The following is a 72,089-nucleotide window of genomic DNA, read 5'->3' as shown; positions in this document are numbered from 1 at the left end:
AATCAAATAAATTAATTAAACCCAAAAAAACAAATAAACCAACCAATTAATTCAAAGAACACAAATAAGGCAAGGAAATCAAATAAATAAAAAAAAAACCAATTAAAACATATTAAAACATAATTCAAAACAATTAATGAACCAAAAACAATTAATGAACAAAAAACAATTAAACAAAATACCGAGACTATCCTTTTGAAAATTTGGGGTATTACATTCTTCCCCCCTAACAAAAGGAATTCCGTCATCGGAATTCGTTCTTACCTTCTTCCAAAATTCCCAGAAACTGCGAGCGAATGACATCTTCCCGTTCCCAAGTAGACTCAGCCTCATTGTGATGACTCCACTGAACACGAACCAAAGGAATAACCTTATTACGAAGAATCTGATCTCGTCGGTCGACAATACGACACGGTGGCTCTAAATAAGTTGCATCCGGTTGCAACTCAATCTCCCCAACATCGATATGCTGATACCGATCCTCATCTCGCAGAAATTTCCGCAACATGGAAACATGAAACACGTTGTGAACGCGATCCAAAGTATCCGGAAGTGCCAACCGATAAGCGACAGCTCCAACTCGATCCGTAATCATGAATGGACCGACAAATCGCGGAGACAACTTCCCTTTCTTTCCAAAGCGCATAACACCCTTCATAGGAGATACTTTAAGAAGAACCTGATCCCCAACCTGAAATTCCAAAGCACGAGTGCGACGATCAGCATAGCTCTTCTGCATACTTTGGGCAGTACGCATGCGATCTCGAATAAGAGCAATCTTTTCAGAGGTATCCTTGATGAACTCAGGACCTAAGAATCGATTCTCTCCAACCTCCATCCAACAAACAGATGATCGACACGGTCGACCGTATAACGCCTCAAAAGGTGCCATCCCAATAGTCTTCTGGAAACTATTGTTATAAGCAAACTCCACAAGTGGCAAATATTCCTCCTAGTGGCCCTTGAAATCCAGAACACACGACCGAAGCATATCTTACATAATCTGATTCACCCTCTCAATCTGTCCATCAGTCTGAGGATGATAAGCAGTACTAAGGTGTAACCCCGTACCTAAAGCCTGCTGAAAACTCTTCCAAAATCCAGATACAAAGCTCGAATCCCTATCCGATATAATAGACAATGGAATGCCATGTAGCTTCACAATATCTGAAATGTAAAGCCTCGCCAACTGCTCCGAAGTGTAGTCAGTGCAAATAGGCAAGAAATGAGCTGACTTGGTCAACCTATCCACAATGACCCATATGGAATTATGCCCCTTGAAAGAATTTGGCAACCCTTCCACAAAATCCATAGATATGCTCTCCCATTTCCACTCCGGAACTGGTAGTGACTGTAGAGCTCCTGGCGGCCTCTGATGATCAATCTTAAACATCTGACAAGTACTACACTGAGAAACAAAAAGAGCAATGTCCCTCTTCATACCTGCCCACCAAAACTGCCGTTTCATATCCTGATACATCTTATCGCCTCCTGGATGAACAGAGAACTCAGAGTGGTGAGTCTCAGTCATCACATCCTTCCTCAAATTATCAGCAGAAGGTACCACTAACCGTCCCTTGTACTTTAAACCTCCATCAGCCCCAACATAATAGAATGGAACCTCTCCGGAAGCTATCTCTGTGACCTTGTCGACACATTGCTGATCAGTGAGTTGTGCTTGTAAAACCTTGCGAATGATGGAAGGTGTAACCACCATGCAAGCCATAAAAGCATCCGATAACTCATCCATACTCTTCAAAGCATTCCACTCAGTAGTGAATAGAGCAGAAAGACTACCAACAGGTCGGCGACTGAGTGCATCCGCTACCACATTCGCTTTCCCTGGATGGTACTGTATAGAAAAATGATAGTCTTTTACAAACTCCAACCACCTGCGCTGTCTCATATTCAGCTCCCGCTGAGTGAACAAGTACTGTAGACTCTTGTGATCACTGAATAATCTGAAGGACTCACCCAACAGATAATGCCTCCAAATACGCAAGGCAAAGACCACTGCTGCCAATTCCAAATCATGTGTTGGATAATTAAGCTCATGAGGCTTAAGTTTCCGAGATCCATAAGAAATCGGTCGCTCCTCCTGCATCAATACACATCCAAGACCCTGCAACGATGCATCCGTGTAAACAAGATACTCTATCCCGCTCTGCGGAGTAGCCAGAACCGGTGCAGAAGTCAGCTTCCTTTTCAGCTCATCAAAAGCTCGCTGACAGTGTTCATCCCACACAAATTGTACACCCTTCTTGGTCAGATGAGTGAGTGGTCCTGCTATCTTGGAGAACCCCTGGATGAATCTCCTGTAATATCCTGCCAGACCGAGAAAACTCCGAATCTCTGTAGGTGATGTAGGCTGTCCCCACTCAACCACCGCTGAAACCTTGGCCGGATCCACTGCTATCCCCTTTTCTGACACCACGTGACCCAGAAATTTCACCTCCCGCTGCCAAAATTCACACTTCTCGAACTTGGCATATAACTGGTGTTCACGAAGCGTCTGCAAGACTATACGAAGATGTCTAGCATGATCGTCCTCCGATCGAGAATAGATCAAGATGTCATCAATAAAGACAATAACAAATTGATCCAAATAAGCCCGGAAGACTCTATTCATTAAGTCCATGAACACTGCAGGTGCATTAGTCGTCCCAAACGGCATAACACGAAACTCATAAGAACCATATCTCGTGAGAAACGCTGTCTTAGGAACATCCTGCTCCCTAACCCTCAGCTGATGATACCCAGAACGCAGATCAATCTTGGAGAAGTATGTGGCTCCCCTTAACTGATCAAACAAGTCATCAATCCTGGGCAAAGGATACTTGTTACGAATCGTAACCTTGTTCAACTCCCTGTAATCTATACATAGACGAAGCGAACCATCCTTCTTCTTCACAAACAGAACCGGTGCTCCCCAAGGTGATGTACTCCTACGAATAAAACCCTGGCTGAGTAACTGCTGAATCTGATCCCTCAGCTCTCTCATCTCCACCGGTGCCATCCTATAGGGTGCCCTAGCAATAGGCGCAGTACCTGGAGCTAAGTCTATCACAAAATCGATCTCGCGACTAGGTGGCAACCCTGGAATCTCCTGAAATACATCCGGGAAATCCTGTACAATCGGTATGTTAACCAATGACACAGTAATCCCCTCCTTATTTTCCTCCTCCACATGGAACAAATAGGTGCTACCGCCCCCTTTAGAACGTGGCATAGCTACTACATACATATCCTGACCAGGTATGGTAAAAATAATAGATCTATCAAAATAATCAACTTGGGCATGGTAGTGAGACAACCAATCCATCCCAAGTATCACATCATAAGTGTGCATGTCCAGGACCAATAGATTGGCTAGAAATCTGAGTCTGCCAATATCTAGTGTCACAGGCCCATCACTCTCATGTATAATGGTTGTATCACCCAATGGTGTAGAAATACCCTGAGGTCTAGTGCATACCCTCGTCCTCATCCCAGATAAAGTAACAAAAATCCTAGCTACAAATGAGTGTGTAGCACCCGTATCAAATAAAACACGTCCTTGTAAACCATGAATAGGAAACTTACCCTCAATAGTCTGAGGTGCCTGAACATCCCGTGGCTTGGGGTTATACACCCTGCCATAATGCAACTGTTGTGGTGCCTGTCCCTGAGTTTGCGGCGGTGCCGGTAAAGCCAGATGTGTCTGTCCCTGAATCCGTGGAACCTGTGGAGCTGGTAGAGGCACTGGCGCCCTCTGTCCCTGCTGCACATACTGTCCCTGTCCCTGTCCTGCTTTAGGACACTGCCTGGTGGTATGACCATACTCTCCACAAGTGTAACAACTACCCTGGAAAGTACCAAATGGCCTCCTCTGTCGGTTAGCCTGTGGCTGACCCTGTCCTGCTTGTGGTCCCCCATTCTGTTGCCTCTGAATAGGTGCCCCATTCCGATGAGCATCTGAACCACCCTTGTGCTTCTTCCAAGGCTGTTGTCCCTGGAACTTTCCTTTGTCATTCTGCCGGTGACCATTGCCATTCCCCTTTTCAGCTGACTGATTAGTAGCGTCTTTATCTCCCCGCTTCTCACCACGAGCCTGTCTGATGTCCACAGTCAACTGATACTGTTGTAGAGCGGCGTTTACCACCTGAGCATAGGTAGTATAGGCTGGACTACCTGTAATAGCTCTCTTGATAGACCACATCAGTCCCTTGACAAAATTGTTACGCTTCTTCTCCTCTGTATCCACCTTCTCCGGTGCAAAGAGAGACAAGCGTGTGAATTGCTGCTCATACTCCGCCACTGTCATGTTTCCCTGCTGCAGATTTAGAAACTCAGTCTTCATAGCTGCCCTGACTGCATAGGGAAAATATTTCTCATCAAAGCGAGCACTGAACTTATCATAAGACAATATCATCCTCTCCTCTGAGGTGGTAACTGACTCCCACCACTGCAGTGCATCCCCAACTAACTTGAAAGTAGCAAGCATCTGCTTCTGAACCTCCGTGCACTGAACCAAACGAAGATGACGCTCAATGTCCTGTTTCCACTGGTGAGCTGCTCTCGCATCGGTTGAGCCTCAGAATACAGGTGGACTCCCCTTTGTGAAAGCGCTCCTAGCCTTTCCCCAAGAATCCGTCTGAACTACTGGTGCTGGTACAGGTGCCTGCTGAAGCTGTGGTTGGTTCCGGAGTGCAGCTGTTACCCCAGCCTCTATAGTCCGAGCAACGAGGTCATTGAGGTGAGGAGGAATCTCTGGATCTCTGACCTGGTCCAGAGTCTGTTGAACATTCTCCTGTTCCTCCTGAAACTGATCCATGTCATCTTGAAACCCAAGCCTTTGTTGCTCTTCCTCCATTTGCTGACGCTGTAGGAGATATTGTTGCCTACGTGCCGCTCTCCTTTCCTTCCTAGTTCCTTGCATGTTCTGTCCATTTCTAGCGTTAACCATCTGTTAACATGAAAAGACAGACATCAGTACCATTTCTATACGAACCTTAAGGAATACAATGAATCCTAACTTAAGCTCTATTCAAGAGAACGCTACGCGGAAGACTTAATACGAAAACATCCTAGAGACACTTGAACCTGGAGTGCTCTGATACCAACTGTGATACCCCTCGGATCCGAGACACGGGTTGATCAGGCCCAGGCCCAAACCCGAGGGAATATCAAACAATTAATATGTTATAACGAACACGGAATACAAAATGAATTAAGAAATGAAAGTTTAAAGCTGAAAAGAAAACTAAAAGAAAATCCTTAAATAATTAAATACTTAAATTTGATAAACCAAATATCCATAATTTGAACAACTCGGGAATCCATCTCTAGTGGACCCCTAATAAAAATCTCACACTGAATGAAAGTAAAATGAAAGATAAAATCCAAATCCAAGATCTGGAAAGAAATCCTACATCGTCGGTAGAATGGAAGATCGTCTCTGCTCAGTACAAACAAGTTCAAGCCTGGAACTGACGTACACCTGAAAAATAGGAGTGGGTCAGGCCCACGAACAAGTTCTATCCTACTACAATCCAAGTAGAGACTCGATACGCATGTACATACTAAATAGTTCAACAATAACTAATAATCCGTACATAAATATATCCACACTACTGGACTCTCGCTAGGCCATGAAGGGGGTCTCAACCTGGATAGAAGGCATCACACAATACGCACCTGAGTGGGCATGAGTACCTAAACCTAAACAGGGTATACCTCAACCTTCACAGTCAGCTACACATCCAACTGCATATACGCACCCTAACCGTCGACACTGAGACTCAAGCTCATGACACGGTAACATAAAAATATATCTAAACTCCGTTTCTAACCATCCACAAGAAATCCAGTAAGTCACTCGGCGTATTCAACCGTACCGACTTATATATAAGGAGGATTGTATTTTAAAACCCATGCCCTTACTCCAAAGTAGGTAGGACTTAGCAACTTGAGCTAATCCAAACCTAGTATGTCACCGTCCCATACCGGTACATACGATCCAATCCGTCCAATAGTTGATAAAGCATATAAAAGTACATAACAATATCAACGAGTCCATATCAAGCATATCAGAATGTATTAACAACCATTCTTGAATAGTCCCAACAAATTGATTAATATTGGAAACATAAATATCAATATTAATTACTCCATTCCACGCATTTAAATAATTTATAAATGCCAAAACCAACAATTCCAACCTAACCATGTTAGAATAGATTAACCCTCATGCTTTAATTAATCCAACCATTAATTAAGTAACAACAGTATCAGTGTCAAAACCCACAGTTCCAAAACTAAGCACATTAACGTATACTAGAAAAACATGCTTAATTAATCCAACAATAAGCTGTTACCTGATCACCCACAGGACTGTGTCTGTAAATATAAGTTTATTCCCAGTATCCATAATTAACAGAGCTTAAACAAATGTTATAATATTTATTTCCATGGCATGCATAATAAATCTAGACAATTTATCATACTGTTAAGCTCCTATTCAACAAAATTGACGAATTAAATGTTAAGTTTAATCATCAATTAATCTTTAGCAAAAATACAGATTCCTTGTATGTAGGTATACTATAAGAATTTGCAATTAGCAGTGCACAAACTCTCACAAGAAATTTTACATTATAATCTGGAGGTTAGAAACTCCAAATCCACACAAGTCTACAAGACATTCGTAATTAACTCCATGTAATCCTAATGATTAATGCTTTGTGTCCAATTCTATGTTAATCTGATCTTTGCATATTTATGTTTACTCTAGACCACTCCTAAACCATCCACTACAGTATTTATTCTCCACTAAAACACATTAAAACAATCACTAGGAAGCCTAATCACTGAAAATTGGAAAAACAACCAACAAAACCCAAAAACCCACGAACAAACAACCTGGAGCCGGCTCCAGAATATTGGAGCCGCCTCCAATGGCCCTGGAGCCGGCTCCTAGACCATTGGAGCCGCCTCCAGTCCAAGGAGAGCCGGCTCCAATCCAATAGGAGCCGGCTCTCTCCCTCCTCTTCTTCGTGTTCTCCTCTCCGGTCGCCGTTTACGCCTCCGATACTTCACAGTATAGGTTTTCAGAGAGTTTAACTTAATCCCAGAAGATTCCAACCCTTAATTCAGTCCTTATTATGCTACTAATATGGATTAAACCAAGAATTAAACAAGAAAGTTCAAAGTTTAAACAGTTTACAATTTTAAAACAAATTCAGTTTTAGTGAAACTCTGAACATGAAACAGCTAACGTTTTTATTTTTTTTTAAACATGTAATTCATCCTGGAACTATTGAGTATGCAAAGAACACGAGTATAAGGGAGAGAGTAAGGTTAGAACTTGCCTTTGAGATCTTTGTCCAAAAATCTCTACGCCGTCTCTAAAGTTCCGATGAAAACCAACATGAACCCTCTCTGTGCTTCCTTTGTCTCCACAGTCGTATAGGTTTTGTTATATTTCTCAAACCCTAACCAAACATCTAACATATATTTATAGGATTTTACTAAACCCTAAGCCCCAATTGAAAACCTAACCGGCCCATCCAACATACTGAGAACCTACGACGGCTTACAAACTGATTAAAAGTAAAACCCTACTTATTAAATCAAGACACTTACCAATTTAAATTTACAATAAAGAATTAAATATAACACCATTACAATTAAACACATAATTAATGTAAATAAATCAAATAAATTAATTAAACCCAAAAAAACAAATAAACCAACCAATTAATTCAAAGAACACAAATAAGGCAAGGAAATCAAATAAATAACAAAAACCAATTAAAACATATTAAAACATAATTCAAAACAATTAATGAACCAAAAACAATTAATGAACAGAAAACAATTAAACAAAATACCGAGACTATCCTTTTGAAAATTAGGGGTATTACAGATCCACTAATTCTTAGTTGGTCCCCGAAGAAAGAAATAAGGAAAAACTTTTCGATCCGATTATCACTACTCAAAATTAATTATTCTGTCAATTTAAGCTAAAGGTCAAATCTGTCAAGCTTGATATTTCATTGGTTCACAATGTTGTATATGTATGTGAAATGCCTGTGCATATATAATGTACTATGATTAGATCAATTGGATGATGATGATCAACCAAATATTCTGTTTATCTTAAATTTATGTTTCTTTAGTGAATCACATTATCATATTCAACATTGGATGATGATGATCAACCAAATATTTTGTTTATCTTAAATTTATTTTTCTTTTGTGAATCACATTATCATATTCAACATCGCCATAATTAACATCACAATTGTGGTTGATCACGATCATTAAAGACACTAGTGCTGAGGAAATTAACCAACAAAACATTCGACACATGTACTATGCCCAAATTGACACAAAAGTTAATTCCAAAGCATTTTATTTTATAGGATTCTGAAAACGATTAGTTTAACCTTATAAAACTCTTCTAGTGGTCTAAATTATGTTTCTCTGGTTGATTGTGGACCTGGGTTTTGAACTCTTTTAAATACATAATGAGTTTAAGATTTGGAGTGTGGTCAGAACTAAAAAGACAATCGTAGTTTAGAAAGTGAGAAAATTTGGTGCTGAAATTTGTACCCTCTTATAATATTTAAGTTAATTACACTCACACTCCCTGATGTTTGTTATATTGACAGTCAAATGAAAGTTAACCTCTTTGTGAATAATGACATCCCTAAATTTTGCTAAAGTTAATATATATGATGAAATGACCCATATGCCCTTTGACTTGTCAACAACAAGCTTTGAATTATGAAATCACTTAAATGTCCTTCTTACCAATTTTAATCCCCTCTCTCACTGTCTTCTCAATTCCCAGCACATCACCCCCAAAGTAATTATATATATATATATATATATATATATATATATATATATATATATATATATATATATATATCGTGTGTGTGTGTGAGTTCAGCATCAATGGAGATTCAGTATGTAAGAGCATTAATGGAGATGTCTCTCTCTAAGGACTCTCTTTCCATATATATATATATATATATAGATGTACGTGTGGGTATATATATATATATGCAATATTGACTATATGAAACGTCAAGCTTCAAACAATGAAGCAAGCCAGAATTTAATTACAAAATCCAGAAACAAAAGTTGAGAAAAAAATTAAAATAATAAACTAAAAATCAATCTACATATAAAGTACAAATACAATATTTACACACGCCAATTAAACTGATTCCCTTGTTGTTGTCAGACATTTCCCAAAATATCAGCATAACGTTGAAGTGAAATTAGGGTTAGAGAAGAGTCACCAATGAGATTTGCAGAGGATTTCTCACAATCCAAAGGTTAGGGAAAAGGTAACAGAGAGTATGGTCTCGCACCCAGCAAATTCACTCTTACCATACCTAAGTTGCAAGACCCATTCACGAACCCAAACCATAGCCGTACGATTTGAACCAATCAACAACAACACCCATCGCCAACAATCTCGCCGGTATCTATGATAATTGTTACCCGAATCTTCCCAAGCTTTTGTCCTCGTCAACCGTCATCGTCATCGGAGTGTTTTCACTGCTACATCGTCGCCGGAATCTAATACTTTGTTATCGGAGTTGTGCTTTCCTGTTGTCACCGGCAACCATTGTCGCAGTCATGTCAATTTGGTTGTCGCTGGAGCCTTTTGTTGGATCTTTGTCGTTAGAATCTTCATAGGAGCTTTGCCCTAGTCGCATGATGTGGAAGAAGACATGGATCTGGATCGTCCTTGGGAAAGACGGGAGAGGTGAGAAAAAAATAAAAAGTAAAAAGTAGTATTAATATTGAATTTTCTCATTTAGGGCATTTCGGTCAATTAATGTTTTATATATTTTATATTAAAATTTGATAAGATATTCAAGGGTAAAGTAGACATTTCACATATTTTAAGGGTTTGTTTGGATACAAAATTTGACAGGGGATGTCATTGTTCGAAAAGAGACTAACTTTCATCTGATTGTCAATAGAGCAAACCTCAAAGGGTGTCACTGTAATTAACCCTATATATTTTTTGCATTAAAATTTTAAACGAAATTCAAATCACATAAATTTTTATATTTTGTGTGACACTTGTTATATGTTAGCAAAATGTTCATATAGCTATTTCAGTGTGTCAACATAATTGGTTTTGCCTGATCACTTAGAAGAATTATTTCTCTTCTTAATGGTATAGTCATCAAATGAATATCATATATATCAACTTTTCATTTATGATGATACCTGCACATTATCAACTGATTAGAGGCTTAGCGGTACAAGTCTCTTACTTTTTTAAAAAAAATTAAGAATTTAAGTCTCAAAAAAGACATTTATGTATGAATACCAACTAGAAAAAAATAATAATAATAGTAGTACCTACATTGTACATATATGAATTATATGTGCTTGTTACTATCATTTTGGACAAAATTATTAGCTACCGATGTGGCTTGAAACAATTTGAACCACAATTTGATTAAGCTACCTAGGGTCAAATATATGCAATAAAAAAAATCATAGGCTGGATTGCACTTTGAAACTAAAATTAATAAAAGTTAAGAAACTAGCTTGGTGTATCTTTTTTTTTTGTTTTTTTCAGACGAAGAAACTAGCTAGGTTGTTATTGGTCAATTCGATTTATTGGCTTTAGCAATTAATAATAACATGTTTGAATAAAAAACACTACCAACAAAACTGGAATTTGTACACGAGCAAAATTTGAGACTATAATATGACCTAATTTGGACAGCTTTTCTGGTTAGTGTGCATATGTTTTTTTTTTTTTTCAAACTTCAAAATCATTCTTATTCTTCCTCAAGTCTTTGAAGATATGGTAATTGTCCCATGTGTCCCACAAAATGAGAAGGTGGTCCTTGCGTTGTGTGCGTTAGTTGTGAGGGGAGAGACCACCAAACGATTTTTTTTTTTTTTCTTGTAATGATGTGTTTACAGTGTCTGTCACATGGTCATCGTGGCTCAACATTAATGAATAAACCCACTAAGAAAAATATCACTTATCTCTCTTGATGTTAGTCTTAATTACAGGCAATATTTTGAACATTTCAAAAATTATAGAAACCTCACTCAAAGTTAGCTCCATTATAACACTTTGCTTCTTTCGGTGATGGTCAATGCCGGTCAATAACGATTTTTTTTATAATGTCAGACATTTTTTTAACGTGAAATATCATATTTGCTTTTATTATAATTACAATGACATTGACGCACTTACTTTTGAATTGAAAATTACTCATACACCCATCTCTCTCTACTCTCCCTCGCCGCCACTGCCATGCGAGAACGATCTTGTCACCTACGAGCACGAGTGTCCCCACTATATCTTCAATCTCTCTCTACAAGTCTCCATCAATGGATTCACTAACCTCTCTGCACTGTCCAAAACCCTAATTTCCAAATCGAACAATCATATTTGGTAGGCGTTGGTTGGGTGATTGTCTAGGTCTGTTCAATGACGCACTGAGTGGAGTGGTATTTTAGTCATTTAACAAAGATCCCCCAGAATCTAACTCTAGTCACATTGGGGCTGGGGTAGATTCTGCAATTTTTAAAACATTAGATATACTATCTGTAGGGCTAGTCTCGAAAGAGGTAAGTGATATTATCTCAACCCACTAATGTTTCAATCGAAAATTAGAAAAAATAAATACATATATGTTGCGTTTTGTATCACCAAATCAAATTTTTTCTTATTTCAATCTTAATATATTGGTTTGGTACTACCAAACATAACTTTGTTTTAACTTTACACCTAAACTCCAACCAACTATAATTAACGTTGTCTCCGTCAACTCCCATTCACCAAAAAAAAAAAAAAAAAAAAAAAAAAAACCTTGAAGGACATTTACTAGAAATTTGAGATAGGGAGTTCCCCAAGTTAAAACTAAATGTATATTAATTGACCTTATATTTAAATTAATTGTATGTCTATGATTCATATTATCCTTTTCAATGCCACTTTTTTTTTTTTTCGAAAAATGAAGCTAATATATATCAATAAAGGAACTATACATGAGAGGCCTTTGGCCCAAACAAACCATACATGATGGAGACCAAAAGCCCAAAGGCTCAACAGTTACACGGGCCAGGGCCCAAAGTTAATAAAAACAACAAACCATCAATTAACGGCTAAGCCGTTAATGGTGGATCTGATACAGATCCGGTGAACTAGCTATTGCCGTGATCAAAGCACAACGGCTTCAAATCTTCAATCAGGTGGACGCGGCGGTGGCCGGCTACAAGATGGTGAAAGATCCCAGACCTTAAGAATATGATGCGCAGCAATGAAATCCTTGAAGATCCCTAATTTCATGATAGAGGTGATGCTATGGGAAATCCTTGCCCGAATTGAGTTTTGTGATAACTTCGATCCATGGAAGATAGGAGCATTTCTCTCCTCCCAAATGTGATATACCATAGCTGCGAGGTAGAGCTTTCTAAGTAGATTCCATGGTGATGAAGAAGACCACTGGATGCTGCTGAAGACTGAAGCAATTTTTGGCCATGTCAATGCCACTTTGTTTACATAAAGAAGTCAGCTTGATACACAGTCCATTTTTCCCCTACTAACTGATATTTTGAGTTTTGGCCTCATGATACGCAAAATTGCAACGAGCCAAATGTTTATGTCTCTCTCTCTCTCTCTCTCTCACACACACACACACACACACACATTGAAATGTCATTTTAATCACGCCATTCGTAAAGTGGGATAGTGGGATATAATTACATCTACTTGTCAATTCATAAATGGATCTCCACTATTAATTGTTGTATCTTTTTAACCCCCCGATTCTCCCACTTTTATATACAGCAATGAAAAGACGGGCCAATCAAATTTAAGTTGGGGCAGTCGATTGTACCCACGAACAAGATTTTGTATCTCCATTGCCGTGGTCTCATCCTACACCACCACCTTATCAATCGTGCACAGACCCCACAATGTAAGCTTTTCACAACAAACTTGTTCCTCCATGAATAAAAAATAAAAATAAAAAACGTTTGTTATATATATATATATATATATATATGTATAGAGAGAGAGAGAGAGAGAGAGAGAGCGATACATTCATACATGTGAGGCGTTTGTGCTAGTTAATGGTCCAATATACTTGCTATTCTATCAATCTCTAATTCTGATTTTCCTCCCCAAAATTATTTTAATCACTTTATGTTTTAATATGAGTGATTCGTTTTCAACCAATTATTGATCGTGAGTGTTGACAGTGTTAGCACTCTTCAAATTTTAAACTTATCAAGTTTCATTGTCCCTCTCCTATCACCTCAGTTATCGAAAGGTCAAAAATTATATCATCACTCTATATCTCTTTATTTTATACCGACAGTTTTTAGGTAAAGCTACCCATGCATCTAGGTCATGCCATAATTTTGTTTTTCATTTTACCCATAATCCAATTTGTACCTATACTCTTTTTTCTTTATTTATTTATTTTTTTAATGTTTCCAAATTGGGTCGGAGACCCCCTGGATTTTTTTGTACCTCATCTTAAAAATATCAATCCCTCTCTCTCTCTCTCTCTATATTTATATATACATCCACCCAATCCACTATTATTAGCTTTTGATAAAAAAAAATTTGAAACCACGTGTTTTAGATTTGGTTTAGTGTAAATAAGCTTAACTCGTGAGGAGGTTGGAAAAAAATGAGGAGAAAGAAAATGGAGGAATACTATTGCTTGGTTTAAATTTGAAGGAAAATGAAGATTTTGGAAAATTAGCTTAATAGATTCTGTATTCTTGCGAGAGTAGGAGAAAATGAAAGGAAATGGGAAGAATGTTTCACAGAGACTTTTATAATACCAAATTACACCTTAAACTAATTATGAAATCTCTGTGAAATTTTGTCAACATTGTCTAAGATTTTTTTTTTTTTACGTGTTCAATGATATAATTGAACAGAACTAATAATCCCGAGACCATCTAAAAATTTATCTTTTGAAATCTTCTGAGCAAGCATTCACGTTCTTTTCTCTTTTTTCTTCCCAATGATTTTTTTACACACACTCACTCTGATTGTTAATTTTTATTTCTTTTTTCTTTTTCACCCACTCTACTTGTATCTTCTTTGAAGGTTAAAACTTAAAATTATTTTATTTTCAGTATATCTGGAATATAATTTTTATTTCTTTATTCTTTTTCACCCACTCTACTTGTATCTTCTTTGAATGTTAAAACTTAAAATTATTTGATTTTCACTATGTCTGGCATATAATTTTTTAACATATCAATGAAAACAGAATCAGGTAAATCAACACCCATATTTGATACACGTTTTTTGACAAAATCAAATACAATTAAATAAAAAAAGTGCAAAAATAAAAAATTATATTTTATTATGTAAACTTTAATCATATATTATATTATCATAAAGGTTCATAAATCACTCAATTAATTTAACTAGTCAACCATAAGCTCATTAATTCCATCAAATATATGATAAAATTAAACAACATGAAACATGACATATGATATGACTAAAATTTAAAGTAACTAAATTTCATTGTATGACATGAAACATGACGTACAATGAATATTCACGACAGATTTCTAAGAAGGTAACTAAAGTTAACTTCTTCTTCTTCTTCTTCTTCTTCTTTTTTTTTTTTTTTTTTTTTTTTTTTTTTTTTTTTCTTTCTTTTTTGTTGCAAAGGTATGATGATAACAACGGGCTACTTTAATGTCTTTTCAAAACAGAACAAAAAAAATGTCTTTTTTAATCTATCTACAAATTTAATTTTAAGAGATTTTTACACCGAACCATCTACTCTATTTGCTAAGCCTAAGAGTTGCTATTAATTTGATTAAATGAATGAGTCCTGTATTTAAATTTTAAATATTTTTCACGTATTGTATTACCATTTTGTTTATCAAGTCACCTCCCAATTACATTTTTCAAATTTCTATTTTGAATCATAACCATTCAATTCTCGGAATGTATTAAGCTTGTTATTGAAATATCGTAGTCATGTCAATTCGATTAGACTTGTTTAATGAATTGTTGTTTGAAGGGTTAAGTCATCTAATTTAATTAATTGTGTTATAATTTTATTAGATTTATCTGAATTAACCCTTTTACTTAAAAGATAAAGGATTCTTGCTCTTGGTTGTTATAATCATAAGTAACATATTTAAATTAATAGATATTACCATCCGAAATTCTTGATTAATTATGTTGTTTATTGAGATCAAATTAAAACATTAGTCATTTCATAATTTTTAATTAAATATTCTAAAGTAATTAACAGATTTATGACGCATAGTTTGTTCATGTGAAAGAGTATTCCACCCATTTAATAAACACCTTATATTTGAGTGATATTTTTTTTTTTTTTTTTTTTTTTTTTTCAAAAAGTCACGCACCTATTTATATCTAAATATTCGAACTGTCACCATTTGTTTGAAAAATTAGAGAAGTTATTATTAGTCTATATTTGTTTCAAAGTATTTTTTTTTCCAAGTAAAATATTTTTTATTTTTTTTTGTATTTAGCAAAAATTTAATCATTTAGATCGAGTCCATCGGACGGGGTGTGTAAAATAACTTATCGAAAATTAATGAGTAAATTATTTTTATTAAATTTTAATATTTTTTTCTTCCTAAATATTTTAGGTCAACCAAATATCAAAATATAAAACATAAATATTATACAATCAAATAAACATAACCTAAATAACAACCTTCATACGTCATATTTGAGTTGACTGATATAATATAGTCTGATACAAGATCCCAGTGAATGTGGTTGATTTGGCGAGAAGGAACCCTTCTAAATGCCATAAAAAAATAATAATAATAAATAAAATAAAATAAAATAAAATTACTCCATACATTGATATTTAGGCACGGATATATTGTGGGCTCAGTAAAAAACATCCATTCCCACTGAAATTTTTTGTTATTGCATTTTACACTTTTAAATTTGTACATTTTTACATTTATACCCATAAAATTTTGAAATTGTCTCTACTGAAATTATGAAAAAAAACCCTCTATATGAAATTTTCTTCTCTAATATGAATTTCTAAATCCGTTCCGGTTGATATCATTACCATAACATAACTAAAACATGGAATCAATATTTCTACAGAATCAGACCAAATTACATTACAATTATATAAAAAAGATGGGTTCAAAGTTCATTGTTGATCAACTCACCACACCTTTATAGTCATTCAAATAAGCATTCATCATTTAAATGTTTGGTAGTATGAAACATTTATTCAGTTGGTTGGTTGGTTGGTTGATGTGAAAATGCATGAGTCAAAAAAGAAGAGGAAAGAAAAGAGGACATATTACTTTCGCGGTCCAACCAGAAGAAATCTCTTTCGACCCCTCATTTCTAAAGCGATGCTACAATTATTGACATTATCACAACGATTGGAAGAGAAGAGAGTATAAAATTCACCACTTCACAACCCTCCATTTCTTAGTTGGTATAACAATATCGTCCTTTATAGACTTTTTCGTAGAATTTATGACATTCATTTGGTGCTCTCTTGACTAATATAAAGTGGTATGAGATAAACAAATTAATTAATAAAAAAAATAACAAGATCTGCATTGCACTAATGCTTTTGCACATGTTTTTTAAGGTGGCTTTGCGTTGTTAGCGTAAATTTTAACCAAAAATTAAAAAAAATTCACATGATTCTGGTTGTGTGCATGATTCTGTATAAGGCAAAGTGAAAAAAACAACCCTAATGTTTAAATTTTGGGCAAATAATACATCTATCGTTTATTTTGGATATATATAAGTCCGTTAAGTTTGAAAAAATTGACAAAGAAAGAATTAATTTGTATAATTTGTGAGAAAACCAACTTTAAAAAGTCATGTGTATTGCACATGGCTATTTTAAGAAATAAATTTCCTAAAACACCCTTTTATTCTCCCCAAAATACTCCATATATCATCATTTTGCATATAAACCACATGTCCCTCTTACAACCACATCTCACCCTATTTCTCTGGCCACTCTCTTTCTCTCCCTACTCCTGACTTCTCAGTGCCTCTCCACAGTCTCCACTGTTTTTCGAGTTCAGTAGAGCTACTCCAAAACCTTATTGATTTCAAAGACAAAGTGAGAAAAATATCGTTAATGTGAGCAAATAACAATTCTATTATTTGTATTTAAGGTTAGACATTTTGATCATTTTACATTCACTTAGTTTTTCACCTTTTTTTTCAGTTACGTGACGACACTTTAGCCTTTTAATCATTCTAATGACAAAAGACCATTGTTCGCACCATAAGTAAATGTTAGAGGTTATTAAGAACCTATAGAAACCTATATACATACTACAAGAGTGTTTATTAATTGTATGCAAATAACCAAAAAAATTAAGTGTTTCTTTTTTTTTTTTACTTTTGGAAATCGGGTTTTTTAATAACTATATTAAGAAAAATAATTTTTTAAAAAAAGTGTAAATGAAAAATTTCAATTATTTATATTTATTATCCTCTAGAATTCTAAAAAATTTGAACTAAAAACCCCTTTACCTATGTTGTGTAACTTGTTTGTTCAATGCGGAAAAAACCTTTGAAAAATCTGCATACTCCATGATATTGAAAGAACATTCACATTACGTTTGGTAAAGTGGACTTCAAATCTTTGAATTAAAATTGACAATCATATTGATTCAATGATTAAACTACTTTTTTAATATTTCATTTTTAACATGGAAATGTTGGGTCATTCCTTAGCTTGTATGACCTTTTCTTTTTGAAAAGAGAGGTGCGAGATTCAAATCTTTGGTGGAGAATTGTCGGTGCAGGAATTGTTTGTTTAAAATAAATAAATTTAATAAAGAATTTCAAGATACTAAACACAATAAATTAAAATAAGGATTGTATTTTCACCATACTTTTTCACCTATCAAATCAATACTACAATTGTTGACATTATCACAACAACCTATAGAGAAAAGTATATAGAATTCATCACTTCACAACCTTCTATTTCATAGTCTGCGTATCAGAATGTCGTCACTTATAAACTATTTGGCAAAATTTATGATATTTATGTTGGGTCATTCCTCAGCTTGTATGACCTTTTCTTTTTGAAAAGAGAGGTGCGAGATTCAAATCTTTGGTGGGGAATTGTCGGTGCAGGAATTGTTTGTTTAAAATAAATAAATTTAATAAAGAATTTCAAGAAACTAAACACAATAAATTAAAATAAGGATTGTATTTTCACCATACTTTTTCACCTATCAAATCAATACCACAATAAATTTATGATATTTATGTCAGGTCATTCCTCAGCTTGTATAACCTTTTCTTTTTGAAAAGAGAGGTGCGAGATTCAAATCTTTGGTGGAGAATTGTCGGTGCAGGAATTGTTTGTTTAAAATAAATAAATTTAATAAAGAATTTCAAGATACTAAACACAATAAATTAAAATAAGGATTGTATTTTCACCATACTTTTTCACCTATCAAATCAATACTACAATTGTTGACATTATCACAACAACCTATAGAGAAAAGTATATAGAATTCATCACTTCATAACCTTCTATTTCATAGTCTGCATATCAGAATGTCGTCACTTATAAACTATTTGGCAAAATTTATGATATTTATGCCGGGTCATTCCTCAGCTTGTATGACCTTTTCTTTTTGAAAAGAGAGGTGCGAGATTCAAATCTTTGGTGGGGAATTGTCGGTGCAGGAATTGTTTGTTTAAAATAAATAAATTTAATAAAGAATTTCAAGAAACTAAACACAATAAATTAAAATAAGGATTGTATTTTCACCATACTTTATCACAACAGCCTATAGAGAAAAGTATATAGAATTCATCACTTCACAACCTTCTATTTCACAATGTCGTCACTTATAAACTATTTGGTAAAATTTATGATATTTATTTCGCGCTCTCTTGATTAATATATACTATATAGTGGTATGAGATTAATTAATTAAAAATAATAATAAATGAAAACAAAATCTGCATTGCTCTAATGCTTTTGCACATGTTTTTCTAACGTGGCTTTGCGTTGCTAGCGAAAATTTTAAACAAAAAATAAAAAACTTTCACATGATTTTGGCCGTGTGTATGATATTGTGTAGGGCAAAGTGAAAAAAAATAATGCTAATGTTTAAATTTTGGGCAAATAATATCTCTATTATTTATTTTGGGTATATAGGTCCATTAAGTTTGAAAAAATTGACAAAAAATGAATTATTTTGTATAATTTATTACTATTTTAAGTAATAAATTTTCTAAAACACCATTTGCTCTCCCCAAAATGCCCTCTATACCATTTTACATATAAATCACATTTCCCTATCACAAACACATCTCCCTGTTTCTCTGGCCACACTTTTTTTTTTTTTTCCCCCTTCCTTCCTTAGTTGGTACTCACACACCTATGCCTCCACTGATGCTTAAACCATTGACTTCCCTTTGAGAAATATGGGTTTGGTACCGCTGGGCCACTGACCTGTTAGTTTTTTGGCTACTCTCTTTCTCTCCCTACTCCTGAATTCTCGGGGCCTCTCCATAGTCTCCAAGGTTTTTCAACTTCGAAGCGGTAGAGCTACTCCAAAGCCTTATCGATTTAAAGGGCAAAGTGAGAAAAACATCGCTAATGTTTACATTTTAGACAAATAACATTCCTATTCTTTGTATTTAGGGTTATGCATTTTAGTCATTTTACATTTGCTTAGTTTTTAACCTTTTTTTTTTTTAGTTACATAAGAGCACTTTAGTCTTTTAATCGCTCCACTGACAAAAAAATCCATATGCATATTATGAGGATGTTTATTACCCGCAAGGGCCACAATCCTTTTATGTGTATGCAAGGAACAAAAAAATGGTTGTTTTTTATTTTTTATTTTTAAATCGGGTTTTTAATAACTATATTAAGAAAAATAATTTTCAAAAAATTGTAAATGAAATTTAAATTACTTATATATTTCTATCCTCTATAATTCTAAAAAAAAAATTGAACCAAAAGTCCCTTTACTTATGTTGTGTAACTTGGATTTGTTCAATGTGGAAAAAACCTACCGTCCGTTGGGGTTGGAAAATCAGCAAAATCATGATATTGAAAGAATGAAAGAACATTCACATTATGTTTGATAAAGTGGACTTCAAACCTTATAATTAAAATTGACAAATCATATTGATTCAATTATTAAATTACTTTTTCCAATATTTCATTTTTAAGGATCATTCGTCAACTTGGTATAATCTTTTCTTTTTTCAAAAGAGAGGTGAGAAATTCAAATCATTAGTGGGGAATTGTCGGTGCCGAATGTGTTTACCTAACCAAAATAAATAAATAAATTTAATAAATAAATTTCAAAATACTAAACACAATCAATTAAAACAAGACTTGTATTCTAACAATACTTAATCACATTTCAAAGTAGAAGGTGAGGCATAAGTCTCCTTAGAATTTCAGTGAGTTTCTTGCCAAGATGAAAAATAAAAAAATAAATAAACACAATAGATTAAAATACTAATGCAATTACTTATTTACCCCTATCCTGTGAAATCATGTTTAGTACAGGAATTTGGTTTGGTCACAGTTTGAACTCCTTGGATTGGCTTGGGCTTCCTTGGATGGGCTTCAACTGACAGCCTAGATGAAATTAGAGAAGCAATTCGGACTTCAATCCAGCTAAATTCAAGATATAAAATCTTTATAAAAAAAGGTCAACCACACTTATAATTATATAATATATTTAATACATAAATATAAAAGTTGCATCAAAATTCAGGTCGGGTTGATTTCTAAGTTTCTGACATCTCAACTCAAACTCAAGTTCGGTTTGAAAATTTTTAACCCAAATCCAGCTCTAATTGTAAATACAATTCTCTTTCGTGAAAAATCAGTTCGGGTTTGGGCTGGATTCAGTTTGGTTCCTTAATTGAAATTACTGTAAAAAAAAAAAAAAAAAAAAAAAAGAAATTGAACTAATTTCATGTAAAAAGCCCGGGCAAGTTTCGCCCAAAGATTGGACTCTGACTAGGCCATATCATAAACGGCCCAACATAATGAACATTTTTAAAACTAGACCAGGGGATGGGCCATATCTAGGCCCACCCAAAAATGAAAGTAGAAAAGCAAAATAGTTTCTAATAAATCAGGCTAAACCTAGATTGGGCTGGGCATAAATTCCTAAGCCGGCCCAGATAGTTTGGATGATTCAACCAGGATAATTTTCGGGTACCTTTAGTGCATTTAAATCGATAGTGCAACATTTACCCAATAATACACATGTTGCATTCTCTATTTACACGATGATGAAATATGCATATTTCATCATCGATGTAAATGTATTTTAGGCTGTTAGGTGAATATTGCACCGTAGATGCATTGTCAATGTAAATGTCTTGCATTGTCTACCTAAAGTGCACCAGATGATATTAAACATCAAATTGTATGAGAAATTAATACATGGTACCCATCACTGGATGACATGTAAGCAATTACGTTAGTTTAGTGTTAGCTTTATTTAACTTATGTGTCATCTAGTGATTGGTTGGGATTACGGACCATGTAAAAATTTCTTCAAACTACAAGAGGATCCGGATCTTCAAATGTTTCTGTGTATGTGTTTGAAAATTTATTATACCACAAAAATATTTTCAAAATGCCTAAATTTGATTTTCAAATAAGGCCTAAAATTTGATCCGTCCCATGTCAGCCAGAAAGAACTTCAACCATTTGTTCAATTCTGCACAATATTTTAAACCTAGACCATGGGCTGGGCCATATCTAGGCCCACCCAATTTGAAAATAGAAAAACAAAATAGTTTCTAATAAATCAGGCTAAACCCATAATGGGCTGGGCTTAAATTCCTAAGCCGGCCTAGACAGATTGGATGCTTCAACCAGGCAACATTTACATAATGATATTAAATGGAGAATGTAACATGTTGCATTCTTCATTTACACTAGGATATAATATGTTGCATGAATATTATATCATTGATGTAAATGCGTTTCTGGTTGTTCGTGAATATTGCACCAAAGACGCATTGTTAATGTAAATGTATTGCATTGTCTACCTAAAGTGCACAAGATGATATTGAACATCAAATTATATGAAAAATTATTACATGGTATCAATCACTAGACGACATGTAAGCAATTGCGTTATTTTAGTGTAGTTAGCTCGTGTGTTATTTAGTGATTGATCGGAATCATGGACCATGAAATAATTTCTCCGAACTGCAAAGGAGAGGATCCGAATCTTTGAACGCTTGTGTGTATGTGTTAGAAAATTTATATGACGTCAAAAATATTTTCAAAATGTCTAAATTTGATTTACAAATGAGGCCTAAAATTTGATCCGTCCCATGTCAGCCAGAAAGAAACTTCCAACCATTTGTTCAAACTTGAATTCTGCAAAAATTTTCACGAGGAACACCAATAATTTTATAAAATAAAATAACTTGGACATAAAAATGTTATATATATATATATATATATATATATATATATATATATATATATATCATAGCCTTCCTATGTTCCTGGAAGTCGTATCAAACCAACCAGATGTTTCCAGCTCATCTTAAACTATTTAGCATTTAGACCTTAGTATTTTGCATAATGCAATTTTTTTACCACAATATACTCTCTTATCATGAGCTTCCAGGGTATTATTTAAATTGCTTCTAATAATGCCCTCCATGTCACAAACAATTTTTTTTATTACACCAGTCTTGCGGATTAGTAGGAGCAAAGTTCCGGACGCTCTAATTATCGAAAAAAAAAACTTAGTTATGGTGAAAATTATCTCAATTAAGAAAAATGGTTTATCACATAAAGGAATTTGGTGTCAAAATATCAGAGGCCGTGACAAACTCAATTAGAAATAATTTTAGAGAACAATGATATCAAACTTTTACCAGTTGCTGCTACAGTTGTCAATCTTTACCATTTTAAAAACTCCCACGGTTTGCCTACTCATAAGATTCTCATTTGATATCCTGAAAGTTGGGATTCGAATTTTCTTAGAGATTTTTTTTAGTAATTACACGTACAATATAATTTATCTTATCAAATAAATTTTGGCTAAAAATACCCAAAACAAGAAACTATTCTTGCAAAAAAAAAAAAGAAGGATAAAATTGGCCTATTATTGGCCATCACTGATCGATTTTTTACATGTTTGAGGATTACTTGGTCTCGATTGATTATAACTCGATATATAAATAAATTTGTTTGTAATTTTATTCAAATTTTTACTTCCGTTTCGAGTTGCGATTGGCCGGCGAGGATCATCGACCATGTAATAATTTAAGGGGAAGTGGGGTAAAATACGGAGAGAATATGTAGAGAGAAGCAGATTTTGTTGGGCAAAGAGCAATGTTTGAAAAATGTCAAAATTCAAAAACCTAACACACACTAAACGACTAGAGTAGCGATACTCTCACAACTCACCAACCCAAACCTTCCATTTAAAGCGATATATATGCTCACGCGCGCCTCTGGCCATGTTCCACACGCCCCCAAACAATACTTGTTCGGTGAGACCAGGTTTGGTATCGGACATTACAATGTAGTGCACAACACAATTACTCCAATATTTGAAAAGTATGTAATATCACTAACATTCAAAAAAATATATATATAAACTTGACAAATTTTTTATTTTTGGGTGAATGGAAAGAGAATATATATGGAATAATAAGAAATTAAAAAGGTCCTTTTCTTAGGTTGCAAAAAGTGGAAAGAGAGGAGAGAGAAGACTCATTTCTCCTTTTTTATTTAAAATTTTTGTTTTTGCTATTTAAAAAAGTTCCATCAGTTAATAAAGGGGAAATAATTAATAAATCATAGGGGAACCATTTCAACTTTTTATTCTTTCTTCTCATTCAAACTAAACCACAAAAGGTGAAAGAAAAAGCCTAATTATTCTATTCCATCTTTTTTATTTTTTATTGTATTCTTTTTTATCTGGTATTCAAGAAATACAATAAATTGACTTATAATAATCACACAATCATTTTTTAACAGGTGTCGTTCTTGTGTTCGAAGCATTTGTGACTTAATTTTGCCGCTTTCACGTTCCTGCTCTCAAATTCGTTCTTACTTCTACTTTATGTGACTTAGGTCTTGACCAGTAAGTATTTTATGCGAAGTAAATATTTTTCCTATTTTCATAAAAGAAATGACTTATATTAATATTTGAGTTTAACTTCTCTAAAATCTCTTGTGGTAATTTACATCATATTATCTATATGTCTCATAGAAGAAAGGACTTACATCATATCATCTGATTGTGATAATTTATTCACTGTTAATATATAAAAAAATATTAAAACTTATTTTTCATAAGTGACATTTAATTCGAGTCACTCTCTTCTTTTCCAATTGGCAAACATGGCTTGAAGACTTGAAGTGCCTACAGGTAATACCAAAAGTAGTATCGTGCATCACACCTCCATTAAGATCCACGTGGAGTTTGCCTTGCTCGCCGAGAAAGCATAAACATCTTTCTCTCTCAACAAACTTAAATACATACATATAGAGAGAGAAAATATAAACACGTATATATAGTAATTATATATATAAGAACGAACAGGAGAGAGAAGTGACGAAGAGAGACCAGGGGGAGACAATGTCGATCGCCGCCTTCTTCACACCCTCAGCACGCTCTCTCACTTTCGCAAACGTCAATCCCCACCGTTCATCACACTCACCACCACCACTCACCACAATAGGCCTCCGCACTACCACCTCCACCTCCAACACCACCTCAGTCGCCGCCGCCGCCGCCATTTTCACTTGGCCGGCGAATCATAGCAGGAAGAGGCCGGTTTTGGCATTCTCCGGCGGCGACGGCGTTGACGGCGGAAATGGAGGAAAATCCTCAGGCGGAGGCGGTGGTGGAGGAGGAGGCGGAGGGGACAGCGGCGATAAGAACAAGGAGGAGGCGTTTTTGGTGTTGGCGGAGATCGGGCGGTCGTTGGACAGTCTCCCGAAGGATTTGGCGGCGGCGATTGAGGTCGGTAGAATTCCCGGATCCATTGTTAAGAGGTACTTTGAGCTCGAGAAGTCGGCTCTGTTACGATGGTTGCTTCAGTTTGGAGGGTTTAAGGAGCGGTTGTTAGCAGATGATCTGTTCTTGATGAAGGTCTTCATCGAGTGCGGTGTTGGCGTCTTCACTAAGGTATTGTGTGCTTCTCTAGCTATTTGAATTTTGATCAATGTGTATGTGATCTCCCGTTAATTTATCTTGACGATTGGTCCTTGTTCTGCAATGTCATGATTTTATGATCTAATGCTGCAAATTGTGACCATAGTTTGATTGTTCAAATTTTAACATCATCTTATTGCAACAAAGATTATATTTTTAATTTGCACTCAGTATTGATTATATAGCAGACCCTCTTGATCTGGCTTTAGGGAGAACACCCTTTAATGAAATTTATATATATAAAGGTTTGCACTCAGTATGGTTGTGTTTTATGGAGGTTGTGGTTCAAATGGGTTATAACTCATATGTACTAGGAAGGGGCCACTGCCTACTGCACGGGTAAAATGCTCGGGTTATCAACTGTGAAAACAGGGGTTTGGATCTTGAGAGAAGCCACTTTGAGCAAATAATATAAAATCTTACGTTAGTATGTTGTCCATCCTTTCCAATTATCCAATACCCTTGATTAATGGGAATGATTATTTTATTAGTCTCTAATTAGACTGCGAAAAGGTTTAGGAATAGAATGTAGGAGGTACATGTATTTTGTAATCATCGAGATGAAGCAGTGACTGGCTAAAGGGTAATTGAAATAGCAAGAAGAGAGTTCCCAATCAAAGTGATTTACAACAAGGGTTGGCATTTTGTCTCTTTTCCTTATTAGTTGATCTTATGTTTATGTTACCTCTAACCTGATTAAGTGTGTTCGTGAAGACATCCCATGGCAGTTATTGATTGCTATTCATGTTGTACTTAACAATACTATGGTAGCATTTTATTCAAAGAAGTTTGAACTATGGATAAATGCTCTAGATACCAATGTTTTAAGATACTAGGAGTAGATATTAAGTAAAAGTTGCCTGACCTTGTCAAACTTGATCATTTTCTTACCATGGCCTGATCATTGAAGAAGAGGGGTGATTGAAGAGGATGTTTCTTGAAAAATTAGACTAAGATGGATACTGAGATATTCTTCGTAATGCTGTAAAATCTTCAATTATTTATCAAATAAAAAAAATAGATTATAAAAAAGACAAATTTTATTCGACAACAATGAAGCTAATAGTGTTTTATGGTGTAGAATACTGGTCAAACAAAAAAAGAAGGAAAACGAATATGCTCTTGCTGCTTCTTCTGGGTAGTGTCTGTGTATATACATACCCATATATATGAATTGAAAGGTGCGAGAATAAGTTAAGAGAATGATTCCTCGCTGTACATACACACACACACAGGATAATGGTTCTCACTTCTCACTTCTTATTAGTGTTCCAGTTAACAATGTGGTCTTCTTTTTTGAATATTTCTTCAATATTAGACACGTATAAAAAATATGAATAGAGTATACCATTCCTTGGTTTGTGTCTGCAAATTGTATTAATAAGATAGGGAAACTGTAACATTTGAATATATATATTCAATACATTCTTTTAATAAAAAAATTTCTTTAGATTCATAACATTTTTAGGAATCAATACAGTTCTCAATATGAAATGAAATCTTTTATAATTCTCGTACTAAGACACAAACTTCTCTATATATCCCTTGAAATCTGTATAACATCACTGCCTAAGTTTCTTGAACTTCTACTATCTGTTTTTCTTCTGGCCTACCATTTTCTTTTCAAGGAGGGACACATGTAGTAATGTTGAGATATGAACTTACCTTGCTAAGCAAAACTGGGATAACTGATGCATGACGGGCTATGTTTCATTTCTGCTTTGTTTTTTGGGGATTTATGAGCTTCTAGCTCATAGGAGTCATGCCTTGATAGGCCAGATATAAAACTTGTCTGAGTTAAGACTGGGTTGTGTGCCTGTGCATTCTCATATATTTTCTTACTATTTCTGATTCTTACTGTCCATGTAGTAAGTGACTTAGTAATTGCCTTACAAATGAATTTTTTTTATAGTTCCTGCGATAGGGACAAAAACTTCTAAATGTCCCTCTCTCTTTCTCTCTCTCTCTGTGGTAAGTAAGCAACACACACACTCGTTTTGCTCTTGACCTCCCTTTTGGGGAGGCGGAAGTCATACTACCCAGGCCGAGAGCCCTCAAATCTTTTCCCTGCAATATAGTTTATGTGGTTTTGAAAAAATAGTAGCTTGTAGTCCTTATTCCTTACTGCTTTTGCATACTTTAATTCATCTTCTGACTTCACTTCAATCTACCTTCCTTATCATTGCAATATATGTGGTATGTAAAATGTTATGCTATCTGGTCTGTAGATTGTTATCCTCAATGTGCATAATCTTTACTTGTTTGATTTATTTCTCCAGACTGCTGCGGAGTATGAACGGCGCAGAGAGAATTTTTTTAAGGAAATCGAAATTGTTTTTGCAGATGTGGTATGATAACGTTTTCAATTTCTACTTGCAATCAATTTGCATAGTCTACTTCTTTGTGCCCTAAGCTCATCACATGATTATTTATCTCATAAATGGAAGATGATCGGTCCATTAGCATAATACTTCTCAGCAAAATTTTTGGCATATTTCTTAACTACTGACTGTATATTTTCAGAGTTATTTAAGGGACATTCTTTATAATTTGCACATAAATTTATCCTTTATAAGCAAAGAAAGAAATTCTGAAATAATTTTTTTTTTCCTTTCTGCTTTTGACATCAACTTCTCCGTAAGATTTGAGAGCCTCTTTCTTGATAGGCACAATTGTGCATTCTGAAATAGCAAGGAATGGATTTTGCAGGGAACAATTTTGAGGATATTTGATAATGCACAATCTAGATTTCATACGAAATGAGGTCTTCTTTTTTATTTATTTGTTTTTGTGTGGGCTGTGGGGGGGTGGGGGACAGATCATTTGGTTAAATCTGTTCCTGCTTTTAGAAGTAAGGCTGTATGAGAATCATAAATATGTTACCCTCGAATAGATACTTTTTAATTCATCAATTATGTAGCTTCTTCATGCATTACATTTTCAATATATACTATTCTTAATATTTCCAGTTCATTTTCTGCTTAGGTGATGGCCATAATTGCAGATTTCATGCTTGTCTATCTTCCTGCTCCTACTGTTTCTCTCCGACCACCTATTGCACTCAATGCCGGGCGTCTTGCTAAGTTTTTCTATAACTGCCCTGAAAATGCATTTCAGGTACTGTTTTGCGTTTAGATAATCTATTGATTAAAATTTTTATGAAGATTATATGTTGTAGGTGAAAACTACATACAGTTATCTGCTTTTCAAATCCTTTCTGCAGGTAGCTCTGGCTGGATCATCATTTTCATTTTTACAGAGAATGGGTGCGATTGTGGTAAGGGATCTTTTCCTGATTTGCATATGTTCATCAAAAAATTCAAATTTCAGAATTAAAACATTGATCCACATGTCTCATATCTTTAATTGTCTTAATTTGTTTTCAGCGTAATGGGGCAAAGCTTTTCGCAGTTGGCACTACTTCTTCTCTGGTAATTTAATATTTTCTCTGTCCGTGGAAGTTCCATTGATTACCTTTGCTGTCCATCATTATTTTACCTCTGGATATTATTCTGCCATTATCTAACCTTTTTAATTGGTGCTTCTGAGAATGTCTTAAGCATATGAAAACTTGTTCTTGTTGACTCTCTTGGGCATTCATGTTTTACACTTCATGTTGCTAGTTGCATGCATTGGTAAGTAATTTAAAAATTTAAGATGAAGGTGACTAAGTTTCAATAAGAGCTTTCATGTTGCTTTCGATGCAACTGATTTGAATCTGTTATTAAAAATAATTTGAGTGGTCTTCTCCTTCATTGAGAATCTTAAACCTGGTTCTTGATAGAGCTAATAATAGGTTGATCGCACAATGGCAGAGATTATAGCATCAAGGTTTAAAAATAAGTATGAAATTAAGGTGATATTACAAAATTACCATGAAAATTTCAGAATGTACACTTCTTTTTATATGTTAACATTTGAAATCTATACCTAGAATAATTAATTCAATTCTTATATGAATTAATTTCAATCGTATCTTTGATGTTCTTGGATCTCCTTGTCTACCAAAAATACAAGTATTCTTCAATCTACTTGTATGCCTTTAAGTTTTTGTTAACAAATTTACAAATTGCACTACGTTTATTATGTGTGAATAATGTAAATATTTTTTCGATATGAAATCAGAACTGCTTGATAAGCTGTGTTATTTGGACTTGGGTATATGTGTCGGATGCGGATATATATCCAATTGTCAGACATATCAAATTTCAAAACCAAAGGATGCATGGACACTGTTAAATATTCATATTATTTATTATTTTTATTTATTTTATAGAGTAAAATATTTTCTTTATATTACATAGTGTTTAATTAATATAGGATTTGGCTCACTTTGAAGCATTAATATGATAACATTGAATCATTGGATATGCTTTTTACGTGCATGTCCAACCAAAAGTGTTGGACACATATCCCATGCCCATGTCCAAGTATTGTGTGTTTGTTACGGGTATTTCACTACTTATGAAGAGTCCATGCTGCATAGATGATAAGTAAAGCATGTCCACTTATGTCATATGAATTAATCGTTGTGTTCTTTTTCCCAATGAATTAAAGTTCCTGTACTCTTGAGAAATTCTTATTTCCTTCATGGAGGATCTTTCCTGTGCTGGTCTTTTCATTTAATTTATTGGGTAGATTAATGTGTTAAAAATGTTGAATTTATTAGCATGCTTAGCACTGGATTTTTTTTGGTTAAGTAGGGTTGACGCCTGATGGCCAACATAAATGCTATCTAAAATGTTGAACAGGTTCATCCCAAACTTTGTTAGGATTCAAGATATTCAACCCAAGGTCAGATGGTTAGAGTAAGGGTGGGGTAGTTTTAACATGCTTGTTTTTGTTTAATTTCTTGTTCCACCTTTTCACGGGGCCTATCTGGAATCGTCGACCATTATACCATTGCCAATCATGTCAGTTATCTCTGACCTGACCCACATTTTTTACTTTTACCTCTTGTCCTTTTGGATTCGACAGCTTTGAACAAATGAATCCTGCATCTAGCCACATTTATCACTATTTGTTGCAAATTCTAGAACAATCTCAGACGATTTCATTTCTGAATGTGGTTTCTTAGCAGCTCCACAATCCTTACCATATTTTAGTGCTCAGATGGGATTAGATCACTGTAGACTCGATGTGAGTTTAATCCTACCAGGGGTTAGATAGGTTCCCCAAACCAAGCCAACACTACGGGTGCAAGCACTTCAATTCAGGCTTGCACAATGGTTGGTATAAGTTCAATCAAATTTCTGGCCTATGTATAATGGAAATATGATCATTTAACGCTTGCCATGTGGCAGAAGGGGGAAAAAAAGGAATAAGAAATCAACTCTGAGGCTTACATAATGGAGCTTACTGCTCAAACTGTGAGGTTCTTATGAAGGACGTGCATTGCACCTTAAGGATTTCCTTTAATCTAGAGGTCAGTGCCTTAGGCATAGAACCAAAGTATGTTTCTTAAATGAAAGTAAACCTAAAAGGAGTTGTTTTTATATTTTTATTTAATTTTTTGGTAACATTTTTTACTTGCGTTATTGTAAGATGATTAATCCTTTTTGGTTTCTATTTTCAATATATTTCATTTGTACCTGTTGAATCATTTTGGATTTCCCTGCGTGTTGCTTTCCATGCACCTAATCAATGATACTAAGCATAGATAGGCAATAGTCATTTTATGCTTAGTGGAGGTTATCAGCCTCCCTGTTCTTAGCCAGAAGTTGCCCCTACATTTCCATTTAAACCTTTTGCATTTGTGTAATTTGGGAAAATAAACAATTAACCTAACATAGTGTGAAAAAGAAAGAACCTGCGTGTCTAACATCAGTTTGCCTCTTCCAGAACTCACTCTCTATCTGTCTGTCTCTGTCTTATACTGCTTCCTCCTTTTAGGGTTTGACAGTATCTATGTAGCGTTGAAATTGCTTTGGGGTGCTTTTGCTAATCAATCCACCTTTTGTAGATCAGGCGTGAAAGGTTTCTAAGAGTTGAGATTTAAGGATGAGTCACGTGATATGATGACTGTATTTAATTTTGTGGCCCTTACAAGATCATTATCATCTTCCACAGCCACCATATCTATTATCTGTACATTCTTTCACAGAGAAATATAGGACCTGTTCTCTTATTTGTTTTGGCTTTACTTTCCTTTTATTTGTTTATTTTTTTGGGTTAAATTGCTCAAAAGCCCTATTTTTCAACGGCACAATGATTCCTCTGAATACCAAGGAGGCTCTTAATCTCCACCAAAACAGTGTTCTATACATGATATAGTGGATAACTGCCTAGGTCTTTCACTAGTAACCATTAGTAGTTGTGCAGTTTTTTCAAACACGGATTGACTGAAAAACTGGTATTCTCTGTGTATCCATCTCTCTCTCTATAGATATATAATATTTCAACATCTTAACTTTCATGTTATACTTTCTTATTATTGGCTATTACTTTTAGATATTGCCCCTAACTTGTAAATTTGCGTATGATACATGAATTATTCACGTACATAAGAATTTTTGGATAGTACTTCCGTTTGCTGTTCAGGTTTGAAAGATATGGTAAAAATATGCATTTTTTTTCTAACACCTCGTATGGAACGCGTTTATTCATTTAATACTTTTGGGTCACCGTTTAATTCGTGTTTTATATTTTCTCATAACCATTTTTTTTTTTTTTTCCACGTTTCTAATGGTGTATTTTTCTCAAACACACCTTTTTAACCCAAAAACTATCTTCTTTTGTTTGGCCATTCTCTTTCACACTTTTATAGAAAAAAACAGCTATCTTTCTTCTTCTTATTTATTTATTTATTATTATTATTATTATTATTTTGCTAAATTCCTTATCTTTGTCACTCTAATGCATGGTCTTTAATCAAAGTAATGAAACATATATATATATATATATATATATATATATTCTTTATGGAACATTGAAACTTTGGAGAATCATCATATTTGTAGATGTTAATTTGTAGATATTTATAAATTTTTATTTTTTCTGAAATATTTTAAATTTTATAATGTCTTTTTTTTTTGAAGTTTGTAGACCACTACACTCACTAGATGGTTATTGATTAATCATATTTAGACAGTTTATTTCTTCTATGGTTATTGTGATATTGTCAATTGTAATATATATATTTTATTATATGATTTATAGGAAAATAATAAAATGTGTATAGCTGAATTTTTAGTTCAAACAAAGTATTATATATGTACGTATTTGTATTCATATTTTTACATTTTCCTTTTTTTGTAGCTGAATTTTTCTAACGTATTTAAAAAAAAAAAAATCAAATTATACTCGTACGTTTCCGTATCCGTCTTTTTCCCGTACTGTATTTTACTATCTATGGATATTTCTATAGACGAAAGTTAGTTGTGCTTATGTTTATATGTTGTATTCAACAAGTTAAATATCGGTGGCAGCATTAGTTCTTAATGGTAGTTACTGTTTCTATTTTTATTCTGCCTATCGTAGCATCTATAATTCTATTCCAAAAACTATACAAATGTATTCTAGTCAAAAAATTTAATTTGAAATTGTGCATAACATGTGTTTCATATTTGCCAGGTTGGCACGGTTGTTACAAATGCCTTGATAAATGCACGGAAGGCTGTTGATACCTCCTCCACAGATGAACTGGAGAATGTGCCTGTATTATCTACTAGTGTTGCCTATGGTGTCTATATGGCAGTTTCTAGCAACCTTCGGTATGTTGGATTGGATTGATATCATTATTTTGGTATAATTAAATCATTGCTGATGCCACCTCTTTCTTATTTTCCTCTATAATCTTCTATGGCTGTAATGGCTTATGAATCTTAACCAATGAATATAAGTAGGGCCTGAAATGCAGCAAGTTTGACCGGAGATTTGATCCAATCCGAAGTCCATTTAACAAGTTGTTGGTTTTAATTTGAGTCCGAATTTAAAAATGAGTTGGATATGGATCTTCATTGAAAGATCCATCAAAGATTTGGGTCGGATATGAATTTGGATAATTAATAGATTGGGTTTTATCCGAGATCTGACCCAGTTCAAGTATGTTTTTGGTTTTAACTTGAGTCCGAATTTAAAAATGAGTTGGATATGGATCTTCATTGAAAGATCCATCACAGATTTCGGATATGAATTTGGATAATTAATAGATTGGGTTTTATCCGAGATCTGACCCAGTTCAAGTACATTTTGTTCTAGCTTAAATTATATGGGTTGGATATGGATCATGTCCATAGGCGATTGGGATTCCGATATGGATCCTGTCATTAAAATCATCTTCATCATCCTTGCCTTAATTCCCGTATGAATGGGGTTGGCCACATGAATTCTCTCCCTCTCTTATTGCATGCCATTTTCTCTACTATGTTTAAGTTTTTAAAGTCATTTTTAATAACTTCACCCCTTGTTATTTTTAGACGTCCTCTCTGTCTCTTACCTCTGTAACAACTAGTCTTTCTCGCTTTACCAACGCGTCGTTATGTCTCCGATATATGTGTCCAAACCACCTAATTCTACTCTCTAATTTTCTCACTAATGGGCGCTACACCTAATTTTTCTCACTCTCATTAGTGACCTTGTCTCTTCTAGTCACTCCACTCATCCACCTTAACATTCTCATTTCCACTAAATTAAAATATTATTCTGAATCTGGATTTACATGAATCCGCTCAAGATGTGCACCATCTCGAACCCTAAATGTAGTTTCTTCATATGGATTATTTAACTGTCCTAGATCCTCATAATTTCCCTTTTGATCTTCCTTCCAATGTCAAGCAAAAAACATATCGGCTATGTTGCATAGATAACTACTAAGATGAGGAAACTTTGAGAGCGACTGATTAAACAATGACTAAGATGGAAAAATGAAGTGTTGGAAAATCAATTTGGATCAGGCCGGGGAGGTTGACGATGGAGGTTATTTACTTATTGAGGAGACATATGGAAGGATATAAAGAGGAGAAGAAGGATTTAATATGGTTTTTATTGATTTAGATAAAGTTTATGATAGAGTTCCTAGATGCCATAAAGGACAAGTATGATGGATGTGTGACTATAGTTAAGAACGACTGTGGGGTGAAACAAGTGAAATTTTCAGTTACTATAGGCTTACATCAAGGGTCAGTATTAAGCTCATACATTTTTGCCTTAGTTATGGATACGCTGACAATACTCATTCAAGATTTGATTTCAGAGTATATGTTATTTGCCGATGATATTGTTTTAATCGATGAAACTAGAGAATGAGTCGGTGCTAAATTAGAGGTTTGGAGGTAAACTCTAGAATTAGAAAAGTTTATGATAAGTAGAAATAAAATTGAATATATCGAGTGTAAGTTTAGTAAATCTAGAAGTAGAATATGGATATAATGAAGATTTAGTATCAAGAGGTACCAAAAAGTGAATATACATATATTTTAATTCTTTTCATCTAAGCTCAATTATTCACAATGAAGGAGAAGGAAGACTATGTTAATCATAAAATGAAGTCGAGATGATTTAAATGGAGGAATGCATTTAGGATATTATGTGATTGGTGTTTTTTGTTAAGATAGAAATGGAAGTTCTATAAAGCAGTTATAGACCGGTCATTCCTTATGGGAAAAAATATTGGGCAGTTAAGAAACAACATATACCAAGGGCTGTAACCTAGTGGTACTTCCTTGTCCTTTAAAGTAGAAGGTCAAAGGTTCAAGTCCCCATAGGGAAAACTCGAGTGTGTGAGTGTGTTTCTTGTCAAGGTTTAAAAAAAACAACATATACAAAAAGTGAGTAATAGAAATGTGAATATTGAGATGAATCTCCAATAAGACAAGAAAGGATGGAATTAGAAATGCACACATTTGTGAGATGGTTGAAGTAAACACAAATTGAAAAAAAAAAATGAAGAGAGAAAATCATTTAAGATGGTTTGAACAAGTGCAAATAAGACCATTAAGCGCGCTAGTTAGGAAGAGTGACATGGTTCACATTGACGCAGTGTTGTTAAGGGCTCTAGGCGCACTAAGGCGCCAAGGTCTCCTCGAGCCTGAAGCGCAAGGTGAGGTGTGCACCTGAGTGAAGTGAGGCACAAGTTGAGAAAAAATTAAAAATGACACATCATAAAGAGGCAATAGTAAATATAAAGATTTAAGCAACTAAGAAGGAGAAGAGTAGCAACAAAAAAAAAAAAAAAACTGAGAAAAAGAAAAGGAAGAAGTAGTAACAGATTTTTGAAAAAAGAAGAAGAAAGAAAATAAAGAAGAACAAAAAAAAAAGGACAGAAAAAGGAGGAGAGACCGAAAGAGAGAGAGAGAGAGAGAGGGGGGGGGGGGGGGGGGAGTGAGAACTGAGAACAGCAGAAGGGGGGGGGGGGGGAATGAAGAAGGACAAAGAGAAGAAGAAAGAAAAAAGCAGAAGATGAAGAGAAAGAAAAAGGAGGAGAGACTGAGAGAACTGAGAACAATAGAAGGAAAAAAAATAGAGAAGGACAGAGAGAAGAAGAAAGAAAAAAGAGTAGAAGAAGAGCAAGAAAAAGGAGGAGAGACCGAGAGAGAGAACTCATAACAGCTGAAGGAAAAAAAAAAAAAAAAAAAAAAAAAAAAAAAAAAAAAAAAAAAAAAAAAACTTGAGAGAGAGAAGAAGAAGAAGAAAGAAAATAAAACAGAAGATGAGGAGAAAGAGAGCTTACCTGGTTGCGGGAGAGACCTTGCTGGAGAGGGAGAGTCTTCTACTGAGAGAGCTGCTGCAATCCCCTTCATGGGTTTTCAGATTTCAAGCCCTAACTGATGCTTTTACTTTGGTTATTTAAATTACTTTACCTTTTGATATTCTAGAAAGTGGCTGGGTCCAAACAAAGAAAATATCATCAAATAAGAAAGTGGTAAGGGCTACCACTAAGTATATACACTATCTGACCATTTAACAACTATATTAAAACATTTTATCAGCATAAAAGTTATATTTCAAACAAGCGCGCCTTTATGCATCTTTTATGAGTCTTGAGACTGTCGCCTATTGCTTATAGGCGCGCGCCTGTTTAAAGGAGCCTCGCCTGTGTGTACCTAAGGCGCTACAGGTGTTCCTTGATGTGCCCGGGGCCTCAGGCGCGCGCATGGCTCGCCTTTAACAACACTGCATTGACGGTAACTAGGTGAAGGGGACGACCAACATTAATATGGGTAGAGTTAATTAGGAAGGATATGATTACATGTGATTTGACCAGTGTTGTTAAAGGCGAGCCGGGTGCGCGCCTAAGGCGCCGAGCGCACCTGCAGCACCTTAGGTACACACAGGCGTGCACTTATAAGCAATAGGCGACAGGCTCATAAAAGGCGCATAAAGGCGTGTCTGTTTGAAATATAGCTTTTATGCTGATAGAATGTTTTAATATAGTTGTTAGATGATTAGATAATGTATATACTTAGTGGTGTCCCCCTACCACTTTCTTATTTGATGATATTTTCTTTGTTTGGACCATACCACTTTGTAGAATATCGAAAGGTAAAGTAATTTAAGTAACCAAAGTAAAAACATCAGTTAGGGCTCAAAATCTGAAAACCCACGAAGGGGATTGCAGCAGCTCTCTTAGTAAAAGACTCTCCCTCTTCGGCAAGGCCTCTCCGTAACCAGGTAAAATCTCTTTCTCCTCATCTTCTTTTTTATTTTCTTTCTTCTTCTCTCTCTCCTCTGTTTTTTTTTTTTTTTTTCCTTCAGCTGTTATTAGTTCTCTCTCTCTCTTGGTCTTTCCTCCTTTTTCTTTCTCTTCTTCTGCTCTTTCTTCTTCTCTCTGTCCTTCTCTATTTTTTTTTTTCCTTCTGCTGTTCTCAGTTCTCTCAATCTCTCCTCCTTTTTCTCTCTCTTCATCTTCTGCTTTATTTTCTTTCTTCTCCTCTTTGTCCTTTTTTTTTTGTTCTCTCTCTCTCTCTCTCGGTCTCTCCTCTTTTTTTTTCTTTTTTCTTTTTTTTTTTTTTTTTTTGATAAGTAAAAATTCATTAAAAAGCGTTCAAAAGGGGAAGGCGTCCCATGTACAAAAACAACCCAGGAATCTATGGACCCAAGGAGTCCAAGAGATCAATAACATCGTCAGAAGAAGAACAGTTTCTCCCCTTCGCCCAACTGAAAATGGAACGGATGATATGAAGTTTCAAGGTTGCCATAGACGCCTCTACTCCTTCAAAACATCTATTATTCCTCTCTTTCCTATGCACCACCATACACAATGTGGAACGGTTTGCCAACATTCACAAGCCTGACCCCCCACATGGCATCCCCTCCACGCATCAATCATACCCCTTGTGGATTGGGGCATCACCCAAGACATGCCGAACAATCCGAAAATAAGATTCCAACAATCGTATGCCACAGGCAATGTAAGAGTAGATGGTCCGTACACTCACCACCACTTTTGCATAGGCAACACCAGTTAACAATAATAATGCCTCTCTTCCTTAGGTTATCCAATGTCAGAATCTTATCCCAAACTGCAGTTCACACAAAAAATGCCACCCTAAGAGGAGCCTTAGAGCGCCAAACAGTCTTCCAAAGGAAAGCACAACCAACAAAATTGGAAAGACACAAAAACATTGAACGAACCTCGAATCCTCCAATGCCACCTACCTCCTGTCGATACAACATGTCCAAGAGAGTGCAAGCCTCATCCATCTCCCAATCCTGGAAAGAGCGCCTAAAGCGCACATCTCACATAATCTCACTGCTATCAAGCCAATAGCAATTGATTACAAAGGCATGTCTATCAGTAGCTATTCCAAAAAGTCTAGGAAAAGAACAAGACAACGGCTGGTCTCCACACCATAAATCCTCCCAAAACCGCACACATCTACCATTTCGAACTTTGAATCTAATATGAGAGGAATAAACATCCCAACCTTTCCGAATGAATTTCCACACTCCCACTCCTCCTGTGCTAGGGACTGAGCATGAAGACCACCCACCTCTCTCTTCCCCATACCGACATGAGACGATCCTCCTCCACGGGCAATGACGGTCTCTCCTCCTTTTTGTGTCCCTGTTTTTTTGTTCTTCTGTTTTATTTTCTTTCTTTTTCCAAAAATCTGTTTCTACTTCTTCCTTTTCTTTTTATCAGTTTTTTTTTTTTGGTTGCTACTCTTCTCCTTCTCAGTTTCTGAAATCTTTATATTTACTATTGGCTCTTTATTAGGTGTCATTTTTTATTTTTTCTCAACTTGCGCCTCACTTCACTCGGGTGCGCGCCTTGCCTTGCGCCTCAGGCTCTAGGAGACCTTGGCGCCTTAGTGTGCCTAGAGCCCTTAACAACACTGGATTTGACTGTGGCTATGGCCTTGGATGGAGAGGAATGGAAATATATGATTCATGCAGTGGATCCCAAGTAGTTGGAAAAAACGCTTTATTGTTGTTGTTATTATGTTGCATTGACATAAAATCAAAAGCATGCAGACATGTGAAAACAGTAATGGTAGGAAATAGGTCTCGAACATGTTTGAGGACATGGTAGTTGATTTACACATGAATCTATGAATACACACATACACATACACATACACATACACATACATACAAATTTAGTTAGTCCTTTCACCTTCCCTGCTCCCTTTCCTTTCCTATGACTTTTGTTATATTTTACCCCTCTGAATTTTGTTCAAGTTTTTTTGTTATTATATGGACTTGATTTTCATTTGCAGTTACAATTTTTTTGGAAAACCAACCTCAAAACCACACATCTGACATACTTGTGACACTTCTATGGCAGTATTCATGCTGCTTAGCATACAATTGGGGAAGTATCCATCCTTCACTAAAGCATACATGTCACTAACACATTGTTAAGGTTTATTGCTATGTTTAGTAGATATATTTCTTATCATGATTGTCTACTTTTGGCAAGTGCTTGGCTGTGTCTTTCTAAATGCCCATACTTGAACTGCTAATAGCAAGTATGATATCTTGATGCGAACACGTATGGTAAGTGTAGGATGGAAGTTATTTGGCCCAACTGGTTGACTAGTTTCCATAGGGTGTCCAGATGCTCTTTACTGTATTCTGAGCAGTCTGAACCCGGAAAGAAGATACTGTAGTTCATTACCCACAGAGCAATTTACTAAAGGATGTGATTTTGTTCAACAGGTACCAAGTACTGGCTGGTGTAATTGAACAACGAATATTAGAACCGATGCTACACCAACACAAGATAATTCTAAGTGCAATTTGCTTTGCCGTCCGGACAGGAAACACATTCTTGGGTTCATTACTGTGAGATTCTATACCACTCTGGAAATTTCATTACATGTATTCTCCAACGTGTCACCTTTTGAAACTTCCGAAAATGTATTTACAGGTGGGTGGATTATGCCCGTTTGATAGGAATTCAAAAGGCCCATGAAGGAGAATGATGAGCCCGTTTTCTTGCTCCCTTAAGATACCAGTGTTTTGGAAGGAGTTGCTGGTTTCCCCCATTTGTTGAAATCACATAAAAGCAGGTCAATGGATATCAATTGAATTTATCTGAAGTTATAGGTCTAAAGAATATTTGGGTATTTTTTTTGGATATTTATAGATATATGGAAGGCTTCTAGCCTGATTGACATGTTGAACCTTCTTTTCATATGGATGGCATATTGCCTGATTGACATGTTGAAGTAGTTTTTTTCAATTTAATTTCTTTGTTTGTCTTTCTTTTTTGCCCATGATATATTGTGATTTTTAGTGAGTTTTAAACTCGTATTTGAAAATAATCCGGTAAGAACAAACATGGTGGATGAAACAATCATTTTTCATCTTCACCACCACCACCACCACCACCACCATCTTGTTGCTTCATTCTTTTATATTATAAATTGCCCTCCTCTCATATCCCAACTTCTTAAGGTTTTCTTTTGTTGCCTCATTTTTGTAAGCACTGGTTTGTCTCTTTGCACTGCTACTTTTTCTTGTTGCTTCAAGTGTTGCATTTTAGCAATCCAATAACTACTTTGATTTTCCTCTGGCAATTTTTTAGGAGTCCTCCACGCAAAAGCAGTGGCTATTCTAGGCGTGAAAGGTTTTTGTACCATGGTTGGATTCAGTTAGTACCTCCTAATACTTTAAGTTTTTGGATCAAATGGCCCGATAATATCTACTAGGAATGGGATGGTCTTGAACCAATAAGGACAGCTTGTTCTTTGGCTTGGATGCTAAGCGTCGAATTATTTAATTAAAACTTGCTTAGGATTTTGAGTTCATTATTCAGTGATTAATAATTATGCTTGAGGTGTGAAACATGAGATGCAATGTCTGCCTAAATATTTGGGGAATGAGTATTTTAAAAAATATATATTTTAGTATTGGTTGTATAATATATTAATTTATATTCAAATTCACAGCTCAATTAAAAGCTAACTTCTCTTCTATGACTTGCATCATAAGGGTCAAAACTAGTATGGACTATACAAATTTGCTGTGCATGGATTGTCAAACACTTTTAAGTCACTCAACAACTGCTATTATATACATCGTTGCATGTTCATTTTTCTATCAACCCCAAATTTCCTCCTGTAATTAATTTAAAATTTTAACACACACAGAGAGAGCGAGAGAGTTGCAGTGTATGGTTAATTAAATAAGACAATTTGCCATGTTATCTCTCTCTCTCTCTCAACCACATGCATTACATGAATAAAAAAGCTCAAATGAAGCAACCTATACTACTATAAAAACCTTGCACATAAAGCTTCAATTAATTTCATTCCATAACTATCCTTTACAATGCCATCTGCAGTGTCTGCAGAGATTAGCACAACCCAATTACAAAAGCTTCAATTCTCACCCAATAACTCCTTTAATAGGACTACTCTAACCAAAACATTGGCCATTTCAGGACTAGTCTTGTACTTGTTCTCCATTTTCCTTTTCAACGATCATCCCAATTGCCAAGCTTCCCACTTCTTTCTCCCGTTAGGGTTCACGCGGCCAACGCCTCCGAAACCAAACCCTACCGATCATCATTCTCCCACTGATCTCAGCCACATTGTTTTCGGACTTCTAGGCTCTGAAAAAGGATGGAGATACAGGAAGTCCTACGTCGAAACATGGTGGCGACCTAATGTCACCCGGGGATACCTCTACCTAGATAGAGCTCCCGCCAAGGACCTCTTTCCGTGGTCTTCGTCCTCTCCTCCTTTTCGAGTCTTTGAAGACAACGCAAAGCTTTTAGATCTAGAAGAGAGCAAGCACGTAGCACCGATACTGGTTCGTTTGGTACACGCCATTTTGGAGGCGTTTAGACAGGAACAAGAAGGAGTGAGATGGTATGTTATGGGGGACGATGACACCATTTTTTTCGTTGACAATATGGTTGGGGTTTTGTCGGGGTATGATCATACTAAGTACTTCTACATCGGTGGCCATTCGGAGACTCTCCGGTCGAATTTCTTTCACTCGTTTGATATGGGGTTTGGTGGAGCTGGCTTTGCTTTGAGCTATCCTTTGGCGGCAGCATTGGCTAGAGATTTAGAGAACTGCCTCGAGAGATATTGGTACCTTCGTGTATCTGATCAATTCTTGATGTCTTGTGTAGCTGATTTTGGGGTTTCTCTAACTGCTCACAAAGGTCTTCATCAGGTAATCATGCTTCTTTTATACTCCGTGTGGTGTATACATATATATTATCTATATATATACTCCTGACTAATAATTTCTTTACATCGATATTACAACTATCCTAGCGTGTGTATGTAAAACATTTTACTCTGAAGGCTAATGACTGCTATTGTTCGTTAACTTTGAAATTACATAAAGTTGACACTAAATTCAGGATGGGTTTTGCTTCAATTCTCTATAAAGTATAAAATTGAGTTTTTTTAGTTGATACTCACACATACATGCTTCCGGTTCGAACCCCTTACCTCCCTTTGAAAAGTAGGAACAATTTCTAAAAAAATTTCACATAAATATAAACAATAATTTCTGTTGTCTAAAAACAGAAATCGGAGCAAATGGATTCTAGAAACTTATGCATATTGTTTCATTTTTTAAATCAAATAATATAATTTGATGAAAATAAACAAATTAGGATATAATATTTTTCATAGTTTCACAAAACTGCAATTTTGTTGGTAATTTACGAAATTACAATTAATTTGTTAATCTTTGCTCTTTGGTTGAGATTAATCTACAAGCATAAATATGTGATTTCGAATTTCCCTAGAAAAATCAAATACCTAATGGGCGGATGCCCAAAAGAAGATAGTAGGACTAATGATTTCGGATCTTCAATTTTATGTTTTTGGCGAACTGAAAATTAGATGCACAAAAATTTGTTACTTGCATTTCTAAAAACTCAATTAAAAAAAAAAACAGAAAAAAAAAAAAGATGATTTTCTGGGAGACATTTTATAAATTTCTAAAACTTATTTTTTCTTTTTTTGAATTTTTGAAAACTTCGATTTCATGAGACGTGAGCACTTCGATTAAAAAACAAAAGCAATCATAAAGTCTCTAGACATTCACTAAAGAAAATCCCTAACTACAAGCACGAATATGTGAAGAGATCTATGGGGGCATCCGCCGCCACTGAAATTTTTTATTATTTTATTTTATACCTCTAAATTTATATTTTTTTTACATTTATACATATAAAATTTTGAAATTGTCTCCAGTGAAGTTATAAAAAAATCCCTCTATACAAATTTGTCTCCCCTCATATATGAATTCTTAAATCTGTCCCTCCTCGCTAGTAGGCCTACTTTAAGTAATCAATGGTTTTAATTATTTTAACAAATAAGTCTAACTAATCGGTCTCAATATCATGACTCATGATTGATTGATACTTTTGCTGCAGATTGATTTACTGCATGATATATCAGGTCTCCTATCTGCTCACCCACAAGCTCCTTTGCTCTCCCTCCACCACTTCGACAAAGTAGACCCCATCTTCCCCGCCATGAACCGCATTGAATCCACAAACCACCTCATGAAGGCCGCCAATGTAGACCAGTCTCGCTTGCTGCAACAAACCATCTGCTATCAGAAGCAAACCAACCGGTCATTTTCGATCTCATGGGGCTACTCCGCCCACGTCTACGAAAACGTCTTCCCTCGAAGCATTCTGAAGAAACCCCTCGAGACTTTTAGGCCGTGGTCCAAGGATCGGCCTCCGAGGCCTCCACATTACCGGTTCGACACGCGATGGCCTTCCGACGATCCCTGTGAAGCTCCTCATGTTTTCTTCTTCGAATCCGTAGGGAAAAGTGGCAGGGGAGATGAGATTGTTACCAACTATGTTCGATCATGGCCGCGTGGTTTGCCTGCTTGTTCAGTGTTTGGAAACCATTCTGCAGATTATATATCCAAGATTCAGGTCCTCTCACCAGTGATGAAGCTCCCTGAGGTGATTCTAAATTATATTTATATATATATAGATATTCATGTGTGTTTATATATAGGGAAAATTACATATAAATGGAGTTAAAGTTTCATATTTACTTAGAAACTGAGTCAAAGTTCCATATTTCTGTAAAATGGATTGCTGAGGTGGCACATGATTTTTTACTATTTAAAAAATTGTGGTGCCTAAAATGCCCTTCCCTAACAAAAAAGTAGTACCTTCAGTTCAAAAAAGTGTACCTTCAGTTCAAAAAAGTAGTACCTCTGGAGAAAAAGTAGTACCTTCGCGGGTGTTTAAAAAATATGGTACCTGGATACCAAAAAGTAATACCTTCAGTTCAAAAAAGTGGTACCTTTGAAGAAAAAGTAGTACCTTCACGGAAGGGTATTTTAGGCACCATAATTTCTAAACAGTAAAAAACCATGTGCCACCTCAGCAATCCATTTTAGAGAAATATGAAACTTTGACTCAGCCTCTAAGTAAATATGAAACTTTGACTCCATTTATATGTAATTTTTCCTTATATATATTCATTGTTGGGACATGAGTTCCAAATATATATTTGGAAAATGATTGCAAGTTTTCTTCCCCTCCTGGAAACTTGAAAAGATCTTGCAATAACCCAAACAAATGAAAATCTTGAAAATAATTTTTAGAAATTGTTTTACACAACACGAAATGGAGCTAAGAAAATATATATATTGTAATTTTAAAGGGTATTTTTGTAATTTTATATTTAACATTAAATAGTAAGATTAAATTTGTTATTTAATACCCCGTTAAAGAGTCTATAAATATTGAGGCAACTGATCACTTTTTAAAATTGTAGGAGTTTTTTTTTTAAAACGTTTGAAATTTTATAATCAAAATTTAAAAATAGTGGAGGGTTTTATAAACCCTAAATAAAATTAAAAAGGTCAGATTTCCAAAAAAAAAATAAACAAACAAACATAATAATTTAACATTCATCTGACGATCTGTGTGTGTGTGATCAGGATGGAAGAAGTGAATGCTGCGACGTTTCACCTTTGGGTGGAACTAACATTATAGGGGTGAAATTGAGGGCTTGCATGGAGGATGAAATAATTGCTTAAATTGAATGTAACATATATATATATATATATATATATATATATATATATATATATATAGTGTTTTATGTGAATTCAGAATTATAATTTGTTGGTGCATGTATGTAAAGAGTACTTCAAAGATTATTTGATTTCACAAAGTGAGAGATTCCTTTATCAATGATCTTGAATTCTACTAGTTAGATGTTGCCATTGAAATTTAAGTAGATAGATCAAATGGTAATTAAGATATGTACTTTAAAATTATGTAAAAAATTATAGAACCTTAGTTTAATAAGTTTTCTATCAATCTATTTGTTCCATATACTAAGATGAAGTTCAATAGAGCAATTAAAATAAAAATAAAAATAAGTTTTCTATCAATCTATTTGTTCCATATACTAAGATGAAGTTCAATAGAGCAATTAAAAAAAAAAAATTGTAATAAATGTATACCAAGAAAAATATTTCTTGATAAGTATCATTTTCTAGGAATAAAAACTATTTAAAATATAAATACTATTTAACACTAACTTCCACTTTTATTGTTTCTCCAAGTCTAATTTGAATGTAAGAATTCTCATTCAAATCTTATTTAACACTAATGCACTATATTCTCTAAAATTGGATCACAATGTAATTATCGATACTTGATGAATTGTATTATATTTTCTAATTGCCGCTAACCTTTCTTAATGATATGTATGCTTACATATTTACCAACAAAAAAAAATTAAATAATAATAATAATAATAATAATAATGGATTTGAATGAATTGGCTTAAACAACAATGATCCCTTCTAATTATAATCAGAGTAATTGCAATTGCAAGCCACTAAATGCATACATCAATTCTTTTGAGAATGAAAAAATAAAAATAAAACTTAACCAATTAATTGTTGCGAATGAAAAATTAAATAAAAATTCAATATGCATTGAAGAGATGACATTTTGTGGATTCCATATGAAGAAATATTTTTATTTTCAAGAAAGTCTCGGACTTAACAATGATTCCAAAATGACTTCAACAAATATATATATATATATATATATATATATATATATATATATTCAAAAAAACAAAAACCATTCACAATTCCTTCCATATCAGAGCACCTCATTTCTATTTAATCATTTAGAAGACTAATATGAAATCAAGAGTAATTTTAATTAAAAATGTAGAAACATAAATCTTACCCAATTATCCAATTTAATACTTCAGTCAACCCAACTTCAGAAGACAAATTTTAATTTTAAAGCCAAACGGCTATATTGCTTGACGATGATCAATATCTAGCATTAGAGCATTTATTTGATCTACTTCAAACACCACATAAAGTGGTGGGTTATTCACAAAAGAAAACAATTAAGGAAGTTCTTAAAGAAGATATACTCAAACAATATTAATTCTGGATTCTCAGGATGAAGAATGGATGACAAATCTATGGGAAGTCAAATCCAGATACTTTCAATCTCTGCTCTAGATGGACGTTATTGGCTCAGTTTCGCTGCACCTAATGCTTTAATCAAAGAAATGATTAGGAAACAAAATCCATTAATCACATAAACTGATTTAATGGTGAAATGTATGGATTTTATGAAAAACAATTTTGCTAATACTCTTGGTTTTTCATCATCTCAAATTCAAGATGATTCGTCAATAACGTTCGCTACCAGTTAAGAAGGAAAGCCATTCCATTGTTTGACTGACAAAGCTCAAAATCCTAATCAGGAGGTAGAGCCCATCACCGAAGATTATTGGGATTCTCTTACAGTTCATCTGACAGATAGGATGAAATATCTTCAAAAGTAATATTCTTACTTATATTGCTGAAAGAAGATGACAAAGAACTTCTGAAGAAAGTATTTGTATCTACAGTGAGAAGATAAAAAGAACTTTTAAGAAAATCTTTAATTCTACGATTATAGTCAAATAAAAATTTATGACTTTACTCTTGTCAGAAGACAGAAACTAGTGGTAGACCATTCGACTGCACTCTGATCGAGTACACGCCATCTCCTTCACTACAAGGACTTCAAAGTTTAATTTTCAATTTTAATTCTATTATTATTATTATTATTATTATTTTGTTATCACATCCCTAAACAAATTTCATTTTATTTGACTGCTAGAAGAAATGCCAGGGGCATATCCCTTTCAAAATTTGGGTTAACCGTTATCATAGTGGAGAAACGCCGCGGCCACTGCAACGGTCAAAAACATTCTTTATTCTTTCCATCTGGATTTTGCGCTCTCTCTCTCTCTCTCTCTCTCTCTCGATAATAATATACATACACACAGTCTTCCGATTCTAGCTATAGTTCCTGTGAAATCTGTTCATATCTCTGTGTATTACTGTTTAAATCAGAAAACAGAAACAATAAGAAGAAGATGATTACAGTCAACAACCACCATCACCACAACAACACCACGCCCGCCACGAAGCAGGCTCTCTCCACAGCCAAGAGCGCTGATACCCAAAGGTTGTTTTTTTTTTTTTTTTTTTTTAATTCTACCATCTCATCTTTCATGGTTTGGGGAATTTTTCTTCATCTGTATGTTTTTCTCTCTCTAAAATTAGGTTTAGGGTTGAATTCGTCTCAATTTCTTTTATCCTCTTATGGCCGCGAAAAAAAAAAACCCTATGATTGGTTAGGGTTTATATGCATTTGGTTATTTGTCTTTCTAGATCGTTCAATTTCTCAAGAATTCTGGTTCCTCATCCTTTTTTCTTTTCCATGATTTTGTCTATAATGCATATTACAAATTAACCTATGAATGAATTTTCTTGATCTTGATTTTATTGCTTTTGAATGATTAATTGTTCCTAGGGTTTATGATTATGTACTTTTGGGTTTGTGTTTTTGTAAAATGGATCACATTCTCTTATGTACTGTAGCTTCAGGGTAAAACCTCTGATTTCCTAGCCTTTATATGCATTTCTAAATGATTCAATATTTCAAGGGTTTTGGTTATTTTTGTTTTCTTTTATTTAATACCTTTTAAGTTTGTGGTTTTGTAAAAATGGATCACATTCTCTCATTTACTTCATTTTTGGTGTTTTTGTTTCTGTAAAGCATATTGCAGTTCAAGACATGAATTTTCTTTAACCTGTTTTATTACTGTTTTTGATTGATTAATGATTCTTTGTGTTTGATTACCAAAAATGATTCCTTGGTTTATGATTTTGACGTTTTAGGTTTCTCTCTCTTCTGTTCTGTATCTTATTTCTATTTTTTCTTTAAAGTTATTGAGGTTTCTAGGGTAAAAACTCTTATTTGTGTGCAGGTTGCTAATTTTTCAGGATCGTAAAGCTCTTAAGAGTTCTAAGCAGCCCACTCTTAACAAAGGTGGACCAGGCTTCGGAAATCGCAAAGCTCTAAAAGAGATTACAAACAAGTCATCACTTCCTCGCGAGGCTTCATCAAAGAAAAAGAACTTTCCCAAAGAGGAGCTCAATATTGCTCAGGAAATGGTTTTGCATTCACACAAGAAGTGCATTGAAGCTCAAGTAGCAGCAATGAGACCACCTTTCTGGGACCCCGTTCTTCCAGGATATGGTAACTTATTCATACTCATCAGCTTTTTGATGTCTTTTCTCTACAACATGGTTATCATGCCACTTGTGTTTCTATACTTAAAAGTTAGACAGTTTCTCCTTTTTTGTTCTAGTAATTTTACCTTTTTTGTTCTGTGCATAGAGAATTGATGGACCTTCGTAGGTTTAATTTCTTGGCTAATAAATTAATTACATGGTTGAGATCTTGTTCGAATTCTTTACTTTGCATGCCATGACCTATAACCAAACTTTGCCATTAATTTCATGTTACATCAAATGGGTGTGTTATAGGCAACGATCATACACTAGCATATGACATGTTGCCACATTGGCAAAAAAACACTTGCTAAATTAGAATGAAAGACCACTTGCTAAATTAGAATTAATATATTATTATTGTATAATTATTGGACAAATGCTAATGGCAAGTAGATGATGCGAATTTAATAAAAATTAATGAAAGCATGAATTAAAACCACTACAACTTAAAATCACTGGACTTTCCTGTGTGCTTAGTTTAAACAATGGATCACTTTCAATCTCAAACAGGCTGTTGGGAACATGTATAATTTTCTGATGCAGCTTCTAAATCTGCACAATTCCCCCTTCATGTATGGTTGGTTACCTATAATGCAGTGCTGATGCCATGGAAGGGCCTACTCCTATTTAGGCTCTTATACATGCTGCGACTATGTTAGTAGTGGGGATTTTTCTTGTAGCTCGGCTTCTTCCTCTTTTCATAGTCATACCTTACATACTGAATTTATTATCTTCGATAGATATAACAACAGCCTGCATTGTTAAAAAACATAAACACATTATATGAGTAGGGTTACATATTACTTTATGAGATAGAGTAATTAATTGAGAATGATGCAAACTATATAAAGCAAAGCAAAGCAAAGCACACTTTAGGTAAATGGGCGGGAGGGTCCCTTCTTCTCATGAATGTAATGTCATGCCAACCTCATCAATCAGATATTCTAAATTATGTACGTATTTTTGCCCCAGCATGGTTAATAAAGGTTATTCTTCACCATAGTGGAGTTTCTCATTTCATTTAAAATCTTGATGTCACCTGTTCTGGTATAGTTTTGTATATTGGCTGCTAAGTAGTAGTAGTACTTGAAGATATGACATGACCCATGGGATTAAAGCTTACTTTCCCCTGTGCAGATTCGGTATCATCTGTTGAATTTCCTGAGTCTAGACCAGCAAAGGTGTGTGTGTATTTTGTATTTTACGTTTCCATTTATAGTGTATAGATATGTTGTCCAAATTTAATGAAACTTTAGTACATGATGACAAATTATTCTTTTATTTTCTGTTTTGCAGACTGATATTGATAGCCCCCATTGCTACCCAAAACCAGTGGAATTGTCCATGTCTGAATTCTCTGATATGTTGGTGTTATCAACAAACTGGGACTCTCCTCAATCGTCTCCATTACACCAGGACTCTCAACCTTCCTCTCCTTTTGCATGGGAGTTCGAGCCGGTTGAATTTCTGCTGAAGCAAGAAGATTGTTGAATGAGAGAATTTGGATGCAAAGGGGAATGATATATCCCAATCTCAGTGTGTAAATGATGGTTTTTTTTTTTTTTTTTTCCTCCCTTTTTCTTTGGCTGTGTTTTGCTGTCCGAGACTAGTGCCTTGCTTGCCATGCTTAGGTTCTTCACCCTTCTAGGGTTGCTGGCTGTTGGGTTTTGTGGTTTTTCTATGGCCGAGTTTCTCGCGATGGGTGGTTTTTGGTTGGCAGAGCATCACAAGTCTTGCATCCAAACTGGTTCCTAAAGCTTGTTTTTTTTATGCCTCTAAGGTTGCTGGCTGTTGGGTTTTGTGGTTTTTCTATGGCCAAGTTCCTTGCGATGGGTGGTTTTTGGTTGGCAGAGCATCACTTGCTTCCAAACTGATTCCTAAAGCTTGTTTTTTATGCCTCTAGGGTTACTGGCTGTTGGGTTTTGTGGTTTTTCTATGGCCAAGTTCCTCGCGATGGTTGGTTTTTGGTTGGCAGAGCATCACTTGCATCCAAACTGATTCCTAAAGCTTGTTTTTTATACCTTTCTCAAGTCGAGTCCATATACCATCTCTTGCTCCATTGTCCTTGTACACAATACATCCTCTCCTATTTTCTTCACCTCCTTGGATTCCACATTTTGCCCAGCTCTTGGAATGAATTAGTTGATTGGTTTGCTACTCACTGGGCATCCCAAAGGAACTCAATTAAGTTATTTCACGAAGATGGATGGAAAGGAATTCGAGAGAGCTTTTAGGGGTAAATCAATGGCTCCTCAGCTAGTGTCGAAGAATATCAGAGAGAATATAAGATTTAAGCTTGCTACGATCCAATTCAAACACACTCAACTGTCTAGAAGGATTGTTGTAGATTGGAAATTACATTCTATCCCAAGCTTGCTCTAAGGGGTCTTGAAGGTAGATGGAATATGGACTATACTCTCTTGTTGAAATGCTTCTGATTTGCTTGGTGTAACTCTGTGCATATGTTTGTATCATGCTTGATGTTGCGGTTTGTAGAGGTTTTTAGTTAGGTGATTTTATTTTGCTATTACTCAGCTTTAGCTGATGATGTTGCTGTTTGTGGAGTTCATTTAGGTTGCTTTTATTTTGCGCCTATGCTCAGCTGCTGCTGATTGTATGGCACTGTGCCCTGTAAAAGTTTACCCAAAAATAAAAAAATAATCATTTCTTCCATTGTATTCAGCTCTCTCTCTCTCTCTCTCCTCTTTTTTTTTTTGGGGTAACAATTTTCTGTCTTGTAATTAAGAGTATCATTGTAATTAACAATGCATGTGATTAAGAGTATCATTGTGTCTATTTGTCAATTTAATTTTCACAAGGATATATCTATACAGGGAAAGAAGAAATAAAAAAACACACAGTCAATGCATGAAAGTATATATAATTTGATGTTTGATGAAAGTAAACTATAATTACTCTTCGTTTAATATTGCAATGGTTTTGAATAATTTTAAATTTTAATAGATGGAAAGCAGTATTACTTCACTGTTTTACCGTATGTTACTTAGTGGTATTTTCTACGAGTAATAAACACAATAATAAATTAATTCTAATAGTACTATGGTTGCATAAGGTCATACAGACATTTGATTTTTGTATCCTTCACATAAAGCATAAGTAACCAATTTCTTTTTTTAAATAATAAATGAATAAAATTTGTGTTGAAACCTTTTTTTTTTATAAAGCAAGAAGGGTTAGAAGTTGTGATACCTATATTTCGAGTCCACATGGCAAACGCCACATCATCAACAATGGCCTACGTATCTCGGTCAACGAGCTACGTCACATCTGTAGTGATGGCCCACATAACATGGTCAATGGTCAAAGTTACCACGGTATTAACATACTTCGAACAGAAGAACAAAGACTTGAGTTGGGAGCAGAACTCAGGATTTCCTGGGATCTGAGGAGGCTTTGGTTTGGTGGCTGAAGTCCAGGATTCGCCGAGTCGACACTCGGCCTGACTTGCAGAGAGAAAAATACCATCTTGACTCCCGAGCATTTAATTCCATCTTATTTAACGTTACTTTATAATTATTTGAGAAATTAATCTCTTTTAATTATTCTGTTAATGGACCTTGTGATGTCATTGATGACATTACCCACACTCACTTGGCCTATAGAAGGAAATAACCTAAGACCAAGAAAAGGGCAGACACAAGGAGGAAAATTCCTCTTAGATCGAGAGCTCTAAACTCTCTCTCTCTCTCTCTCTCTCTCTCTCTCTCTCTCTCTCTGAGATGGGTTGTCTTCACAACCCCTAAAAGATGGATCAAGGAGTCAATGGTGTTTTCTATATACACTGCCATCTCTCTCTCTCTCTCTCTTGTTTGCCTGGGCTTCCACAGTTCCATCTCTCTCAATCCACCTCGGATTCCATCATGTTACAAGATTTACCTCACCATCTATTATTTTGTGATAATCTGGAACCCTCCTAAAAATCAGGTATCTACAGAAGTTATATTAGTAAATGTATGAGTCGAAATCTGACACTCTAAAGTCAAATTTGTGTTGAAACTTGATTGAAGTTTTTGAAACTTTTGGCTTGTTCAAGTATATGACATAAAGATAAAAGGTTCAATAGAAACTTAATACATCTTAGTCGAAATTGTGATATTAAATGTTATTGATAAAAAAAAAATGTATAAAAAGTGATTAAAATGTATAAAAAAATTTACACACTTTTAACAATAGTGTGTCGTGTGTGTGTGTAGGTACATACAAATAGTAAGATCCAAGTACTAAAAAATTTACTTGTGGCAATTCGAATTCCTCCTTGGAAGGTAAAAATAAAAAATAAATACTAAACTTAATTCCATATCCATGCCTCTCATTTGATGAAGATTTTTTATTTATAAATATTCTCTTTGATTATCTTTTTTTATTAAGAATATATATTAAAACTTCTATGGTAAAAAAATATTTAAAATTTAAATATTGGCCAATTTTTTATAGAGGCAGTCCTGACCCCTCTGAGAGAAATAGTATCATTTCAGCTTTTATTTTCTACAAATAGTAAACTACCTGCATGTGGAGAGAGAATGTGTCGATTTTGAGCCGTGACCTATACGTAGAACTGTTACTATTGTGCCAAGGCTCGCCCTCATTTAAATATAATTTTAAAATTTTATTTTCACAATAGTAATTTGATATTTCTTTTTATATTGGCTCTCCAAGCAAAAATCTTAAATTCCCATACTTTTCTCATTCATTAAAAAAGTTTGTTCCCCCGTTTGAAGTACTACCCAACACATGATGTGTGTGTAGCAAACATACAAACACTTATAATTAATAATATATGAGTTTTATTTGTTTATCAATTGTTATTTTGAAAGAATTTTTTTAATACTTTGTAATTTTGAAATAGTAAAATCATGCAACCTAAAAGATTATCAATCTGAATGCAGCTTATTTCAAACAGAAATTTTCATTTAAAACTCAAAATTTTAAATATGAGCTAAATTGAGCTTGGACTGTTGAACACTTATGTGAAAAAAAAAAAAGAAAAAAAAAAAGAGAGAAAATAAATTTTTTTTTTTTTAAAAGGAATTGAGCTTGGACTATAGTTGCACCCTTAAAACGAACGCCAAATTAGCCCAAAAAAGAAAGCCGACTACAAGGGCCGAAGCCCAAATCCGAAAGCCCACTGATAAAGAACCTGATCTAAGCATAAATATTCCGACGCTACCAAGAGGCAAGAACACACCAATCTAGAATGACGATTTCAGTTTACATACCCTAAACAAAACCTTCCCTCCAATTCTTTCTTTCTCTCTCTCTAAATCTATCTATATATATACATATATATTTGCTCACTCTCTCTCTAAGCAATGGACACCATTCAGGCCACTTACAGAACCGACGAGGACGATTCTTCCAACAACACCACCAACGGTAACAATGGCGTTGCCGATTCAACCCTAGCCACCACCACCGACGGTGTCGCCGCCACAACTCCTGATACGGAGACCGAACATCTAGATGAAATCAAGGAGGAACCCATTGCCTCCGAAGACCTATCCGACGACGAGATCTCTGAGAAGGACCTCAAAAAATCACCCAACTTTAAGGAAATCTCCGATGACGACGACGATGACGAAGACGACCCTCCGCCGAAGAAACAGAAGCAACTCTCGTCGTTGACACCACAAGCACCAGGAAAACAACTACCCTCAAAAGCAGAGCGATTGGCCGTTGAAGCAGTAACACCCACTCCACCACAATCCGCAAGAACGAGAATTTCTGCAACCACAACGACGACGATGAAGAAATCGAAGAAGAAGAACAACAATGTATGGACGAAACCGACTTCGAGGAAAGGCAAAAAGAAAACCAAGAACAATAATACCCACAATGCACAAACTGCTGAGGACAGAGTGTTAATCACCCCTATCCCGCGATTCCCCGACAAAACTGATGACACCCCAGAGATGCAAATCTGTCTTTCGAAGGTGTACAAAGCTGAGAAAGTTGAATTGAGCGATGACAGATTGAGTGCTGGTAGTACAAAAGGGTACAGAATGGTGAGGGCCACAAGAGGGGTTGTGGAGGGTGCTTGGTACTTTGAAATTAGGGTTGTGAAGTTGGGGGAGACGGGGCATACGAGGCTCGGGTGGTCGAATGAGAAAGGGGACTTGCAGGCACCGGTTGGGTATGATGCCAATAGTTTTGGGTATAGGGATATTGATGGAAGTAAGATACATAAGGCTTTGAGAGAGAAGTATGGGGAGGAAGGGTATGTGGAAGGTGATGTTATTGGGTTCTACATTAACTTGCCAGAAGGAAGCTCCTTTGCGCCGAAACCTCCTCAATTGGTTTGGTATAAGGGCCAGAGGTATGTTTGTGCCGCTGATCCGAAGGAAGATCCTCTTAAAGTAGTTCCTGGTGAGTGACTTTTAATTTTCATAATGTGGGTTTTTTCTTAGCTTATTGATGTTAGTGTGTTTTGCTCATATCCAAGTGTTCTGTTATTTGTTTACATGGTTTGTTGCTGATTGCTTGAAACTGCTGCTAATTCACTTTTTCTTTTTACCTTTGCACTTAAATATGTTTGCTCCACTATGTCATGATTTTTAGTTTTCATGATCATTTTGTTCATATTTGTTGCTCATTGTATTTATGACATGCAAATAGTTTCCACGCAGCTATATCTTTTTGCTGATCATTAGGTCCAAATTTTCCTTCAAATTGATCAGAGACCATCATTCCATGGTTTTGGATGCTGTGTGGTTTGGGTGAACGCATTGTAAATTTTGCTCCTTGTTAGTATATTTTAGTAGGTTTAAAAGCTTCCCATTGAGTTTGAAGAAAGTTGATCTTGCAATATGGTGCGGAGATATTGGATTATTTGGCCTTGTCCTGGTTGTATGCTTTGTTGAATATATTTTTATTATTCAAGTGGAGAGACTATTGTGGATTGGCTGTAATCTTTACCTAATTTTACGTATTAATAATTGGGTGCACATCTCTTGTACTACTGTGTTCTTGGTGGTGCCGAACTTTCTCCAGTAGTTCCTTTTAAAGGTTAGAGAAATATATGGAAAGCCTTTGATGTTATATAAACTGAAATTCTTTTAAAGCCTCAAACGTTTTGGCAGTAATTTTTTATTTTATTTTTATAAGTAATTTTTTAGCAGTAAAACTTGGTCGGTATGTTATAATGTGAATCTAATCTTCTCTAAAGCAGATGTTTTAAACAGATAGTAGAGTTATAAGTTGTTTAGCTTCTTGACCCAATTTTCACTTGCATCCAGGTTGCATATACTTCATAAATGTGAAACTCCAACAGGACAATTTGAGTTAATGATTTAGGTTTAACAATGATAAACTAAATAATGTAAATTTTGAAAAAAGGACTAATTTGGAACTTGATATGTCATTCTCACTAATATCTTTTGAATCCATGCCTCGAAGAGGGGAGAGGCACATCACAAGAATGTCTTGCGATAACGAGGTGGCTTAAACCTAATACTTATAGGAGAATGTCTTGTTTGTTTTACCAAACCTATCAATGTTGGTATTTTTCCTAGGCTTCCTTATTCCGGTAAAACAGCTGCAGTATCATCAAGTTCTTGGATAAGCATTCACATGCTCACCTTGGTTGTTTTTGAGGTTGAACAGGTGAGTGATTGGGCTATATGATTAGCATCTGAAACATGCTTTGAACTATTTTTCTATTTTCTATTGTGTGGTATCGTCCATGTTTTCTGCAATTCGGAGAATGTTGTAATACATGGGGTTTGCATAAATTCTATTGCAGATTTATAATAATGAAATAATGTTTCAATAAATTTAGACTGGGCATACAAAGCGGATTGGGTACGAAAGATGGGTAGTTGAATACAAAATGGTTATACCTTTGGAAAAAAAATGTTAATAAGGAAGTTGAAGAAGTTCTAGAGAAGCTAAATATAGAGCACATGATGATCTTTATTCTAAATTAGGTATAGAAGATGGAGAGAGGAATATATAAAAATTTGCTAAATAAGGGAAGATCATCGTGTGCCTAATTTGCTAGTTTTCCCAGTAAGAAACAAGGGGCGCTTCCGGTTCTGTCGGTGCTTCCAGATTTATCAGAACTTTATTTTATTTTTATTTTTATTTATTTATTTATTTATTTTTTACGTATAATATGATATCATCTCACCGCCTTATGTGGAAATCGTTGATAATACCCATTATATAGCTTTACTCATAACGCTATTGAGATGTGGTGAGGTTTCTCTCTGTCTCTTACCTTCTATGTGAACTTACAGGTCTATGTTGTATTTGTCTATGCTACCGGAGACTACTTACTTTTATTTTGTGATTAATAGGTGTCAAACCTAATTTGTCACTCATATGTTGATCTCTTATGGTCAGTCCTCTCATCCATCTCCACATTCTCATTGCAGCACATGAAGTCGTTGTTCCTTTTTTTTTTTTTTTTTTTCCCCTTTCTTTTTTTCCCTTCTAAATCTCGTACTATTCTGCTTCATATATGATAGCAGACCTAATAGTCATTTTGTATATTTTTCCTAAAACCTGTTTGATGTTCTTTATAACATAAAACCTACCTCCATTTTGTCTAACCTGCTCACATCATTATCTATCTCCCTTTGCTTTTGTGTTACAGATCATAAGATCTTGAGTATTGAAAATGATATTTTTAATCATTTTGTTTTGAATTTTCATCATTATGTTGTCACTTTTTGAATCTTTATTAAATTGTGTTTACCATGTGTTGTGCTTTAGTCCTTAACTTTTTAGCCTTCTAACTCTAATGTATTTCTCCATTTTTTTTTATTTTATTTTAATTTTATTCTTAAGGCTTCCTCAAAAGCATTTAGTAGCACTATGTCATTGGCAAACAACATGCCTTATGGAATGTTTCCTTGTAATTTTCTGTTGTGTTATCTAAAACCATTGTAAATAACTATGGACCTTGGTGTAATCCTACTTTTTAAGGAATATCACTAGTTTATTAACATATGACAGAACTCTTGCAATTGAATCTCTATACATACCAGATCACCTTTTTTTTTTTGATAAGTAAGATTTTTATAAAAGATGCTCAAAAGGGGAGCGTTCCCAAAGAAGATAATAGCCGATCAAAATTGACAGTATAGCTTTAAGCTATCCACAAAATCCAAAAGAAAATCCATTGAATTACAATCCCGCCCATTTACCCAAAAGAATAAAGAAGTAAGAATATTGTATTTAATAGCCCAAATGGGAGACTCCTCTCCTTCAAAGTATCTCCTATTTTTTTCGCACCACAGACCCCCCCAAATACAAATGGGAGTGGCCCTCCAAGCATCTCTGACTTGGCTCTCCACTATACACCCTTTCCAAGTCTCTAACAAGTCGACCGTGGATTCTGAGAACTCCTATGGAAGACCAAACGCAACCAGAAACATAGCCCAAACATCCCTAGCCGCTGAGCAATGAATAAGGAGTTGGTTGATAGATTCTCCCATCTTCTTGCACATATAACACTTGTTAACCACAATATGACTTCTTTTTCTAAGGGTACCAATAGTAAGGATGCTTCCCAAAGCAACAGTCCTCGAGAAGAATGCCACCTTCGGTGGAGCTTTCGTCCTCCAAATGGCTTTCCAAGGGGCAAGACGCTCTAACATACATTTGTAGAAGGACTTAACCTCGAACACCCCTCTCGGGGTACCCACCCACAACATCTTGTCCATGCCCACCTCGACCACCACTTGTCTATAAATGAAGGCTAGGAAGTCTGTAACCTCCAAAAGTTCCCAATCATGAAATTGTTTATGGAACTGTACATCCCAAGTCACCCTCCCATTATCAAGACAATAATTGTCAACGACCACATCATCTCTAAACAGCAATCAGGTAAATACGAGGGAATCTATTAGCTAAAGCCGAATCCCCACACCATCTGTTTTCCCAAAACCTGACATTACTCCCGCTTCTAACTTTGAACCGAATACGTTTGGAGAATTCATTCCAACCTCCATGGATTAGTTTCCAATAGCCCATACCTGCTAGGGTTCTAGCCTCCCAAGAAATCCACCCTCCATCACCATCCCTGTAATGACAAGCTATAACACGCCTCCAAAGCTTGGACCTTTCTCCCCCGAACCTCCACAACCACTTGCCCAACAACGCCTTATTAAACACATCTAGCCTTCTAATCCCCAAACCCCCATTATTAATAGGAGAACACACCCTCTCCCAGTTAACCAAGTGGTACATGAACTCATCTCCTAAACCGCCCTGCAGAAACTTCCTCTGAATCTCATCGAGTCTTCAAATTACTGTCTTAGGTGTCGGAAAGAGCGACATATAATAGGTTGGGAGATTTGAGTGTGCGCTTTTCATAAGAGTAACCCTCCCCACTTTGGACAAGTATTGCTTCTTCCAACCTGAAGCCTCCTGTCAAACCGCTCAACAATCGGATCCCATGCAGAAACTTTCCTCGTCGAGGCTCCCGAAGGGAGTCCCAAGTAGGAGATCGGAAGAGAGCCAACACCACACCCCAGAGTATCCGCCAAGGCATGAATATCATCCACGTCCCTAACTGGTACAATCTTACTTTTCACAATGTTAATCTTCAACTCGGAAACAACTTGGAAGCAGGCCAACACACACCTTAAATACCTCAACTGAAGGAGGCTAGCATCACAAAAAAACAATGGTGTCATCCGCAAAAAGCAGGTGGGAGATGACCAATTGATTTTTTTTTTTTTTTTTTTTTTTTGATAAGTAGAGATGACTAATTGATTTGGAGCTCTACCCACCGAGAATCCATGAATGAACCCAAGATCTCCCGCCCTTCCGATCAGACGGCTAAAAGCCTCCATGACGATAATAAACAAGATTGGGGAAAGAGGGCTCCCCTGCCTCAAGCCACGAGAACTAGCAAAAAAATTAGCTGGGGATCCATTCACTAAAACAGAGAACCGAGTAGTCAAAATACTAAAAAAAATATAAGCCCTCCACATTTGCCCAAAACCCATTCTCTCCATCAGGTACATCGAAAAATTCTAGCAAAACATGATCATAAGCCTTTTCGATATCCAGCTTGCATACAACCCCCGAAATACCACTTCTTGCCCTAGCCTCAATGCATTCACTAGCAATCAAAACCGAATCCAGAATTTGGAGCCCTCCAACAAAAGCATTCTAGGAGTCCGAGTTCACCCCATCGAGAACTCTCCTCAACCGAATGGCTAAGACTTCTGCAATAATTTTATACACCGCCCCAACAAGGCTAATGTGCCTAAAGTCCTTACATGCTCCGCCCTTTTTGGGAATAAGAGTGATGAAGGAAGCGTTGAGGCTCTCCTCAAAAGAACCATGCAGATAAAAAGAATCCAATGCTCCCATCACCGCAGCCTTCACCACCTCCCAATTCTGTTGAAGGAAAGCTAAAGTAAACCCGGCCTAGGAGCTTTATCCCCATTGCAGCTCCTCAGAGCCGCCAACACCTCTCCCTCCCCAAACAACATTTCAAGCCCGTCTCTATCACCTTCCGAGTTTGCTGCAAACTCAGGCCCATCAAGTAAAGGCCTCCAATTGGAAGTCTCCTCAAACAGCTGCTTGTAAAAAGACAGGAACACATCCCGGATCTCATCTTCTCTGGACACCGTAACCCCATTAAATCGCATTCTACCAATGTGGTTACATCTTCTGTGTGCATTGGCCATCCGGTCAGAAAACTTCGTGTTCCGATCACCTTCATTAAGCCAGAGTGCTCTAGACTTTTGTCTCCATGAGATCTCCTCCATCTCCACAATCTCCCCAAACTCAACATTACACTCCTCCCTTCTACTAATATCCCAGCTGCAGAGGCCCTCCTCACCCTCCTTTCTGTCCAAATCTGAGATTTCCAGTAGGATTCTATTCTTTCGCCAGTCAAGATTACCTAACACTTTTGTTCCATTTCTTGATATCGTTCTTCAACAACCTTGGCTTGGAGGGCAACTGAAAGCTCGGACTGCCCCTAACCTCATGCCTCGTCCACCAAAGCTGAACCCTATCTTTGAAGTCTTCACCCGCAGCCACATATTTTCAAACCGGAAGGGCGATCTCCCTCTCCTCACCCCTCCACAATCAAGAAGAATAGGGATGTGGTCCGAAATAGCACTGGCCAAAGCCACCTGAGAAACATCAGGGAACATTTCCTCCAAATCTCCCGAGATCAAAAATCTGTCCAACCGTGACAACGTTGGTGAATCCCGTCCACTAGACCACGTGAACTGATTTCCTTTCATCAGAAGATCCATGAGATGGTGAGAGTCAATGAAATCTGAAAACTCCGTCATTGCCGGAGACCACGGACCCCCTATGGACCTCTCACTAGGTGTATGGATAGCATTAAAATCTCCCTCAACACACCATGGGGCATTCCACCTTGATTTAGCATACCCCAACTCCTCCCACAAAACTCTCCTTTCAACATCCCCTCTCGGCCCATACACACCGGAAAAGATCCATTGCGATCCATCTTCCTCTAACAAGAACAACAAAGAAATAGAGCGCCGCCCTTTCCACAAATCAGCTTTTGAGACCCACCTTTTATCCCAAAGCACCACAATACCTCCAGCAGTCCCCTCGGCATCAATAACCTCCCATCTGGTACTGTGACTTAAATTGAATCTCTATACATATCTTGAAAAAAAAAATTTATAAATTTTATAAGAATCTCTTTTCTTTAGAAGGCCCACCAAATTTTAGGTTTTATGTTGAAGTTACATCTTAAGTTTTGAAATAGTCTTCGCATTTCCTGGTTTACACTAAGTATGAAACTTCAATTCCAAGATGAATTAGTCTTTGTATTTCCTGGTACACACTAACTATGAAACTTCAATTCCAAGATGAAACAGTTTACTATACAGGAATCTACCAACTTTTCAAATAGGATTGAGTTCATCCTATTGGATACATATGTGATTTTGCTATTGTAAACTGTAATACCATATTGACTGACATTTAGGCATTGTTTCTGGTGGTCTGTGGTAGACTAGATTTGGATGTTAACATGTTACATTAGCTATATAACCCTGTGCACATGGAAACATGCCTTTTCTTATGGTGTTTTTGACCTGTAATGGTTTATATGTCAAGCAATTACCAGGTTATAAGTACTCTTTAACGAATCAACATTTTATCTTTATATTTATATCTATGGTACCGAATGGTATTTATCAATATATTTTTGGTATCCTGCATTTCGTGAAATATTAATAATATCATTAACGTCGGAAGCTACATTGTGAGATATGTTGATATGATCAATTCTCTATCCTGTTTACATTTGGATGATTATTATTGTAATGTATTTATTTATTTATTTTTTCTGGATATTGAAAAATATTTATTTTTAAGCCAATTAAAGTAAACAAGATACATAGGCGTAGAAGGATGGGGAGTCGTTTGAGCCAAAAGAGAAAAGACAAATACATCATTCTATTATTTTTAAAGTTACAAAACAACCCTTAAAACCACGATAGAATGGGTAAAACCCTAATAGTGGTCCCTAATTGGTATAATCATGGAATCTCTTGGTTGATTATGTATTGTATTATTTCCACCATCATTGCAAAAGCTAGACACAAATATAAAATGGTGTTTGGTTTGACTAAAGTCATGGAATAGCGAGATATGATTCATCTAGCTGGCTTTAAATACTTGAGGCATGGATTTGTTGATTTAAGTTGAATTGAGCATTCCAAAACCTTGGTAGATCACTGGTTTGTTGATATTGAAAGAAATTCTAGAACTAATTTTTACATCAATATTTGTTCTTTTTCTTTGAACTTTTCAATGAGCACCTCTCTCTCTCTCTCTCTCGCTCTCTTTCTCGCTTTCTCGGTCTCTCTCTCTCTTGCTCTCTAGTGCAACCTCTACTCTATACTTCTTCCATTATTATTTTGATGATTTGTCTTCATTTGGTTTCTTTAAATTAAATAACTAAAAGTGTATACATATAATTGATAAGTGTGTGTCCTTTATTTTATTTTTGTTTTCTTCTTTATCTGTGATATTAATTTTAGATGTTATGATTACAAACATAATTTTTTCTTACCTAAGGATATACTTTTGAATATGTGCATGCCACATACACGTATCATTTGAGTTCTTGTGTAAATACTTTGTCTCTTGCTTGCTTTGTGGTGTCTCTTCTAATTTTTTTTCAAGTTTTTATAGAAATCATTATATATTTTATCAAATTGAAAATGACATTGATTTTCTCCATGTATATACATGTATCAACATTGATATATAAATAATGTTAATTACTTGATATATATTTTATTAAATTAACAAAGACATCAATTTCTCCATGTATATACAACATTGACATATAAATAATAGTATTGATTACTTGATAAATCGATACATATACATATGTCAACACTGAAATATGAATAATGTTAATTACTTGGTAACAATTGTAAGAGCATTTGCCAATATCTGCGAATCGCATTTTACTCACTGAGTAACCTGTAAATTTTATATTGAAAAAGCTCCCCAGATTAGTTGCTAACTGTATTATTTATAAGCTTAATGTTTTTTATGCTTATCTGAGTTTTCTTTTCTGGAACTTCAAAGAAGTCTTCCTTTTAATTTTCTTCCAACAATTTAGATGCATGCCATTTACTTTTGCAGTCACCTAAGATTATCATCTCCTTAGAAATGATCAGTCAGCATGGCTAGGAAAAGAACTAGTGAGAAGGGCCGTTTTGTGATCCCTCTTTGCTATTTTCTATTTTCCCTTGAGTTCATTGGACAACTTAAAAAGTTTCTACTTTTGAAGAAAATCAAAGGGACAGAGGAGATGTATAACATTGAGTCAAAGTGTGTATCTTTAATACCTTCAATTGTTGCAAGACAGGCTATGATGAAGTAAACTTTAGGGTTCTAACCCCACCATTTATCCCCAGAAAGGGGATAAAAGAAAAAGAAGATCGAAAATGATGGAACAAGTGAATTTGGAGCAGATATGATATCTTATAATGTTTTACTTTGATAAATAAAGAAAAATTATTTGCTATCAACGAATATATAGATTATTTTTTATTTTTAAAATGAAATGGTATAATAGAAGTTCAGATTGATGATTTGTGAAATTCTGAAAAGTTCTGAAACACACACCTGCGCTTGAGATGGAAAGAGTCTTCTTTTTTTCTGGGAGTCAAATTATTCTGTCAGATATGATATGCAGTGAGTTGTCTACTTTGAAAGTAATAGAAAAAGAAGTAGAAGATGTTTCCATTAACTTGAGATAACTGACCAATTTTTGGCATAATAAAATTGCAGGCATTTTTCACTCGAGCCACGTATAGTTGGACTACAAATGAAGTACTTGCTCCCTTACAAGTTAAAATGCTAAAGTAACTCGAGAGCACTAACGCAAGATATATCAAACATTTAAATGAACTTTTAGGTTTACATTGAGAATTTCAGACAAGGCTGAGTAAAGCAGTGCTACATTTTGAGATTAGGATCTAGGTGCGTATTTACACAAATTACAAATACGTAGAAGCAGTTTCCATTAGCTTGAGGTAACTAGCCAACTTTCAGCATGGTAAATTAAATATTTGGATTTGTCATAGAGGATAGCTGGACTGCATATGAAGTACTTGCTCTCTTACAAGTTAAAGAAAAGAGAATGAAACCGGGGAGCACTAAGAGGGTATATCAAGAATTTTAATGGACTGTTATGCTTACGTTTCGAGACGAGGGTCAGGATGATAATTATACATTTGACACTAGAGTCTCATACTAGAAGAATCCTGCTAGTTGGGTATATGCTTATTCACGCAAACGCAACCACCACACAGTCTATAACCCAAGGATTAAAGCAGGTTGCGGATTGTCACAACATCCCAACTCCGGTGGAGCCGGATTCCGGCTCTTTCATCTGAATAAGATCTGTCTGATCTTTGGACTCATTTCTAGAGGTGTGAGGGAAGGATAGAGGGATAAAACCAGTTTCAATTGTTTGGTTGGAGGGCAAGCTGGTGGGAAGGGAAATAATGATTGGATGAGCCATCCTCCTCACTCGAGAATTTTCATCCCCTCGCATTTGGATGGAAGAGAGGAAGAAAGGAAGGAAGAGAAGGATAACTATGATGTACAATTTTAAGTAATATTATTGCCTTAACTAATTTTTGTCAAATTCTTAATGATGGTATAATGGTAAAAAATATAAAATATTTCATCCCTTTCCTTCAAACAAAGAAACACCTCATCAATCCTTTCTACTATTCCTTCCACTTAACCACACACAAAAAAAGAACACACCTTCCCTTCCCTAGGATGCCTCATCCATTCTTTCTACTCTCCCTTCCAACTCACTTTTTCATCCTTCTTACCAAACGGAACCGTAGTTCCGAAGGTTGGGAAAGTTTCTGATTTATCTTGCTCATGTTTGACAACCCCTTTTACAGCCTTTCTCTCTTCAAGCTCATTCAAATTTTAACAGCCTTGAGAGACTGTAGAAGGATTTGCCAAGGGTAGTGGGGAGGGTAAAAAAGACTTATCTTATTTATTTGGATTTGTTTTTTTTTTTTTGGGTTTCTCTAAGACAAAAGTTGGCTTAGGCTTGCGCAATTTAACCTGAATGATTTGCTGTTATTAAAAAGCGGTATGGAGGTTCCTGATTAAGCAATGCTTGGTTTTGTACGTGGTCAACAAAAGCAGGAATGGTCTGTAAAGGTAATTGTAAAAATTCTATGTTGGAAATGGGGAATGTTATTATTTCCCATGGAAGTTCCCTCAGTGGCTCATTTCTTTTCTTTTCTTAGTAGATAGATTTCTTGTGGGAAAAGGGACAATGATCTGATTCTGGAAGGACCTTTGTGCGGTGTCCTTCTTGTATCACCTTCCAAGGCTTCCCTCACTTTTTAGCTTTTCTAGGTTCCAAAGGTGTTTTATTGGTACTGTGTTAATTTCCTCATCTCCTAGTTGATGCAAACGGTCGCATAAACTAATATTATAGTGTTTCTGTTATGCAAAAGAGATTTTAATAATCTGTAAGAGAGAATAGATGAAATCAAAACATATCCTGCTTTTCTGATCTACAAGCTCGTTGAAGAGCAATCACCGGGTTTGTTAAAAAGACTGATTCCAAGTAGTTTAGACTCACTTTTATATGTTGATAGCCCTATTAGTCATAAAATCTAACCATTGTTTTTAAATCAGGATTCCAATTGTGAATTGGTATCCCATTTTTGAATCGCAAATTGTGAATTGTAAAATAAGGTTACAGTTTATAATATATATGATGTTGTGGCCCGAATTTTGTTGTGACCCGGTTTTGACCCCTTTTTGCTTGTGGGTCTTGGACCCTGTTTAGTACTCTCTTGTACCTAAGTATTTAAGGGTGTTTAGGGTTTGGAGTAGGATAACAAGAGACACAAAATCGCAGGAAAGAGAGTGAGAGTGAGAGTGAGAGCTAGGGTTTGGGGTTCAAAACTTGTAATCTCCTGATTTTTTTCATAGTGAAATCTTTATCTTCACCATGGAGTAGGCTTATGTTGAAGCACTTAAATCTTTGTGTTCTTTGTGTGTGGCATGCTTACTTTTCTGTCGTGATTCTTGTTTTGTTCTTGGTTCGTTGCGTTTGTCATAACAATATACACGTAGAAACCAAAAATGTAACAATGAAAAATTTCGTGGTTCCACAAGTAGTGGTGTTTTCTTTTGTTCATTGTTTTGAGGTTCTTTATTTTCTTGTTTCTTCATGGGACGGGAGTCCTATCCTCTTTTTCTTTCATCTTTTTATAATAAAATTGTTCTTTATCCGAGAAAAAAATATTTACTAGGTCCCTTTGGAGTAAATCACTGTTGTTACCCTTCATATGAGAATGTCCAAGTTAAGGACTTAGCCTCTGGGATACTTTCCAATAAGATTATAAGGTTGATGTTTGAATGCATGAAGGTTATAACCCTTTATAACTTCCTCTTAGAGCTTTGAGGATAATCTTTAAAGAGAGGAATATGTCAAAAAGATGGGCATAAATGACAAGTTAAGACTTTAAGAACTATCCAACTTGACAATTTTCTTTATTTAACCTGCTCCTCATTTGAGTAGAAAGACTGCCTATAACAGACAAAAATGGCATCTTGACCGTTATTTCCTTGAAGCCATAAGCCCCTCTGAATGGAAAGAGCTTTTCCCCTGAAACTGGACAGAGATGTTAGATACTCTCTCTCTCTCTACATCTTTTATTTATACTCATATTCTCTCACGATAAACATTTCTTTCATGGATCCTTAGGTCACTGGCTTCTGTGATTGCTTAAATAAGTCACTATGACCATACCAGCACTAATGCACCAGATTACTCCGCAATTAAGCATGCTTGTGTTGTCCAGTTTTTTATTTTATATATTGAAACCCCCTTTTCCCCCTCTTCTCAGTTGCTTGAAGGTTAAATGCTTATATCTTTTATCATTCCAAATCTTTTGAGAGCCTCTTCAGTGTTTGATGAGGAGATGTTAATTTGTTGTGAGCAGTGTTGATCTCTCTTTCTGAACTTGAGAAATATTGGCAAAGTTGTTGATTGCCTTTCGTATAAAATTTTGCCTTTTCTTGTGCAGGAAGCGAGATATCTTTCTATAAAAATGGGATATGCCAAGGGGTTGCTTTCCAGGATCTGTATGGTGGCCGTTACTACCCTGCTGCTTCAATGTATACGCTTCCAAATCAACCCAATTGCGTCGTGAAGTTCAACTTTGGCCCTGATTTTGAGTTCTTTCCTGAAGACTTCGGCAACCGACCTGTCCCCAGACCCATGATTGAAGTTCCATATCATGGCTATGACAACAAAGTTGAGAATGGTGTGTCTAATGAGAAGAAATATTAGCAATACGGCATCTTTTTAACAATTTTTGAGAACATATGTAGAAGCGAGATGGATTCAAGTCGGATATTTATTGTAGTTTTGGATATTTCTTATTTTACATGACTGACAAATCAACAGTCTGAATGTTGTAAACTCAATTTTTTGAAAAAGCGGGAATTTTCAACTGCGTCTATATTTTAGAAAGCTGTTCCATAAGATAATAATACCAAGATTAGTTTCCTCTATGATCAAATGAATCTATAATCTGTCATTCATGTTCATGAATTATGAAATTTCTGTTGAGCTGGACCAGTTAGTCTTCACACTGATTGCACTCGCGAGGGCCACACAATATGGTTTCTGTTTCTTTGAGAAAGAGTGACTGAGTTTAAGTCCCATATCTGTCCTAGGGGTCAATGTACTTACTTAAAGGAAAATGAACTTGTAAATATTCCAATCCATGGAACCCATACTCCCCTGTTTTTTATTTTTGTTTTTCTTTTTACTATTTGTCGTCCTTACTTTAGTAGTTTTATATTATATATATATTATGAAAATGGAGGTGGAGGGTGTTCTGTTCTGGTGGCTAATTTTATATAATCTGAACTTTCTTTCTGGTGGCAGGTATTTCATGCGTTTCCACTGGAATGTACCCTATGCTGAAAGTGGTAAAAGAGCAACACTGAAATTGGGAAGCTCCAGGAGTGATCAGTTAAGCATAAGAAAAAACTCAGGTTGGTTTATTGCATTTCAAAGCAATAGTCTGTAGAGAGATATATTTCTTTCTATTCTGCCTTTTCTTAGTGTGGTTGTGGAATGCTTAGTGGGTAAATATGCTCTAGGTTCACAAGGCAACAGGTACTGTATGTGTAGAAAATTTTATACTGTTTTAATCAATCATTATCTTTAGCATTGGATCTCTTTCACCTATTTTTTAACTAATTAGTGTTGAAAGTTACAAACCTTGTGTCATGTGAGTGAGTGGCCCAAACTCTACTCTCTTTGTTTCATAGTTTTAAACGATTTAAAGCATTAAGACATGATAAGAGAATTACCTTAACAGACCTAATCTCAAGTCATCTGAAGCTCCTCGTACTCTGTGGTTAGAGGGTCTCTGGGAACATCTATGGTTTGAGGTTGTCTGAAGCATTGTCTTGGTGGGCATAGGGAATTCTTACTGTTAGAGTGTGGTGGTTAGAGAGAATCCTTCAACATGCCCACTCACGTGTGGCTTCTTTTGGTCCAACACGTGTTACAATTTTAATTATCAAGGTGACAGAGAGGTGAGGTTTGAACACAAGTAAAAATTGAAGAAATTAGGGTTTGTAGAAGTAGAGAAGAAAAGTGAGAGAGAGAGAGTTCTGTGAAAGGTGAGTAAAAAAGTTAGGGTTTCCCACACCTCTCATCTATTATATTAATTAGACATAAGGACAATAGTGCCCCTGATAAATAAAAGAAATAACAACCACACTCTTTCACTCGCTGTTAATGCCTTGTCTCAGTTTCTAGTGAGACTCAACAATGTGCTACAAATATATAAAACATAGGTTTTTTTTCCTAGTTGAAACTCCTAATGGGACTTCAACTCTGGACCTTCCATTGAGAAGGTGAGGGAGTACCACAAGGCAATAGCCCTTGGCAATATAAAACACTTTTTTAAATACATATAAATAGTCTAGAAGGTCACGCATAAGTTTATTACAAGACTAGTCCATGCATATTACTTCTAAAATGATAAATACTTCAAAAATACATTTATACTTTCTCCATTTCGAAAAGGGATGGCACTTTGCCCCCTCCCCATTGGTCTCCCCCCTAATGGGATAGGTATGGGTAGGGGTGCACACGGTTCGAAATAGACTAGTTTAGAAGTATTTTCGAACCAAACCGGTCCTAACAGTTTTATAAAAATTGGAACCGTACCAAATCGTGAAACCAATGGAACTGAACCATGAGGGAACAGTCCAATTCAGTTCAGTTCGGTTTTGTGCTAAAATGAAATATAATATAATATTCTATTATATAATATATATTATATATAGCGCTTCAGTTCGATTTGGTTTGTACCTATAGGATCTCAAACCGGAATCGAACTGTTTATAAATGGTTCCATATTTTTTGAACCAGGACTAAACCAAATCGTGAAAAAATGGATCAAATCGACCTGCCAGTTCGGTTTACCGATTCAATTGGTTTTTTTTTTTTTTTTTTTTGCACCCCCTGTTGTTATGGGGGTAGTTTAAACAGGATGGAGCGGTGATGGGCAAATAAAAATAATCTGCACGGATGGGGCAGGTCTGGGAAGTGGTCGCCCATCCCACCGTGCCCCATTTATGTATTATATATATATATGATAATATCTTTTATTTTTATGGGTTAAGTGCAAAAAATCTCGTTACCATATAAAAGATGTGCAAGAAACCCCCCTGTTGTTTCAATTTTTGCAAATAAGAACATTATGTCAATTTAGCAATTGAAATGTCTAAAATACCCCCCATAAAAGAAATAAAAAAATAATAACGAATAGACAAAATGATCTCTCTCCTTTATTTCTCAACTTTTCATTTTCTTATCCCTCTCTTTTTGGCGACATTTTTCCCGGTCACTTTCATATTTGCTAACAACCACCACCAGCAGAAGAGAGAGAGAGAGAGAGAGAGAGAGATGAGCAATGAACCAACGAGCAAGGCTCAACGCCGACGACGAGAGAAACCGACGGTGAAGCAAGGACTCAATAGGACGGAACTGGCGGCGAAATGAACTATTCTTACCGGGGAGCATGGAGTTTGGCGTTGAAATGGGAGTAAACGGATTGAACGAAAGGGCGGCTGTAGTGACTGTAGGAGTCGCGATTTCGGCGAGCATGGATCGACTGTGAGCAAACAACTTACCGGCGACGAATGGCAGGCCTAGGCTGATGTTGGCGATGAACTTGCAAGCAAGGAGTATTGCGTGGCGGTAACGGAGATATTGCACCGGCGACGAGCAAGGAGTACTCGGCAAGAAGTGGGTCTTCTGAATTGAACCGGTGACGATGCAAGGAGGTTGGCGCTTACCGATGGGCAATGATGAGTTGTAGGAAGCTTGGAGAAAACAAGGCTGACGGCGATGCATAGAGCTTCCACACCAGCGAGCAGTGGCAGCTTGGAATGCCGGTGGGCAACTACTCGGTGAGCACAATGAGCTTGGAGTCTTGGTACTTGCCAGCAATGCAAGGATTGAGCTTGGATAACGATGTTGAACTTTGATTCAGCTCGGAGCTTCTCCGGTCTGTTTGATGCACTTGGGTCGTTGTTTTGCTCAAAGCTTCACGCAGTTCAAATTGCTGAACTTGGGTCTTTTGTTGCTCGCTGGAAATGGTGTTTACCGGCACCGTGATGAGTGGATAGAGATGGTTTGAAGAGAGAGAAATGATAGAGAAAAAAAATAAAATAAAATTCTTGCTAGGGAGGGTATTTTGGGATTTTTATTAAAAAAAAAATTGGTCAAAATTGATGATTGGGGGCAATTTGCTCAAAAGATTGATAATACAGGGAGTTATATGCACTTTTTCCCCCCCTTCTAATGGGGAGTTTCTTGCACACATTGTATATAGTGAAGGTTTTTTTTGCACCTGACCCAAATTTTATTTTATTATTAACATGTATTAAATACATTTTAAACGGTTCCATGTTTTTTGGAACCGGGATCAAGCCAAATCGTGAAAAAATTGGACCACACCGGCCGGTCCAGTTTATACGTTAAACCGGCTTTTTGCACACCTCTAGATATTAGGGTAGTTTAAATGTGATGGAGCGGCAATGGGTAAAGAAAAATAATCTGCACCGATAGGGCAAGTCTGTGAAGGGGTCTCCCATCCCACCTTGTCCCATTTATGTATTAAATATATGGTAATTTATTTCATTTTTATTTTATTACTAAAATCTATTAAATACATACATATATATTTTTTCCGAGTGAGTACACACATAATTTAAATCCATAATTGTGTTCTCATATGTATTTATTCATCAATTGTGCTACACTACTTCTATTCTTAGATTCTCTATTATTTCCACTCTTTTTGGTTGGGTTTCAGGAAGAGATTATAGATCTTTAGAGAATATTGTTAATTTTTTGGCCTTGTGTTGTTCTATTGGGATGCGCTCCCCTTTTGAGCACTTTTTATACATCTTTACTTATCAAAAAAAAAAAAAAAAAAATTGTGCTACACTACATACACATACACTCACCATAAAAAAAAAAAACTAATAATAATAAATAAATAAAGATAGAGCAGGGTGGGTATTAGGGGTGCAACTTAGGTGGGCTAACTTGAACCCTACCTTATTTTTTATGGGTTTGGGTAACTGTTTTTACAATTAGGTTTGGGGTTGGGTTGAAAAATCTCAGTTCAACTTGATTAGGATTGGGCTTGGGCTGAGGCGCTAGCAACCCTAACTAGAATTTTAATTTTATTATATATATATACATATATATATATTTCTATTTTTAAATATACTACTACTATATATATATATATATATATATATTCAGTTATGGTCAGTTGGCTTGGTCAATGGTCTATTTGCTATTATGTTATAGGATGGATGTATTAGGGATGAAATGCAAAAAAAACTCCATGTAGTTTGAAAAGTATGCAAATAACACATTTCATGCTCAAATTCCACCCTTGTAGTATGAAAAATGAGCAAACAAAGGCTTTTGGCCCGAAAAAGTGACATGTACCAACACTACCCTTTTGGACTTCCCAAACTACCCCTCATTCAGTTCTCCCTTATGTCTATATATAATACCCCAATTTCATTATTTTTCTCTATAAGTACTCTATTTATATATTCTTTCTCTCTCTATAATTTCTGTTTGTATATATTTTTTTCTTCTCATTCTCTGTCTCTCTAACGGCTCTCTCCCACGTATATAAATTCTATTTCTTTAATACTAATAATAATAAATAATAAATAAATAAAATTTATATTTCTTCAAAAATTCTGCTTATATCCTAGTGTGTGTCAGAGACTATCTGTATGTCCATGTGTGTGATGTTGGGTTGTGTGTATATATT

General features: G+C 35.5%; 4 protein-coding genes across 4 annotated transcripts; all 4 read left to right on the top strand.

The window, feature by feature from the left end:
- The first annotated feature begins 24,526 nt into the window (after positions 1-24,526).
- Positions 24,527-39,851, top strand: LOC132311444 (protein RETICULATA-RELATED 4, chloroplastic-like). Its single transcript, XM_059809349.1, has 8 exons — positions 24,527-25,173; positions 27,480-27,548; positions 28,186-28,317; positions 28,424-28,477; positions 28,587-28,631; positions 32,773-32,912; positions 39,304-39,429; positions 39,515-39,851. The coding sequence occupies exons 1-8, from the start codon at positions 24,622-24,624 to the stop codon at positions 39,567-39,569; spliced, it is 1,173 nt and encodes a 390-aa protein (XP_059665332.1). The 5' UTR covers positions 24,527-24,621; the 3' UTR covers positions 39,570-39,851.
- A 131-nt stretch (positions 39,852-39,982) lies between these two features.
- LOC132311445 (uncharacterized) lies at positions 39,983-44,665 on the top strand. Its single transcript, XM_059809350.1, has 3 exons — positions 39,983-41,775; positions 42,995-43,543; positions 44,536-44,665. The coding sequence occupies exons 1-3, from the start codon at positions 40,921-40,923 to the stop codon at positions 44,632-44,634; spliced, it is 1,503 nt and encodes a 500-aa protein (XP_059665333.1). The 5' UTR covers positions 39,983-40,920; the 3' UTR covers positions 44,635-44,665.
- Positions 44,666-47,003: 2,338 nt separating this feature from the next.
- On the top strand, positions 47,004-50,018 carry LOC132314050 (protein PATRONUS 2-like). Its single transcript, XM_059812967.1, has 4 exons — positions 47,004-47,095; positions 47,901-48,172; positions 49,348-49,391; positions 49,507-50,018. Exons 1-4 carry the CDS (start codon positions 47,004-47,006, stop codon positions 49,699-49,701), a joined length of 603 nt encoding a protein of 200 aa, XP_059668950.1. The 3' UTR covers positions 49,702-50,018.
- Positions 50,019-53,389: 3,371 nt separating this feature from the next.
- On the top strand, positions 53,390-71,229 carry LOC132311443 (protein TRAUCO). Its single transcript, XM_059809348.1, has 3 exons — positions 53,390-54,594; positions 66,780-67,019; positions 67,649-71,229. Exons 1-3 carry the CDS (start codon positions 53,541-53,543, stop codon positions 67,708-67,710), a joined length of 1,356 nt encoding a protein of 451 aa, XP_059665331.1. The 5' UTR covers positions 53,390-53,540; the 3' UTR covers positions 67,711-71,229.
- The last annotated feature ends 860 nt before the right edge of the window (positions 71,230-72,089 follow it).

The sequence above is a fragment of the Cornus florida genome, unplaced genomic scaffold (genome assembly GCF_030987335.1).
Source record: "Cornus florida cultivar Cherokee Brave unplaced genomic scaffold, ASM3098733v1 CherokeeBrave_3.0.0_Hap2_Chr06, whole genome shotgun sequence".
Taxonomy (NCBI): domain Eukaryota; kingdom Viridiplantae; phylum Streptophyta; class Magnoliopsida; order Cornales; family Cornaceae; genus Cornus; species Cornus florida.
This window is presented reverse-complemented; position numbering and strand designations above follow the sequence as displayed.

What these genes read in the sequence shown, in the direction of transcription:
- LOC132311445 (XM_059809350.1), top strand. Translation starts at nt 40,921, where the DNA reads ATGCCATCTGCAGTGTCTGCAGAGATTAGCACAACCCAATTACAAAAG. An exon ending in CTCACAAAGGTCTTCATCAG is followed by an intron (nt 41,776 to 42,994) that starts GTAATCATGCTT and finishes CTTTTGCTGCAG; the next exon opens with ATTGATTTACTGCATGATAT. An exon ending in CAGTGATGAAGCTCCCTGAG is followed by an intron (nt 43,544 to 44,535) that starts GTGATTCTAAAT and finishes GTGTGTGATCAG; the next exon opens with GATGGAAGAAGTGAATGCTG.
- LOC132311444 (XM_059809349.1), top strand. Translation starts at nt 24,622, where the DNA reads ATGTCGATCGCCGCCTTCTTCACACCCTCAGCACGCTCTCTCACTTTC. An exon ending in GCCCTGAAAATGCATTTCAG is followed by an intron (nt 28,318 to 28,423) that starts GTACTGTTTTGC and finishes TCCTTTCTGCAG; the next exon opens with GTAGCTCTGGCTGGATCATC. An exon ending in TTGGCACTACTTCTTCTCTG is followed by an intron (nt 28,632 to 32,772) that starts GTAATTTAATAT and finishes CATATTTGCCAG; the next exon opens with GTTGGCACGGTTGTTACAAA.
- LOC132311443 (XM_059809348.1), top strand. Translation starts at nt 53,541, where the DNA reads ATGGACACCATTCAGGCCACTTACAGAACCGACGAGGACGATTCTTCC. An exon ending in TCCTCTTAAAGTAGTTCCTG is followed by an intron (nt 54,595 to 66,779) that starts GTGAGTGACTTT and finishes TTTCTTGTGCAG; the next exon opens with GAAGCGAGATATCTTTCTAT. An exon ending in TGACAACAAAGTTGAGAATG is followed by an intron (nt 67,020 to 67,648) that starts GTGTGTCTAATG and finishes TTCTGGTGGCAG; the next exon opens with GTATTTCATGCGTTTCCACT.
- LOC132314050 (XM_059812967.1), top strand. Translation starts at nt 47,004, where the DNA reads ATGATTACAGTCAACAACCACCATCACCACAACAACACCACGCCCGCC. An exon ending in AAGAGCGCTGATACCCAAAG is followed by an intron (nt 47,096 to 47,900) that starts GTTGTTTTTTTT and finishes ATTTGTGTGCAG; the next exon opens with GTTGCTAATTTTTCAGGATC. An exon ending in CTGAGTCTAGACCAGCAAAG is followed by an intron (nt 49,392 to 49,506) that starts GTGTGTGTGTAT and finishes TCTGTTTTGCAG; the next exon opens with ACTGATATTGATAGCCCCCA.